This window comes from Cyprinus carpio, chromosome B1 (genome assembly GCF_018340385.1).
Source record: "Cyprinus carpio isolate SPL01 chromosome B1, ASM1834038v1, whole genome shotgun sequence".
NCBI classification, from domain to species: domain Eukaryota; kingdom Metazoa; phylum Chordata; class Actinopteri; order Cypriniformes; family Cyprinidae; genus Cyprinus; species Cyprinus carpio.
Window position 1 is genome coordinate 13,489,313 of NC_056597.1, and position 72,089 is coordinate 13,561,401.

General features: G+C 36.9%; 1 long non-coding RNA gene and 2 pseudogenes across 1 annotated transcript; 1 reads left to right on the forward strand and 2 right to left on the reverse strand.

Moving 5' to 3' along the window:
• The first annotated feature begins 206 nt into the window (after positions 1 to 206).
• LOC109081553 lies at positions 207 to 20,733 on the forward strand (annotated as a pseudogene).
• A 28,754-nt stretch (positions 20,734 to 49,487) lies between these two features.
• On the reverse strand, positions 49,488 to 49,937 carry LOC122135871. Its single transcript, XR_006153710.1, has 2 exons — positions 49,883 to 49,937; positions 49,488 to 49,801 (listed from the first exon to the last, which is right to left on the reverse strand). It is a non-coding gene; the product is annotated as an uncharacterized LOC122135871 (long non-coding RNA).
• Positions 49,938 to 49,941: 4 nt separating this feature from the next.
• On the reverse strand, positions 49,942 to 53,498 carry LOC122136058 (annotated as a pseudogene).
• Positions 53,499 to 72,089: the final 18,591 nt, after the last annotated feature.

Sequence of the window (72,089 nt, forward strand, 5' to 3'; positions counted from 1 at the left end):
TGCAGTGAAAATGCAAGTGCATGCAAATGGCCTGCATGTGCTGTAAAAGTGAACCTGCATTTATTATCTTCATTTTTTGAAAACCGTTTCATAACCCTTACATGTTTGTTCTCATCATTTTGTTTGTTTTTCTATTTTCCTCTTTTCACTATTCCGTTCCCTGTTTTGGAACTCTTCTTACTCATTAGATTCTGGGTATACTGGGTAATGTATCATATAATTATTAAAGTAATAGTTTCAACTTTTTTTGATCTCTTCCTGTGTCCTCACTCAGTTACTGTCAGTGACATACTTTTTGTGTTCTGTTTAGATGATGATGGTTTGATGATGATCTTTGTATGGCGTCTCAGTGCAACTGCTTGCATCTGTTTCTCTGTAGACTGCACAAAATGCAGCACGCATGACTGGAAAGAGTTTAGATCAACGTGCTTTTTGAACTGTAGTTGAGGGGTGGAGCTAAGTCACTCTTTCTCTCAGTGTCTTAATCTGTCGCTTTGCTTTTTTCTCCTCCTTCCTGCAGCTCACCCCCACACACTGCTTCCGTTTTTCGCCTTTCTTTAGTCGAGGGGGAAGCTGTCTCTGTTGTGAAGTGGTTTTGATAAAGAGGGTCTCGGCGGGGGTGGGTGGACTGATCGCCGCTCCAGTGGGAGATTTTATTAGCAGTCTTTATCACGGCCCGGTGGGCAGACGCAGGAAGATAGAGGGTGTGGCATGGCTAACGAGGAGGGAAGACATACATCCCTCACAGAGCAGCACAACGAAGACAACAACACCACCCATCCAGAGACTTCAGCTACACTAGGGGTAGGCCTGTTAAAGACACCACAAATCCTGAGTGTTTATGTAAAGAATTCTGTAGAATAAAGTTTTAGAATCAACACTGGAATGCAGTTGATATTCAGTGTACTATAGCTGCAGTAATGTGAAATGTGTTGTTGTGTTATAAACAAATTAGCTTTGTTTAAAGAAATGTATTGTGACCATAATCTATTATAAATGTATTATATTGTTACATAGATAACTATTATTTGTATTAAAAAATAAAACATTGCTAAATATAAATATATAACAATTTTTTACGTCACTTTAAATCATTTTAAATAAAAAATGTAAAAGTATCAATGCAGTGATTAGAGACTTTAGTTTGAAATAATTTATGTAATATTAAATTGCTAAATATAAATACAGTCTATAATTACAGTGTATTAGATTTTTTTTTAAAGTTGCATTTAAAATGATTTACATTTTTATTTTTTTAAATATTGATACAAAGGCAGTGCTGCAATACTTAATGTCAGTTTGCAATTGTATTTTTCTTTCTATTAAAGATGTGTTGTGACTATATTGTTATAAATTATAATATAAAATTATATAAATAAGTATTATTTGTATTTAAAAAATAAATATATTTTGACATGGCAATATAAATCATTTAAAATAAAAAAGTGTAAAATATATAATAAATGTTAATACCATTTATACTCTATAATAAATTGTTTAAGTTTCTTTTAGAATATATAGTATAACATTGCAAAATATTAATACACTTTATGAATAATGTTTTTTTTTATAAAAAAGTTATTTACATTTATTTTTTAATATGTTGATAGGAAATGCAGTGCTGCAATACTTTACTTATCCATTTGTACTTCCTTAAAAAACAGCTATTTTTATCACCATCTTTGGCTTTCCAGGTTTTTCTTGTTCCTGTCTATTTCTCCCCTCTTATTTTTTCCAAGAGTTAAAGTATTCTTGTGTGGACCGACTTTTGTTTTCTTTGTGGGCCGTGTCCTCCATCCCTCCCCCAACATTTGATATCTTTGCAAGTTGCATCACGTCATTTCCTCTCATCCCCCTCTTCCTCTTCTGACTCTCCCTTGTGCTTTTCTGTCATTGTTTATTCTCTTCCTCTGTCTGACACTCTTCATATCCTGTCTTGCTCTCTCATAGGTCGTTTCTAGTTCTTTGTGAGAGCTGATGCATGTGAACTGTCACATCAAAACTGGCCTTAGATGTTGTCTCAGTAGAGATCTGATGACTTGCATTCGGGTGAAATGGCCCGAAAGGATGCTGTGGTTGTACGCTTAAGACCATAGTTGCTGAAACTGTAACACTGTAACCACAGCGATTAGCTCTGATGTTGTGTCACAGAAAGAGTCCCACAGAAGAGTGTTTAGGGTTGTTTATTGCAGTGATCTTGTACTACGGTCAGCTTTCTGGGTGCCAGGACTTTTATGTTTGGAAATGTGAATTGGTTTTAGTCCAAGTTTGATTGAAGTTTTGATATTTGTTAATGGTGCTCATGGTTGTTTAAATAAACTATGTCCATCTTCAGACACACATCAAGGACACATTTGCACCAGATTCTGGCATAAAAAAGCAAACCGATAATAAATTTCCTGAAAAATGGGAGATATTAAAATTCTATACTACTTTTTTTCTGAATATTAAAAAAATTGACTTATATTTTAAATTCTATAAGAAGTGTATTTAACCATCTTAGCATATTTATTTTGAGATTTGCTAAAGATTCCATTTAACAGTATTATTAAATTTAGTGTTTTTAAAATATTAATTTCCAGTGAGTGTTAGAGGATGAAGAAAAAGAAAAGAAGAAAAAATGAGCATGCACAATTGGATATACAGTTGGCCAACAGATAATTTTAAAAAATTGTCCAATTGAGGTATGGTAAAAAAATTTATTGCATATCTCTGTTATGTTGTACCTGGCCTTTTGGGTTGAAATGATCACATTTAATGTTTTAGATTAAGTCTGATTTCAGACAAGCCCCTATTTTTAATGCAGATGAAGAAATTAATATTTTTATTTAGTAAGGATGAATTAAATAGATCAAATGATAGTAAAACATTCACAGTTTTACAAAAGATTTTTGTTTTAAAATAAATGCAGTTCTTTTGAATTGTCTGTTCATCAAAGGATGCTGACAAAATTATTAAGCTTCATAAATGTTCTCATAAAATGTTGTTAAATGTTTCTTGAGCAGCAAATCAGCATATTAGAATGATTTCTGAAGGATCATGTGACATTGAAGACTGGAGTAATGATGCTGGAAATTCAGCGCTGCGTCACAGCAATACATTCATTTTATAATATCTATATATAGAAAAGAGTTAATTTTAATTTTAATAATATATCACATTATTTCTGTTTTACAGTATTTTTACTTGGTGAGCATAAGAGAAAAATAACCTTACTGACTCCAAACCTTTCATTGGAAGTTAAGGTATAAAGTCAGATTAATTTACCATACTGTACAACTTTTTACTGTACACTAAATGTTTTTTTTTTAAGGTAAGTGGTTGCATTAAATTTATTTTAGCTACATTTAAATACACAAATTTAGTTGGATAACTTTCAACTAAATGTGTTTATGTAGTATCATTTTTTTTCAGTGTTATAGTTTTGTTACTTGTGTAAACTAAAGCCAAGCCAAGTTGGTTCTTGTAATAAAGGGCTATTTTGATGCCAGTGAGTCAAGAATCTTTCTCACACACTCATCGCTTCTGTTACTGTAAATGACTCGTGTTTTTTTGTGTGAGGTAAACTTTACTGCAACAGTCTAGTCATTGTGAGCTAGTTTATCTGAAGCTGAATCTCTGCTAGTGTTGAAATGGTGTTTTTGCAATTATCCGCATCAGCCTCAGGCTCTCCGTGTTCATTTGCTTTTATCAGATAGCAGTTTGATCACAGGGTCTGCTAATCTTCAGGGTGTGTGCTGTGGAAAAAAAAATAATATTTAGACGACTAAAACTGTTTTTTGGAATTTCAATTTGCATCTGTTGGGCTTAATTTTGGGCATATGTGACCTGTTTGTGAGTTTCAGTTTCACAATAACTGAATGCATCAAAGACTTCAGAGCAGCTGCTTTAAGCTCTTTGATTTCATACTGGCAATTTGGGTAAATTTCCAGTCATAATTAACAAGGCTGATGTCATACAGCATGTGTGATATATTGAAATAATCACACATAGGAGATAAGAAACTGGGAGATAGAAATATGATGCAAATGTCTCAGATAAACAATGTATTATGCCCAGCTATAATAAAGCAATGTAGCTACTACACTTTAGACCCTTTTGGAGTGTGTGTGTTTTTTTTTTTTTTTTGGACATATGGGGTGGCCCATATGGCAAAAATATCATATTATGATTTTTTATCAGACATGATCATGATCAACAAGCTTATCTTGATTCATTTTTTATGTTGGGTTTTTTTACTATTACTTTTACTATTTTGCAAGTTACTGAACAATAGAAACTAAGCCTAATTAATATAAGTTAAAAGTCCTTAAGCTTATTGAATACAAGTCAGAACAAAGAAACAAATGACAAGCAATAGAACAAATAAATACAATAGAACAAAGATACAAATGAAATAAACAGTGCTTTATGTTGCAGGTAAGTCTATTTAACAGTAGCATTTTTCAGATAAGAAATACTGCAGAAACTGAAATAAAGTGTCAAATGCAACACAATATCAATGAAATATAAATTTTTTTAAAAAAATTTTTTTTATTAAAGCTACAAAAGTTATTCAGCTATGAGCAGTGAGTGATTTTCTCTTTGTCTTTTATTGTTTGATTAATGTTAAATGATACAGACAGCAGGAGGTTTATTAAGCTGACACATGGATCTAATATACTGACACACATCCTATTTTCTGTTTATGAACTGATTACATTCACTTAAGACAAAACCGACTGTGTTTATGTAAATACACACCAAGCAGGTGAGAACATTTTGATATTTTTTGTCTGCATCTGATTATTTATGCCTAAAATATACTTCACATGTCTATGTTCCTCTTCATCTTGGAGCACGTTGCACAGAAAGCCGCCTGTCAGTCATCACCAGATTCGATTCACTTTCATGGCTTTATTGCACTTTTAATAACTCCTTTTTAACGTCCAACATATCCCACTCTTCACTTTTCCATTCATCCATGTTTCTTTTTTACTCTAACATGTTAAGAACTGTGAAAGCTGTGTGGATATATTTACACACTAACATAATATGGCACATTTATAGTATGCAAAAGATCACAGTTTTTCACATATTTCACAGTTTTAGTGTATCTTTGATCAAATAAATGTGGTCTTGGTGAGAATGAGAGAGACTTCTTTCAAAAAGATTACAAATCTTCCCGACCACAAGCTTTTTGAACAGTCGTGTACATATGGTTTTTTCTGCCCAAACCCACTACTGAGTTTATCTTGGTATCTCCCTGTCCCTCTCACATGTGACTACTAATGCATTTCTCCATGTTGCCTCTGAATTGTTTATGAAGGTCCTTCCTGCCTTAGTTTCTTAGAGGTCTTCTGTTACACTGAATGAAGGCACATTAGTACTTCAACAGTTTTTATATAAAATGATAAATTAACACCACTTGCACATCATAAGATAAATGGGTATTATTACTTGACAGTGAAAAGAAGCATGTACATGGAAACAATAGCCTTATTCCCCATACTGGTGTCATCTAGTAAAGCCAAGCCTTGCAGAAAACAGGAGAAGAGAGCGTGCAGAGGTTTAACCGGATATCCTGCACAGGGAGGGCGACCCTCGTCCAAAGCTTTCCCTTCCCTCATCTCTTTCGCTCTCTTTTTCTCCGTGTCCCTCTGTCTCTCTGTTTTCTATGCCACTGGATAGTGGTCTCATTGCCGGAGAGAGGAGAATGTGTTGGTCTGGTGAATGGGATCACTGGGAATATCTGGACAATACCAGTGACATTTAATGATTGACCGGAATGTTGGTTTTCAAAATAAATCCAACAGATGAAAAGGGGCTGTTTTTGCCAAGTTTTCCTTATGTTGAGTGCGAGTTGCTTATAACAAAACAATAGGAGATTATTGTCACCGTAGTGTTTCAGTTTCACAAATTATGACTGGTAAATAGTAAAAACAATATTAAAAATTGCGTAATTGTGGAAAAATGTGTTGGCTGACTGTTCTTGATTGTTTAGTGGGTGTAAACTAGGGTGTCCTGTAAAACATTTGTTTAAGGTTTTATGAAGTGGTTTTAGTGTGTAACTAAATCTCCAGTGTTCTTTGAAGATTTTGGCAAGCGGTTGTGTATTTTTTTACATAAGATTTTAACTCACAGTTCTTAGTAAAATATCCATTCTGGTTCCTGCTGCATCTGATATATTTGCTTTTTTTAAATATCTCTCATCCCAGCATTGATTTTATTTAATTTTTTTTTACTGTCAAAGTGAACTTCTTCAGACTGTTTGCATTCATGTGTAACCAATGGTGGTTGCTTTTACAAAGCTGTTTGTCTCTTAAGAATTTATATTATTATCTCTCTAAATTCAGCAAATTGAAGCTCTCTCTCAAAAGCTTCTGGGTGGTAATAAAATAACGTTTCTCAACTGACTGATCACAAATGTTGCAGGTTTTCATTTGTAAAACCAATAAAAGCTGATATCTTGCAAACACTTTTTGGGCAATTTGTTTCTGGCAGGCAGTGGTTTATCTTTGGAGCAGTGAATAGTATCCCAACCTGGAAGTCATGACTAGCAGCAGATGGAAAACAATAGGGAAAAATGAACCCAGATGTCTGGAATCCACTGTTTAATATTGTAGTTAGTGTTGGTTTCAGAGCTGGTGTAAATCTAATGTGAGGAACTTCCAAGTGGAGTAATGGACACTTTTTATAGTTTGTTTGTAGGTACTTGTGTTTTGGGCCATAGATCCGATGTGTATTCTCCACAGTTTTCTGAGAGATATTTCGGGATATTCTCACAATTTTCATGTTATGTTACAGAGAATATGGGTGGGTGTATAAAACACAAAAGTCAAGATTTATAGTCAAGGTTTATATCAGTCCACCCTGAAATAAAGATGTTTTAAAGGGACACATTGTTTAAAGAAGTAGGCTAATAGGTAAACAGTATATCCTAGAGCACAAATTTATTTCCAAGTATGTAGTTGAAATTGCCTGCACCTTTGTTTTGGTTGTTTATTTTTCAAATCTCATAGATTTCAGATTTACCCACACAGCATCTAAAAGCAAGAACACTGTACTTGCTGGTCACATGGTCTTTTTCCTTTGGGCACATCTTGGCCAGAAAAGCCACACTGTGGGATGAGACTTTATGCCAGCATTCAAAAGTCTGGCTATGTCAGACCTAAGATGATAATGAAGTGATCTCAATGGAGTGCATTTAGTGAATTACTAAGATCTCAGGATATCTGAAGCTGAATTTGACTTTGATCTGTAGTTGAGGATGGGAGTGCTTCATCTTTAAAGTTCATCTTTCTGTTTTTCAGAGTGATCCCGGTGGGTTGTCAGTACTAGAGCAGCTAGGCTTGGACCACAGCTCCGATTTCTCTGACTCGAGTGTTCAGCAGCGGTTGGATGAACAGCGAGAGCGAATCCGTAGGGAAATCCGGAAGGAGCTGAAGATTAAAGAGGGAGCAGAGAATCTCCGCAGAGCCACTACCGATAAACGAAATGCTCAGCAGGTGGAGAGTCAGTTGCGAAGCTCCAGTCGACGTCTGGACTCGCTCCATGCTCAGCTACAAGAGCTGGACGCTCATATCGTCGTCAAAGGGACGGATGATTCACGTGGTGCGAGTGGACACTGACTGCTGTGTATGAGTGATGATCACAGTGATATCATGAAAGAAAAAATAATTCATGGTTTGTTTTTCGAGTGGATGCACATGCATTCAAATACTCATAAATATTTAAATCCAACAAAAACACATATGTTTGGGGGGCAAAAGACATAAATTATAGATGGCTGAAATATTATTAATTCATGTTTTTTTCATATCAAAAAACCCTGATTTTTACACGTTGCAAGTCATGGTCTTAAATCCCTTGGCTTTTTAACTTCTTATCCCTAGATGATGCTCCCCAGTCTCCGGGAGCAGAGGGTAGGTCTTCGGCGCATAAGGAGAGAATCACTGCCCTGGAAAGACAGTTTTAAACATCGAACTCAAAGTCAAACAGGGGGCTGAAAATATGATCCCCATCTATGCCAACGCGCTCCACTAAGGTATACACATGCACACACACAGGCTCTGTTCCAAAACTTGTGATCGGGGTTGGTAAGATTCTTTTTGGTCTTTGAAATAAGTCTTTTATGTTCAAGGTTCCATTTATTTGATGAAAAATACAGTAAAAAAGGATTTGTTTATAACAATGCAAGTCTTTACTGCCAGTTTAATGCGTTCTTGCTGAATGAAAGTATTAATTTCTTTAAAAACGCAAATCTTACTGACCCCATACTTTTGAACAGTAGTGTACCTACAGAGGCATCATTGGTGTGCTCACTGCAAATGCAGTCAACTCAATTATGCTGCTTCCAAAATCAAAGGCAGCATCGCATATTCATGGTGAAGGCAATCCCAGAATGCATTTTGGTGTTCTGGGAAGATGCTAGATGAGGCAAGACAGTTATTATATTTTTTTAAATGTCATTCGATACTAAAAAGTGAAAATAAAAATAGCTCAATGTGATTACAAATGAAGTATTTTACCTAATATTTGTGTGTGCTGTTTTTGAGTATTAGGGTACTCCAATGCAGCTTATGTATGCAACAAGGCAAAGATTTCGGAACAGAGCCAGTCTGTCAAAAGATGTTTAGGCACTGTTGACTAACTACAGTGGTGTGTGTTTGTGTGGGATTTTAGGATAAGAAAATGTTGCAGACAGCTCAGCAGATGCTTCAGGACAGCAAGACAAAGATTGCACATCATTCGCATGCAGATCCGGGAGGAAAGCAGTGCAGGCCTACGAACACAAGGATGAATAACAGGGTATGGCTGAAAGTGTGTGCGCTACTCATGCATTGTTGCTTTTAGAGTCTGATTTCATAGATGAGCAAAGAACTAAACAGATCAATATCCACCTGAATCCCAGAAGACGAGTGGTGGTGAGTTTTTCAGGGTGGGAGTGTGTGCAGTGTTTATGCAATCTGGAGAACAGCATGCACACACACACTCACACACACACACACACACACAGTGTCAGTGAGCGAAGGTCATACAGATCAATAAATGAGTGTGTTATGACCCCGTTTGGCTTGGAGTGAACCAATTAAAAATAGATCACAAACAATGGGTAAGGTAAACTGATTAAGGTAAGTTATGACTGTAAGTTTTCAATCTAATTTTTGCTTCTTACACTTTATGCTTCATACACACACTCACTCACACACACACCTTTTGATTGACAAGCTAACATATATATATACCAAAAAAACCACAGAACAAACGACTTCAAATAATATAAATATCGTAGTTTAACTTACTTTTAAGTGCATTTTCATGTAAAGCACATGTATCCCAGTAAACATTAAATAATCTGTTTTAATAAATAAGTTTCTTTCAACAGTATGTAGTATAAATGTAATCATTCCTAACACAATATTGCTGTTTTAATAAATAATGCATCCTTTATGCAAATGTGTGCAGATATGTGCACTATATAATATATATATATAAATATATATATATATATATATATATTATATATATATATATACACACACTATATAGAATATATAGTATTTTCTTTGTTTTTGCAGTACAAAATATAATTTAATATGCTATTGCTGTAAAAATTTTAATTCTCTTCCATTATGATAATAAACAGAACAAGCACAAACACACCTAAGCTTTGGCATGACATTCTTTCGTAGTATTATAGCTTATTATATCATAATCCAGATAGACAAGATACTGTATCATATCATATGAAACAAAAATGTTACAGGCAGCTTTAGTTAACACACATTATTTAATACTCTATATACTGTATAAACACACACACACACACACACACACACACACACACACACACACACACACACACACACACACACACACACACACACACACACACACACACCTTCAATGTGTACATGTACACACATGCACTCCCTGAGTTATTGCATTTGGCTTTATACTCACACACAGATTAGGACACAAAAATCCCTCCACTCATTCAAGTGACTATTTTCCCTCCAACTCTGTCTTTTGTCAGAGGTGTTTTTTGCTCCCAGGAGTCTTTATTTGAAGCAGCTCAAGGGGGGGAAAAAACGCGTGCGGTGCTGTATCAATAAATAGATTTTACTGGGACAGTCCTAACACAGGCGCTAGCTCACACAAGCCACCGCAGCGCTCTTCAAAAAAGAAGTCTCAGCTAGATTAAAAATCATATGAAAAATCTGGGGGGAATAAGTAAAACAGCCTGCAATCTCAGTTATGTTAGGACAAGGCTGTCAAACATAAGCAATATCCTGAAGGGCCGGAGCCCGGCAGGGGTTTTGTTCCAACCCTGCTCCAAAGCGCATCCCACTGTAGTTTTCAAATAAGCCTGAAGGAATCGTGGAATTAGTTGGACTCAGGGTGGGTTTAATTAGGGTTGCATCTGAAACGCTGGCAGGGCGGTCGGCCCTCCAGGAGTGAGTTTGACAACCCCTGTGTTAGAGGACATAGAGATTTCGTCTTTTTTCCCTGCACTCCACAGATCTTTTCGTCTTTATTGACGTGGAAATGCTTTGAACTGCTTGTAGTTTCAGACAGAACCACAAAGCGAATACGGGATCTGGATGCAGAACCCCGACAGCATGTAATATTTATATAAAGACACCGGAAGAACAGCATGTCAATGTTTTTGATGGTATGACGGAATAATATGAACACATCATCGGTAATCTTTCAGTTTATAATGCCCCTTAATAATCCTCTTATTTCTAAAAGTCTGTAGCTGGCAGCATGTTAGACTGATCTACAATCATCTCTCCTAGTTTGCATAAGTGTAGTAATTACTATATGGAAACTCACTGTCCTGATCCGAAATCATCCCTCAGATGCACACAACCTCATGTGCCATTTATTGTATCTTAGACGTGATGTGTGTATGGGGTTCACATTCAGTTCAGTGTTTCATTATGGTTAATGGGTAGTTGACATTTCAAGCAATGACAGCAGTGTCCTGCAGTGTGAAGTGCTTGTCTTTATCTAAGCTTGCAGTTTTTGTTCTTTATATATACATTTTCAGTTACAGTTTGCCATTTGAATTCTGTACTTTGTTGATTCATCTTGAAATGATATTCTTCCTTGCTGTTTAATTATGAGGTTTGAAATAGCTCTGACCCATTCAGGCTGTGGGAGTGATATTGATAGCCTGATATGTCTGTTTGTGTGTGTCTCTTCAGGAAAGCCTGACCCATGTGGTATGGAGCTAAGGATTGAGGAGCTCAGACACCATTACCGTGTAGAGCACGCTGTCGCCGAGGGAGCAAAAAATGTCCTTAGACTTCTTGGAGCCAGTAAAGTACAGGACAAAAAGGCCATGTCAGAGGTATTATACTAACATCGTTTATTATACTCGTATCATTTGGGGTCAATAAGGTTTTTTTATTTTTATAATTTATACTTTTATCGAGCAAGGATGCATTCAGTTGATCAAAAGTGACAGTAAAGACTTACATGTTCCAAAACATTTCAGTTTCAAATCAATTCTGAATGTTCTATTCATTAAAGAATCCTGAAAAATGTATCACAGTTTTCACAAAATTTTAAACTAGTTTCACTATTAATAATAATAAGCGATATTTCTTGAGCATATTAGAATGATTTCTGAAGAATCATGTGACACTGAAGACTGGAGTAATGACTGGCAGAGCAAATTCAGCTTTGTCCATCACACTGAATAAATTATATTATAAAATATATTAACTTTTTACACAATATTGCAGTTTTTCTCTTTTTTGCATATATCAAATAAATGCTAAATAATATATATATATATATATATATATTTATACTATATCCTATATATATCTATATATATACTATATATTATATGCTGTCAATGATTAATCACGATTAATCACATCCAAATAAAATTTTGTTTACATAATATATGGTGGGTTATTTACTGTGTATATTTATTATGTATATATAAATACACACACATGCATGGTATATATTAGAGAGAATATGTTATGTTTTACTATATAAATATATTTATGATATAATATAAATAGTAAGAAGATAAATATATAAAATGCTATATTATACATGTAAATATTTCTAAACATAGTCATTTATTGTGTGTATTTATATATACATAATAAATATACCTTGTACACATACACATATTAGTAGGTAAGACACACAAAACTTGTTATTTGGATGTGATTAATCTGATTAATCATTTGACAGCCCTAATATATAGATATATAGATATATATATAATATATATATATATTATATCTATATATATTATAATATATTAATTAAATACAAATATAAATAGATACTTTAAAACATTAAAAATCCAGAACCCATTATACAGCATTATTATATACTTATATTAAGATTATATTATATTATATTATATTATATTATATTATATTATATTATATTATATTATATTATATATTTTTTAAGAACTTAGAAATACTTTTATTCAGCAAGGATGCATTAAATTGATCAAAAGTGACAGTAAAGACAGTAAATTCTGCTTCAAATAAATAGGGTTCTTCTGAATGTTCTATTCATCAAAGAATCCTGAAAACATTATTTTTTCCACAAAAATATTAAACAGCAAAACTGAATTTTACTATTGATAAAAATAAGCTCAATTTCTTGAGCAAATCAGCATATTAGAATGATTTCTGAAGGACCCAAAATTTTGTATATCAAAATGCATTCTAATTCTATTCTAATAAATTCTTAAATTCTACATAATTAAATAAAATATTAATAAAATTCTTTAAAAACATTAAAAATCTTAACAGAACCCATTTATCATTATTATCATGCATAAACATAGCTTTTCAATTACTTCTCAATTAAGTAACCTCTGCTTTTCCATTATTGTAGTATCATCTATATCACGAAGCACCGGGGTTCTTGTTGATGCCCCTGCACTCTTTTTAATACATCATCCCGTCCTGTCTTCCTCTCGCTCGTCTTCTACACGGCCTCAGTGTCGTCTGAGCGAGTCACTCCTCAGAGGTTGGATCTGCTGAGAGATTTCACTAGATCGGGCGGGTTAGCAGAACTTCCTGAGGCATCACTCCCAAAGCATCTGTTATCAAAGAAGAGCTGGCTTGTAGCCTCCTCACCAGTGTTCAGCTGTCGACACAGCGCCCCCTATGTGCACAACCGTACAGCCCCTCTCCAAAACCCTCTCCCCTCACTGGTATTCAAAAACATCTTTTACACCAATAAATGCCTGTTTATTTCATTTAGTTTAATATAAAGTCACCAGGTACTTATTTTCCTGTTTTTGTTCTGTGTGTGTCTGGTGCATAGGCACTCTTCAGGTCACATTGCTGTGGCTGTATGGGGTGTGCTAGAGGTGGTTCCCCCAGGACGTTCCCGACCAGGGCCGTCAGGGTAGTGGGTATTGCCATGTCACAGTCCGGGAGAAGGACGGTCCTTTTATGCGGATAGTGATGGAAAAGGCCTGTACATGCGCAGTGGCAGTGTCAGTGGAAAAACCCTCCCAAAACAGATGGGAACTCTCCTGTGAGTGCATGGTGTTGTGTTTGGAGATGTGAACAATACTAGTGTGTTTCGTCCTTGGTGGAATGTGAATACTTTTTTATATAAATGTGTTGAAGAGTAAGAGACCGGATGTCGGCATATCATCCGCCCGCTTGATCAACACTGTGGGGTGTTTGCCTATCATGCTGGCAGAGTGGATTGGTTACAGCAGTATTCACAAACTTACTGACACCACAATCATTTGGAGAGGTTTATCAGGAAATCAGGGAAAATATTTGACCTTCATTTGAGTCTCTTCAATTAAAATAACAACTTGTATTCGATGTGTGTGTTGTGTGTGCGCAGCGGAGGGGACGCAGTAGCGGAAGCTGGTAACACACGTCGTGGGTCAAAACAGCATGGAAGATGGTTGGGCGAAACAGGGGCTGGGATCAGACCTTCACCATAGAGCTGGAGCGAGTGAGTTAATAGTTTAATAGTAGATTTACACAGCATTACAAATCTCAGTGGCCTGTTTCATTAAGTAAAGCTCCAGGCAAATGAGCTGTAATTATAGTTACAAAATCAAAAGTCATTGGCTGTGTAACATCAGTGACTTTTACTGCTGGACATCTCAGATAACTCTTAAACAAACACGGGGGCATGTCCTATTCTTATCTAGAGAAAAAAGCAGATCGCACCATGCAGAATAGATTAACAGCCATGCATAATTAGGGACTTTTTCCAGGATATATAATATCCGTACAAGAATATTTGATAAATGAAACAACTCTGAAATGCGGATGAATGTTAACTAAAACTGAAACTATTTAAAGTAGTTTTCTGCACTGAAATCAAGCTAAAATCAAATAAATTTCAACATTTTGATTAAAAAAAAAAAACTAAACGAATAGAAAATAGAAAATGTTCCCTTTACAACTAAATGAAATGAATAGTATAAGTATTAATTTACTACAAATGAACATGTAAAAGAACATAACAGTAAATCAAGCTAAACAGATACATACAATAAACTAGATAATAATAATGACAAAAGCCACATCCTAACAATTACGAAAACGTAAATGAAAACTACCAAATATAAAAATCAAAAGCTATTTTAAATATAAAATAACATTAATACTAGAGTAATATATATTGCAAAATAATACTGAAGAACTGATCATATGTAAATGTCATAACTTCAGTGCAGAGCAAACACTCTGCCAATGTATAAATAAAAGTAAATGTGATGTCAATACTAAAACAATCACTGTCTCTGATACTGACGTTGATCATCTGTGTCCTTTATGTGTGCAGTACAGAGAGATGGAGATCGCAGTGTACTGGAGAGATTTACCGATCTCTGTGTGCACTGAAAATTTCTCAAGTTGGAGATTTTTCTGGACAACCAGAAACACAGAACGTACAACTAAGCTAGAGCCACCGGGACTAAGCTGCTGGCAGAGGTACACAAACATGTGCACTCCAAAACTTGTGTTTTAATCCCACCCCCAAAAAGATTCTGCCTTCAGATGCTTTGTTTAGTTTACTTTATAAAATGCACACCCAAACCAAAGAGATGTACTAAAACTGGCCAGCATTGAAATATGTCGGTTGACATAGGGACTGTACCATCTGGCTGCCTCAGGTTACACGTTCTTATTAACCCTGTGATTGTGAGGGGTCCTCGGCCTAAAACGGCAGAGAAAGTAACTTTCTCCACAACAAAAACAGTGTAGGGGAAAATAAATGTTCTGTTCTCTATTTACAACTAAATGCTAAGAATCTGTTGAGTACTTTATCCAAATGCACTTCAAAGTGAGCTGAATGTCATTTCATGTTGACTTTAATTTCTGACATGTCAACCTTGAATGGTGTTGGGCTCCATACCTAGAGGTCAGAAAGGTCATACCGTGTGTATGTTGTGCGGTCACATGCCGGGAAAAAGCGTTCACACGAGCACTCGGCAGATGAACGTTGATATCAGGCACATGGGGTGAGTTACTGAGGAATGCGCCATACTCAAACCGTCATACACAACACAGAACCTACAGCCCCTCACGCACACACAGTACAGACAGGGTAAAGCACACACAAACACACACATGGTGACATGTGTCCGTTCTAGATATGTGAAAAATAATTCAAAGGATCATCTGCTGAGCAAGCCAGCGATCATTCCCCAATTTGTCACAATTTACCAAAATAAATGCTTTTAAGATTAATATTGAGTATTGGTAATTTTTAACCGGTGTTTCTGTGAAATTATAATAGTAGTAAATAAATAAATTAAGATTAAATACTTGTTTGGTTTTTTTACAGTCGAGCAGTACTACAAAGTTTTATTATTATAGTAATATTTCTTTTTTGGTGTTTGTGTAATATTATAAAATTTAATACATGACACCATAAATAATGAGGGTGATAAATAATAAAATAATTTATTATTAACTATTATTATTAGTTGTTGGCTGTTGTATGTTTCAAATTGAATGGGTATCCATAAAAGCAACAGTGTGAATTATTAGTTTGAAAATATTTGTTACTTTTATTTTACTTTTATTATATTGGAAAGAATAACCAGGATATTGGGTATGTATTATTCCCCATTTGTTGCTTTTATTTCTGCTTTAAATCAGCAAATGTTGATGTCTTACAGGGAGATATCGTGGAGAAGGTATGATTAATGTAATTATCACTGCCACCGATGAAAGATGGACTAGTTCGTCCGAGATGTTGCAGGATGTCTCGCACCGATCTAGTTGAGAGATTCTCTAATAACTCCTCCTTCTTTCCCTTGAAACCCCGCCCATCTGTTAACTCCTCCCCTGCGTCGCTGCTTCTTGGCACAGGAACGGCAGCTGGCCACTGACCCGTGTCTCTGCTCGTGGACTCAATCACCAAACCTGAACGCCAAAATCAGAACACATTCCTGAGCAAGTAGACTCAAACCCACGAATAATGAGGAGTTCCAGGTACGTTATCCCGGTCGGCGTCTTTACGTGCTTTTTAAAGTATGTGTGTGTTTTTGTTGTGCAGTAAACAGAAGAAGACTCCTTTGAGCCTGCAGGATATTACCGACTAAATAGCCAGTTCTTGGCAGAGGTCATTTTGGGAAAGGTAGTCTTCATCCTCCCTGGCCGTACAAATCATTTTCTTTGATCCTACAACTTCTTGTCCTTCCTAGCTTTAAATCTGAAATTTTCATTATATCATATCTGTGTCTGTCAGGTGCTGTTGACAGAATACAAGAAGTCAGGCAATATGCTACGCCATTAAAGCCCTGTAGAAAGGAGACATTGTGGCCAGAGATGAAGTAGAATAGGTAAACAAAATAACTTTGTTGTTGTTTTTATTTTCTTTTTATGAAATGTTTAAATGTTGTTGTTTTTATTTTCTTTTTATGAAATGCTTAGCGTTTCAGTTTGATGTGTGAGAAGCGCAATTTTCGAGACGGTGAACAGTGCGCAGCATCCCTTTCTCGTGAACCTGTTTGCGTGTTTCCAGACCCCAGAACATGTGTGTTTTGTCATGGAGTACACGGCAGGTGGCGATCTAATGATGCACATACATGCAGATGTCTTCACTGAGCCACGGGCTGTGTATGTAATGTGTGTTTTGTCATGGACCGTTTGTCAGGTTTTGCTACACTTTGTCTCCTTAAAGATGACCTGAAAAAAACTGAAAACTGAAATTGCGTACACTGCTGTTCAAAAGGGTTTTTAAAAAGTTGAGAAAAGAATCACAGTAAATACAGTAAAACAGTAATGTTGTGAAATAGTACTACAATTTAAAGTGACTTATTTTTATCATTTTAATGCTCTATATTAAATGTTATTTATTCCTGTGATGACGTAAAGCTGAATTGTTTCAGCAATCATTAGCTCTTCCGTCTTCGGTCATTGCACACTCCAGTCTTCAGTGTCACATGATTCCTTCAGAAATTATGCTAATTTGGTTTCTTTTTAAAACATTCCTTATTGTTATCAAACTGTTCAAAATGGTTTTGATGCTTAATATTTTTGTGGAAACCATGATTTCCATTATATAGAATAGAAAGTTAATTTATTTGAAATATAATTATTTTGTGTCATTTTAAGTGTCTGTCACTTTTGATCCATCAGAAAAAAATGCAAAAATATTGTACTAATTTAAAAAAAACTCTTACTGACCATAAACTTTTGAACGGTTTTTTATATTTGGGTGTATATTGTTTGGACAAAGAGTTTATTAATTAGTTTGTTAATTATTTTAAAGAGTATGTTTATGATGATAACATTTGGTATTTAGGTTTAGGTATAGAATATAATGTAGAATTTATATTGGAATACTTTTTTGTTGACTATTTTAAATTGTGTTTGTGTGTGTTTCAGGTTCTATGCTGCTTGTGTAGTTTTAGGGCTTCAATTTTTACATGACAACAAGATTGTGTACCGGTGAGTATGCAAACAGTTGTGTGCACATGTTCTGGCTTTGTCTAAAGATGTCTATAGGACTGCCCTCTACTAAGGATTTTTCTGGTCGACTAGTAGTCATTTATTTTAAGCATTAGTCGACTAATCACATGTTTATTAATAAACCATTTAAACTATAATATGCCTTTAATTGCATACATAGCCTATTAAGCGCTCAAGCGCACACATAAAGCTTGCCACAGCGCACTGGCAGAAGTAAAGTTTATGAGTGTGTCAGTGAAAACAGTAAGAAGACTGCATTAGCATTTTAATAATTTGATAAACAAGTGCCCTTTTTGTTTTCGGATTAAGAGATGAAGTCGGCGACATTGACTTGTCATCTCCGCAGTATTGGACGCACCTGCATGCATGTTTCATACGAATTACATATTCTGAGAATTTGTTTTCCATTTAAATTGGTTCATTTGAAAGTAGACATTTCACTCTCTATAGATGTATTTTTAATGTCTGTAAGGCAATGATATACACAGAGTTTCACGCTCAAGTTCACAGAGAGACCGAGACGGCAGTAAGCGCATCCTGTTTGCTGTCATTATTTTACAAAAGCACATTTTGATGATACTATGAGTGCTCACAAATAAACGTAGAGTCTTTACAGATTTGAAAGATGTATTACTCTTATCTGTATAAGCAAAAATGAGGGAGTATTTTAAGTGCAAGTGAACACACTGGTGCCTCCATCTTTCCTGCGGTGAGCTACTATTCAGCTTCCACACTCCACACAGACACTTGAACAGCGCACATTTCTCTAGGTTAACATGAGAAAGTCTAGAAAGGCCATGTAAAGTTGCTGCTACTTACATATTTCAGATGATAAGTCTTATTTGAGGTCGATGAATGATAGTCGAGCATTTGGATGTCCTGCCCGATGTACATGTTTTAGATATAGACCAGCTGTTAACGATCTGCGTGACTTTGTCTGTGGATTTAAAAAAAAAATATATATAAAATTTTGGTTTACCAAGCCTCTTAACGATTAGGGGGCAGCCCTAGATGTTTTAAATACATATTGCATGTATTTTTATGTTTTCCCACCAGAGATCTTAAATTGGACAACTTGCTGCTTGACACAGAGGGTTACGTGAAGATCGCCGACTTTGGCTTGTGTAAAGAAGGTACTCTTCCTTTTTCTCTCTCTCTTTCACATACTTTTGATTGTGCTGATATAGTCAGGAGCATTTGTCAGACCTGTTTTTTGTCTCTTTCTCAGGAGTGGGTTTGGGGGACCGGAGACCAGTACGTTCTGTTGGGACTCCAGAGTTTCTGGCTCCAGAGGTTCTTAACAGACACACGTCGTACACGCGGGCCGTGGACTGGTGGGGACTCGGAGTGCTTATATACGAGATGTTGGTGGGAGAGGTGAGAAATTTGAGCATTTTCATTTGAAATGTTTGAAACGTTCTTACAGTTTGGCATCTGTCCGATCAAAAACTGTCTTTCTAGTCTCCGTTTCCAGGTGATGATGAAGAGGAGGTTTTTTGACAGCATAGTGAACGATGAAGTTCGTTATCCACGGTTCCTTTCCTCAGAGGCCATTGGCATCATGAGGAGGGTAAATATCTCAAACTGATTTTCTGAGCCTACCTACATTCAATTTATTCTGCTGGCGCAGCAGACTTGTCCTGCTAAATGTCTTTCCCACACGATTTGCTGCATATAGCCTTTTATGTCAAAATGAAGTGTGGATAAATTGAAATTTTACGTGTTATTTTAAACAGTTACGTTAAGGAGAAATCCAGAAGAGACGAACTGGGTTCCAGTGAGAAAAGATGCAGAGGATGTAAAGAAACAGCCTTTCTTCAGGGTAATGAGAAGATCTTTGGCTTTTAATAAACACTAATAATATGTGAAACACTAATCATTTAAAATGTAGTCTTAAACCTCTTTTTCAAAAAGTATCTGTTGAGGGTCCTAAATAGGGTTTCGTCAGTCGATGAAAAGCTAATTATTAATTATATATAAAATATAAAATTAAAAATAAATAAATAGGGACTGCATTCGTGATATAGTTTAGTGTAATTATGAAATTAAAAGCTGCAATTTAATTAAATAACTGATGTGGTGGGGTGTTCAGAGTCAAATCAATTTTTTTTTTTTTTACAACAGGTGAATATCTTTTCATAAATAAAATAAAAACTACTACTTCTAATAATAATTATTATTAATGATACCACCAGAACTGTGAGCATGCAAATGTGTCATTAAATTATTGAAATATTTATTATTTATATTATTTATATTTAATATTTATATCTAAGGGGTTCGGCTGACAGAAAAACCTACTAAACAATGTTGTGAATCCTGTATTCATTTGTAATATTTTTTTTTTTTTTCATTTATAACAGAATTTTAATATTAGCCATTTATTTTTTATCAGTTATAGTTTACATTTTTATATGGTTTTAATTTCAAAATCTGTGCATCCCTCTTTTTAATGTTGAAGCTATTTTTTTAGTGTTGCATTTGCATTTATGCTTTGCATGTGGAATGACGGCATGAATTCTAACATAACTAAATAAAATATATGCTCATACATGTACTTTCACTTTTCAGACTATGGACTGGGAGGCTCTTCTCCTCCGTAAACTTCCTCCTCCCTTCCTTCCGACTATCGGAAACAAAGAAGACGTCAGCAACTTCGACGAGGAATTCACAACAGAGCGCCGGCTCTCACGCCGCCTCGTGAAACCCCGGGTGCTCTCGGCAAGGAGCAGGACAGCTTCCGTGATTTTGACTATGTCTCTGACCTCTGCTGAGAGCATCTTCACTGTGATAGTGCCGTTAGATTAGAGAGACATTTCTGCTCCGTGACTCAGCGACGACGAGGACAAGAGCGACCAAATCTGAGTGTTTTGTGGTGAATTATGAATGTGCTGGACCTGTGAACACTGTGATGGAAGAAAGAGGAGGACAAAAAACTGTTAGAATCGGATTAACGACAGAAATCTTGTTTCATTTCCAGCAGTTTTAAAAGGTGCATTTGATCATTTTTTTGCGCTTCAACTCAAGCATCACACTGAAGTGGTCAGTTACTGATGCAATCGTAGAAAAGCATTATTCACAGTCAGCAATGACTCATTTATTCAGCTAGTGAAAGTGTCCAATAACAGGTGTGTTACTGAAACGAGTGAGTAGCATTCGCCTGGTCATGTGATCTCATAATGGCGGCCCCATCAGAGGGCCCTCTTCATATAAAATAAAACAGTCTACTGATATGAATATAGACTCTTCATATTCATGTAAACGGTCATACTTTAAACTCTATTTTAGAAGTAGTGTTTATTTCTTTAGGGCTAAAAACATTTTTTCTTTTTATAAAGAAAAAATGATTGAGTGCACCGATAAACTTGTTGAAATTTTTTGGTTTGTCTTCAAGTGTCATTTCTACTTTTGAAAAATGTGCCTTGTCTTGATAAAGGCAATGTGAAGGTAAATTTTAAAACTTGAAGCTAATCAATAAAGGTCACACAGAAGCATCTCAGTGAACTTTTTGTAAAAGATAACGACCCAAGAGCATGTTGGGAAATGCATTTCTGTTTATTCTCACATTTACGGAAAAATGATCTTTGATGACCACAGAGGAGCTGGTAACAACTGCAAAATCTTCCTCCATTCAGCCTTCCGTCTCTCATATGATGTCCATTCAAACAGGAATAAATTCCTAAAGGAACTGGTTTAAGAGACGCTTTTCTGCAGACACTGTGACATTAGATGGAAAAACAGAGTTGCGCTGAATGCAGAATTATTGAATTAGGCTTGAACTTTAATGAATGTGTACTTGCTCTTGGAGTTCTCAGTGGTTAAGGAGTTAAAAACCTCTTTAGACTTGTTCATCCTGGGTATTTCTCATACGTTTTCAAGCCCTTCATCTCTTACATGTTACGTGTGAATATCAAGCATATTGAAATATAGTAGAGCAGTCCTTTTTGAAGACAGCTTGGTCTCCATTCATTAAGTGCACTTTTAGTATTGTTACAGTACCTTAATACATTTTTACAAAAACAAACCTTGTATATAAAGTTGGTTTGAAGAAAAAATGCCTTAATATTGTTCCTGTCTGCCCTGGTGTCTGTTCTTACGGTTTTCTCCACCGGTTTGTGGTTTTACTTCAGCGAGGGAAACAAATGGCTAGAAAATTATATTTTTTTATATTTTTTTTATTTTTGATTGTGGAAGTTTGGGGATTTGTTAGTATTTTTTTTTCTGCTTTTTTGTTTTAAATACATTTCGAGGCTCTGTTTTTCTGAATCACGTTTCTTTTTGTGTTCTCAGGCCGAGAGCGCAGTAGCTCATGTGGGAGAACTGTCTTTTTTATGTCATTTACAATAGCATATGTAAAACTAGAGCACATCAAGACAGTGTCGTGTGACAAAATGACAGATTATGTGGATTCATACCTAACAAGGTCTTTGAGAACTCAAATATTTGATCTTTTGCATGTGGTTATTGTGCTGGAGTAATTAAAGCAGGAAAGAATGTGTTTGTTGATTATTTTCACAAGGTCCAATCATGATTTTGTTTGCCACTGAACGTACATCTGCAAACATTTTTTAACAGGATTAGATAAATCTGAGCAAAAGTGTATAAAACCACTTGTTTAAAGACTCGATGGCCTCAGATATCAGACTCTTTGTCTCTTATTTTAAAAATGCTTTTAAATAGATATATGTTTTCACGAAATAGAAAATGATATCTGTTTATTTTAGTCATGACACAAATGAATGGCGACTAGTGACTGTTACGTGTCAGTTCTGGTTGCACACACTTTATTACCTCAGAGCTGTTTTGATGCCTTTGAAACATCATTTTGTGCAGTTTTTTATTAGACAGTTTGTGTGAACAGCACACTATGACATATGTTTCTTGCAAGGAGCAGATTAATAAATTGTTTTTAAGCATTTGATTGCACACACACACACACACACACACATAATTGGATGAAGCAAAAAAAAAAAAACATACTCTCGCACACACTGTGAACAAAAGTGTAGCAAAATTGCAAAACACATACATAAAATATCTGTAAATGAAAGACATGTGTATCATTAAATGACAAAAATTTTCCTCCTTTTTTCTTCTAATGGTAAATTGTCTGCAGACTAATGCATGTCCTGTACCATTATACAATTATACAAACATTGTATTTATAAAGCTGTTGTTGAGATGACCACGTGTGTGTATTGTTGGTGTTGTCTCTATACATTTTTTCAGACTTCCCTGAATTAAACAAAGCACTTTTTTCCTTTGTCAAAACAAGAAACTTGCTCCGCTAGTAGTGTTGTTACCCACCATTGACCGCTAGGGGCAAGTGGTGCTGTTTTACAAACAATATTGCCTAAACATCAATTAAAAAAAAATAAAATAAATCAGGAACAGTAATAAATATAATAAAAATAGTATATATTATACAATACAATAAAAAAATTATGCATTAAAAACATTAATAGAGACTTTTCACAAGAGTGTGATGACGCAATTTCCACCGGGTCCTCCGCTGCTGCAGCTGTAAACGGATTCTTAAACCTTAATGCGGTTTGATTGCAACTACATCACACCGTCTCCTCCATTATGACTGTAAAACATAAAAACGTGCTCGACGGCACCGCTTTCGGAGGGCCCCTTGTGGTTCCTCGGAGTTCCGTAAGAGGCCCGTTCGGAAGGAACTATGTACACTCAGTCACTTTGGGACACAGCTGTAGAAAGTGTCTTTTTATACACAACACATGTTCCGTATAAAGTGTCTTTTTAAAAAATGTTTTCTCTCATTGGCCGCTAGAGAGCAGTGAAGGCGCTGTGTTTCCCTCATTTCCCTCAGTCGCCGCTATGGGGGGCAGCCGAAGCGCTGTTGTTTCCCTCAGTCGCCGCTAGAGGGCAGTAAAGGCGCTGTTGTTTCCCTCAGTCGCCGCTAGGGGGCAGTGAGCCGCGGCACTCGATGGTGCTGCTGAAGTTTTCAAGATGTCGTCGCTGGAGCAGAGACTTCTCCCGAACGAGGAGGAGAAAACTCAAAGCAGGAACATAAAGAAGCGCGCAAAACGCAATCGACCTGAGCATCGACATGAGCCCCGCAGCGGTCGCGTCCAGAGGCCAAGTGAAGTGTGTGAGAGATTTGTGACGACTCTCGTGAATGAGCGCAGCGACTGAGGAATGAGACACATTCTACATGATATAAACAAACAAACGATCAAATCCTGACACCTCACTCACATCGCGACTCCCGCGGTCCTTTGTTAAGGTGGTCTGGGGGGTTTGTTTTTTCAGGGTTTGTACCCCAGATTTGTTCACTAGAGATTTGTCTTTAAAAGTAAGTAAATAAATAAATAAGAAAAAAAATTTTTTGGCAGTCAGCTCACTAGAGTTAGCCTGGGCGGCTAGTTTAGCTGTGTTTAGCAGGCCCTGATACTCACATTCGTGTCTTGTGGGTCCGTCCGATTTTCAGGTCTATTCTCACACAATATCAGTCTTCGTGTGGGAATATTTTCATTTAGAAAGGCTGTTGGTGTTTTTTTGCTGTAAAATCATCAGTCTTTGACAGAGCTTGTATGTGTGTGAATTGCTGGTTTGGTTTTTTTTCTGAGACTGTCAGTAGTATGTATTTAGAGGAAAATGAATGAACTTTTTCTTCTTCTTCTTTATAATTTAACGTTTCTTAAGCTTTTTGTCCCTAGAAGAGGACTGTCTTGAAGTTGTAGTGACCATGATGAGGGGTCATGTCAGGAGTGTTTTGGAAACGGCTTCAGATCATTGAAAAGTGTTTGAAAATTAAGGTTATGTGCTAGATAGGGGTTGTTCCTGACCGACCGAGGAAGTGTGAGGTCTGTTCTCACACCTCCTTCCAAACACCCTGACAGTGTGCTGAAGTCCCGGCTACATTACGATTTCCCTGGATGCTCAGTACTCTTTTCGTCTCAGTTGGCTGTCTTGTGCTGGCTCTTTTTTAACCCTGATCAAAAACACTTATTCAGATGGTCAGATTTTGTGGTTTTATTATGCAGAAATCATTTTTGAGAATCTGGATTTTGTTACATGCTTGTGGACAGTGATTGAAACCAGTAGTACCAACATTGTGCATGTGATTCCTTATCCATTAGTCGACATCGGATCATGGTCAGTGAGCAGCCAATATATATATATAGATATAGATATATATATATAGTATATATATCTATAATATATCGGAAAGGTCAAAAAGTTTGCGAAACATACTATTGTTTAATGTTTTTTGACAAGGAAAGTTATTGTGCTCATTTCAAGCCTGGCATTTATTTCTATCAAAAATACAGAAAAAAACAGTAAGATTGTGAAATTTTTTACAACTTAAAATAGATAGTTTTCTTTAGATTTGATATGACTTTAAAAACCAATCATTTATTCCATGTGATGCAAAGCTGAAGTTTTCAGCATCATTACGCCAGCCTTCAGAGGATCACATGGAACAGCCTCGTCTAGTCACGCATGATCATTTGAGAAATCACTGTTCTAATATTCTGATTTATTATGAGTGTTGGACATAACAGTTCTGCTGTCCTATATATATTTGATGAATAAAAGGTTAATAAAGAACCTGCATTTATTCAACAATCTAATAAAAATCTAATAGTATAATATTCTAATAATTATGTTCTTTACCTATCACTTTTAATCAATTTAACAGCATCCTTGGCTGAATAACAGGATTGATTTTATTAAAAAAAAAGAAAGAAAAAAAAATTACTGCCCCCAAATTACTGACCAGTAGTGTATTAGTTGTGATTAACATCAAATACTTTATATTTAGTTCATGTTAAATATAGCTTTTTTTTTTTTTTCAAAGGTATCCTGAAAAAGATCCACATGTTCTGAAAATATATAAGCAGCAGACCTTTTTACAACTTTGTAATGAATCAATCATATCGAATGGATTCTAAAGGATCATGTGATAATTGATCCAAACATTCAGCTTGATCACAGATACTAAGATAATTTAAAGGATTTTAAATTTAAAAACAATTTTTAAATTGTAATTAATATATCACAATCTTACATTTTTTTTCTGTATTTTTACAAATACATGCATATGTGATTGAGCAGAAGAAACTTTCTTTCACAAATATTAAAAAGTAAATGTTTCCAAATACTTTTGACTTGTACCCTGAATAGAAACGATATATATATTTCCGTATATATATATATCTCTGTCTATTGGCTGGACACGTAAAATAATATTTAGTGTACTTTGGTATTACAGTATTATTTATTGTTCCCAGGTGGAGCTGTTCCTCTCACATAATTTTATTACATCATTTATTATTGTTCCAAGAAGAAATCTTCATCTTCAGAACAAAAATGAAGATTTTTTTATTTTTAATTTTATTACATCGAGAAGTTCATAAGGATGAAAAAAAAAAAAAAATAAATCTCAAATTAAGATTCTCAATCTTTTACTTTAGGGAGAGAATAAGCTCTTGATCCATTTTTGTTGAAATGAGTGAGATTGGCTTTTCTTTATTTATCTGGGCGATTCGTTTAACCCTCCTCATTTTTGGTGGTGTTGAGTTTGTGATGTATGCTTCGACTCTATTTTTTTTTATTGATTCTAGTCTCTTATTTACTCTCTAATATTGATTATCTAGTTATTCTAGTATCCTTTTTAGTTGTTTAAGGATAATTTACAACGTATTAGTTCGCCCAAAAAATAACATCTGGCAAATCTCACACCCGCATGCTGTTTCCAAACTATAGTGTTGTTTACTCTGTGGAAGAAAAGAAGCTAAATATTGGGTTTTAAATGTCGTTCATCATCACATCCCAGAGAAAATATTTTTTGTTATTTTATTTCTTTGAATGACAATCTTGGTTTCTGGGTGATTATTCCCTGTATTTGATTCATAGGTTCAGCTACTAATATGTTAGTTTTTATCATTTCTAACCACTTACTACTGTATTCTAAATACATTTAGCTGAATTGAACCGATGTTTTCGGTATCATATTCTGTCAGTTTAGCTGGCCAAGTTGTGTATTTGTGTCGATGGTGGTCAGTATTATTATGGCTAGGTGGAGTGTGATTCGTGATGAAGGTGGCTCATACGGTTGAAGAGAAGAAGAGGCCCACAGTGATATATGCGAGGTGGTGTGGGGCTTTTGTAAATCGAGTGTGTGTGTATTTTAGCTCCTCTGTATCTAGTCCATCTGATCCAGCTCGTCCAGCTCCCATTCACCTCCAGAGTGCGGTACCATCAATCACATCATCATCAAGTAGTCTTACGCGCATCACCCTCTCTCTCTCTATACTCTATCTCTCCCTCTCGCTTATATTAGAAAACATCTACATTGTATGCTCTTTCTCTTTCTCAGTCATTCTTCGTATATTTTAAATTATCTACACCTCTCATTAATATATAAAAATCTCTTTCTCTTCTTTTCCAAAAAAGTCAACAGCATGAATTGTGATTGTATTTATAGGATACATTAATTGATGGATGTGGCACAGCGTCTTTATATCTATATGGTAAAACAAAACTGGTATTATGGTTGTGATTAATCGTAATATATATATATTGACCCCTCTATATAAATATATAACTTATATATATATATAATATATATATATTATATATATATCTATCTATATCTATAATATATTGTTAATAATAGTGGGTGCACTGTGGGATCGCCAACGTCAAATGCTGTATCTTCATTTTGTTTATCTTAATTGTCTTTCATAAAGAAGTTTTTGTGCTCAACCAAGGCTGCATTTATTATTAATTCAAAAATACAGTAAACGTAATTTTTATTAGGCCGACTAATTTAAAAGGACTCATGTTTTCTGTAAAGACCTTTCGGTTTTGTACTGTATTTCAAGTGTCATTATTCCTGTGTATCGCAACAGCCTGAATTTTATTCAGTCATTATCACTCGTCACTGTCACACGATCTTTCAGAACTAATTGTTAATATGCGTTATTTGCTGCTCAAGAAATATTTGGATTATATTTCAAATGTTTTAAACCTTTGTATTTTATGGAAATAAACATTATAGAACTGATAAAAATGCACCTTTTGTAGCTATTACAATGTATTTACCGTCACTTTGTTGGAACAAAATGAACGCATACCTGGTGAATAATTAGAGTTAATTTCTTTCTGAATAAATAGCCAAAACTTGATGAGAACTGGGATGTGAAATAACCTTTAAATGATTGAATCCGTTGACAGTCATATTAGCCCCCAAGGCTGTTTAAGGTATGCAAACTGAACATTTTGGCATTGAGCCAACCTAAAATCCACAAATAAATCCTGAAAAGTGGATTAACTAAAAGAAATGGCTAAATGGCTTCAGTTTTTATTTCAAAAAAGGTTGGTTTAATTTCATACAGCTTTCTGTCATTAATCTCACTGACATGAACGTTTTTCATAATTTCATCAAATGCATGATGTTTGTTTAGGGAACACAACTATTCTCCTACCTTCATCTTACTTGCTCGTTCACTTCGTCTGTATAAAGATATTCCTCTTTTCATTCATTCTCTGAGTCTCTTTTCCACATCAACATGAAGAGGGCAGCAGCAAGCGTGTGTGTGTGGTGTGTGAGAGTGTTTGGAGAACTGTGTGGTAGGATGAAGTGTTTGTTGGAAGATCAGACAGGGTGCATGTTGTGGCTAAAACTGCACGGCCCGACTGTGATGCGAACACATCCACACACAGACACAAAGCTATGGCGGCACCTCGAACAGGGTGTTCTGTGTTTCAACTGTAACTTGGGTTTGAGCTTGTCTGGCCTCTCTCTGGTCTCTCCGCTCTCTGTCCCGTTCTTTCTGGAAGAGACGGACGTCGGCTCTGTGTTTCTGCACAGATGGTGGATTACGGCCAGTGTAGGGTGGTTGGTGTGTTCAGCAGGTGTGTCTTCGCGCACCCAAACTGCTTGACCCTCACTGACTAACCCAAGCTAACCGATTCTTCCCCATGAACAGGGTTTTCCTGAGGAGGAATCAGAAAGTTCGAACGGTTATCCGTTTCTCCTGAAAAACCAGTGTTGTTTCTATGCTCAAACAACATTATAGACAATCTGTAAGAATGTTTAGTTTTGTACGGTTTGGTCAGACTGCGAATGTCAAATGTCACCCTGTGGTGACTTTCTGCTTGTCCCGGTGCAATGCTGGGAATGCTAACACTAACTCTAATGGCTGGTTTTCACTGTTTGGCAGCCCTATATCATTTCTGTGTGGTGAGTTTTTTTTTTTTTTTTTTTTGTGTCTGATCTTTGCATGACCTGGACTTTTATCACGGTTCTTATTTTGGACTGATTTTCCTCAGGAAATAGTCCACAAATGTCAATCTAAGATTTTTAAAATGGGCTTCTTTGAAACCTTGACTCAGTTTCCTTAGACAGCAATTAAAACATTAACACAAAAATGTGCTCCACAAACTAAGCACTACTACTGATTGTATGTAGAATTTCACAAAAACTGCTAAGTAATGTCTAGATATATTTTAATAGACTATCCTAGTAAACCCCTTTTATTAGTAATAGTATGAGTAGATTATGATATTCTATTTATTATTACTAGTAAATAGTTATTATTATTATCTATAACATTCTGTGTTATAGGAGATAATATAAATATATTACAACAACTAATAATAAGAATGACTTGGTTTTTATTATTATCATAAACTATTTTATTGTTTTTTTAATAATAATGACATTTTAGATAAATAGTTGATTTTATTTTTGTTAATATAAAGGTAGTAACAATAATCGTTTTAGAAAACAAATCTATTTTGTTTTTATATTATTATAAACAACAGACAATAACAGCAATCATATTTCTTTTATTAATTGTTTTCAACATACGAACAACAAATCTTTTTGTATTTGTTATTTTATATTATTATATTTTTATAGTATAGAATGATTCATTGTGAAGACTTTAGGATTATGTTACATTGTGCTACTTTTCCAGTAAACGTCTGCCACACATTCTGAGTAGCCCTCCTGTAATATGAGGGGAAAATACGACCTCATATTGAATCTGGATCAGCTGTGTCCATTCTGGACCCCTCACACATGAGGATCTTAATTTAGGGGCCTTGAACATTCTTTTACATTTGTCTCAGTAATGAGTGTCGTATTGACGGTCACGGGCTTCTTGACTTCTGTCCTTTTCTCTTGAGTCCTGACTTCTTCCAACCCGTCTTGTCCTTGCTTACAGCTCGTACAGTTTACATTGGCCAACGATGGAGGAAGTCGCTAGTCTTCCTCGAGAAAGCTCTCCTCACACCAAGAAACCCCCTCTACCCTAAAGCAGACCCCCGACAATCGCTTACCCGCTTCCCACACCCACCATATAGCCTACCGAAGATCCTGGCAGGAAGGTATGCGGCAGCACTCTCAGCAGGCACGTGATAGTTTTCAGTGTTAGTTTTCATTATATGTACAACAGTCTTGGTGGATGGGTTTAATCTGTTTAATGTCTTGTGTATCTTCAGTGCTGAAATTGCATTCAGAAGCTGAAGGAAAATCCATGCAAACAAAACATCGAATATCTGAAGATTGCACCCACCCGGACAGGTGAGATCATCATTCAGAGAGCCAAGTTTACCAAACAGGGCAAATTAGCACACAGAGCGCAATTTCCAAAACAGTGCCGATGGGAAGGGGAAAGGGAGGGGAAATGATTTTGTAGGGTTATTTAATATTAATGAGCAAAGTTACAAAAGATTTTGTTTACATTTCAACCATTGCAATATACCAAGGGGCAACACAAAGTAGTGTAGATCACAAAAAACGAAATAAAGAAGCCACAGTGAACTTGAAAAAAAAAAAACAGAAGGGGGGCGTTTGTAGAAGTTTTGATTAGAGCTGGAAATTACATTGACTTTTAGTGATTGAGGGTTTTGCAAATTCGTCTTTTATTTCCTGAGAGCACGCAAATAAAAAGAATGTGGCTTGGCAAATGATATGTTCAGATATGTGTTCTTTTCATGGCTTTAGAATTAAATCTACTACTGTTGTAAAAAAAAATAGCTATCCTTATTACCATATCGCTCGTCTCTTCTGTGTGATGCTCTTCCCCCCAGCAATAAAAAAAAAAAAAAAAAAATTTGCAAGCTTTTTGAAGTGCAAAATAGTTTAAGACATGTCTTTTTTTTGGGCGTTAAAATAATGGCTTAAATGCCATTAATTTTGACAAGCGCGAATGTTAGGTAAAACTTTTTTGTGCCATTCAATAGTGAATACTCCTCCTCCAATTACTCTTACGTCTGAAAGGGAAGCTCCTACAAATGCCAGTATTCCTAAGGTTCAGGGCAAAAACAATAACGTGTCCATGACTTTTCAGCACTAATTTGGGTTACTAGCAACGTCTCTTATGTAAAACCGGTCAGTACAAATTTAACTGCAAAAGATGGTTTTGCGCTGGCGCAAGCTGTTAGTAACACTGGGCCTGATAGTCCTTGTAGGTATTTGGAATGTGGGAAAAGAAGTCCTGACCTCTTGATGTGTGTGGTGTGTGTGTGTGTGTGTGTGTGGTGTGGTGTGTGTGTGTTCCCTGCAGAGTGACGGATCTGTATCAGTGAGGGGGGGAGATAGAGTCGGGGCAGTGGAACCTGTGGAAATGTGTTTAAAGTTCTCTTTACACGAAAGATTGCCTTGCCAGCGCAGTAAAGGCGGGCAGTCCAGTTTCTCTGCTCAGTCTGTTGTCCTGATAATAGTTAGTTTGTAGACAGCACCACTAAGTATGATGATACTCTGACAAGGTACCCCACATCCTAAATTATAACAATCAAGCCTTATATATTGTATCAGACCGACACCGTGAGTTAAAGGGATAGTTCCAACCAGGAAGTTGAAAATTCTGTCATCATTTTCTCTCCGTCATTGTCATTCCCAACCTTTAAGACAAAACCACATTCTTCTGTGAAACTCACAAAAAGATATTTTTTAAGGAGGGTGGTTACCAAAACAGGTTTTGTGTCCCATTTGACTTTTTGTCAATTAATATACCAAACATTCTTCAGATGATCTTGGTTTGTTTAACAGAAAGAAGTATGTTATTAATCTCTTTAAGATGTATACTGAGAAAAAACTAGTAGGTTGTGACTACCAACTGTTAAAATAAAGTGCCCTTCTTAATAGTCCTTGGTACTAAAGCCAAAGAAGGGAAATTCCAATCAATCACATTTTTTGATGATAGCTGCTTTTGTGTATCAATGTATTTGTTCGTCTTGTGACACTTTCCTTGTAAGTACCAAGTCATTAACACAGCAGTTAAGGCGCGAAGTTACTACTGTTTACTAATTACATCCCTGCTCTTGGGTTCTGTTGGTTCTAGTACGTCCTATGTGGAGCGTGCTTCCTTTGTTGTTTTTGTTCCCTGCAGCAAATGAGCAGGACGGGTAATAAAGTATGAGAAGAAAGAGAATCCTGATGGATCTGGATGTTGTGTTGACACCGAGTCAGACTGCCTCCATACCATCATTCATCATGCTGGTGGAGCAATAGTCACCAATGTAAGTAACACACTCATGATCTACATTTACATGTTAGTCATTTTCGCAGACCCTTGTTATCCAAAAGCGAGCTTACAGTTGGGGCATACAGAAAGCAATTCTTCGTAAAGGGGAAAACAGATCACAGGGGAAGTGCTCGTAATACCAATTTCAGGCATTGTTCAAAATAAGTACAGCTAGAAAGGGAAGACATTAAATTATAATTCGGATTGAAGTCAAGTAGCATCGAAAGAATGTGTTTCCCGGCTGTCGCTTTGAAAATTGTCAGGGGATTCCAGCATTCCGGGGTAGGGGTGGGAAGAATCATTTCCACCAGCCAAGAAATAGTGAACGAGAAGGGTTCTGGAAGCTGATTTGAAATAGTGACTAGTGACTAGCGGATCTCAGACTTCTGGAGGGGATGAGATTTTTTTCGAATAGTGCGGGAAGTAGGAGGTGTTAGCCTGTGGCTGTTCTATAGCAAGCATCAATGTCTGATAATGAAAATCATCAACAAACGATCTCATCGTGATAGTCATGTCTGCTCCTGTCTGTACCTGTTCAATTTCAGCCGTCGCATTCAAATTACAAGCACCGAATAACCATTTTACTCTGGACAAAATGCACTAAAATTAGTGGAGGGAACAGAATGAGATCCTGAAGGAAAAAAATGTGATCCAGGGCTGCCGCGAAAAACATGAGAAATCTTTATTTAAGCTTCAAGCTGTGTATTAGTGTAATTGGCTCTTGCCCTATCAGGTCGCTTTGACCGAACGATAAGTGTGGCTCCTCAGTGCAAAAAAAACTGTTCAGTTCACAGTCATAACATTATCTGCAAATGTCACAAAATCACAGCAAGGCCTCCATTTTTTGCAATTAAAGGGCCCGTCCCCTGGGACAGTCTGCGTATAAGTTGGGAAAGATTTACTGAAAGAGCACCCGCGTGGCAAGGCCGCACGACTTTGACCACAGACAGGAACACAGTAAAGAGGGAGAATAGTCAGCACACAAATCCATCACTTTGTGCTGGAAATATCTGTTACTGAACATTATAATTTATGTTTAAAAAGTCAACACAGGCGGTTGCAAGTGTTTCATCATGGGAGTACTAGAAAACGGAGGGACGCAGCAGGTGTGTATTATTGTATTTGATATACATGTCAGATGCTTTTACAGGATTTAAATGATTTTTAATGACCAACTAAGAGGTAGACTGGACTACTCTTTTTAAACTATATTACCTACAGTGATTAACAAATGTAGTTAAAACAAAGTTTGTTGTATAGTGTATGTGTTTTTTTGTGGTTTTTAAGGTTTGTTGCCACTGCGGATCTTAAACTAACGTATTTTTGTATTTAGTGTTAATAAATACACATTAATGGATATTTTTAGCTTTCTGTATTTGCGTAGGCCTCCAATATAAGTGTAAGCTCTTTAGAGTACAGTGAGGAGGCGATTGTCTCTAATGCTATAATATAGTATTGCGTTATTTTCTATGAAAGGAAGTGCAGAAAACAAAATAGGTCAAGTGCTTAATCGTGTTGTTTTATTCAGATACCAAATTAGTCAAAAAAAGTACATTCAACAAGGCCTGCAAAGCTGTTATCAAGGGCAAAGGATGCCATTTTTGGTTATTATGGTGAATAAAATACTATTTAGTTGTTTCGGTTTGTCGATTTGGCCTAAAAAAAATGGACAATAACATTTTTAGATTACATTTTTGGTTGTTGACAGCGTTCCCGAAAATATTTGTGTTTCTCTATTATGACAGGGTGGTATAATAAAGTAAGCACTGTATGTGTCATAGACATTCCAGTGGGCCATATTTGTTTGAAGGGCAGTGTGGCAGGAATGTGGAAAGGTGGGTTTGTGTCAATAATAAAATTAAAATACTTGAGAATTTTGTTATGTATGTTTTTATCCGTATTACAGACGATTTATATTTTTTAAACTATGTGTTTAATTATAATGGTGGTTCCGGTGTAGTATATGAGTATAATAAATCAGTCAAAAAGAACTGTGTTTTTAGTTTTTTTTTTTGTGTCGTAGCCATTTGGCTAGCATGTTTTGAATGCAGTGGGGGAAAGTGCCTGTGCGAGGAGATTGTTGTGTGATGTGTGGGAGTGCTGGTACGTGTGTAGGAGAGTGCTTGGCGGAGGTGTGAGGGGAATGGGTCTAGGAGCTGTGCGTGTTTTAAGGATGGCTTGAGAGGAGAAGTTTTGATTACTTCTGCCCTCAGTGAGCGGGACGGGAAGAAGGAAGATGGGAGTTTTAGCATGTGGGGTGTGGTTGGTTTGACGTCCTTTGTGTGTGGGGACTCTGAGCACGGATTACTGATTCTTTAGTAGTTTGTCTGTGAAGAATGTGGCCATAGGATCATCAGCTGTTATAGAACGTGGTGGAGGGGGACCAGAGGTTTATTTTTTTTTTTGTATGAAGTGGATAATGTTTTACATTTAAAACTCTAATTGCAGAAGCACTGCCAAAGCTTATCCCACTTAATTCATCGGTCATTTGACAACGTATAGACAAAGTAAAAACTCAATTGCTCTTTGCATGCGCAAACTATTTGACACGAACACCGAATGGGTAAAATGACGAAGATTATTTTCATCAGGTTACGGGCACGTTAGCTCTAGCCAATCTGCCCACTTCAAATCAGCCAAAGAGGATGAAGTTATGTGCAGTAAGATCACATTTAGTTGAAGAATTATAGGCATTTATCAATTGTTATCGATCGTCGAGGGGGAGAGAGAAGAGAGATGGACAGTTGTGGGGACGGTCTGCATCTGATGTGCTGTATGTCTCTCTCTACAATACTATAACATTAGTTACTTCAAAAACAGCGCCACCTTTTTTGCTGAAGAAATATAAGTAGAAAATAGTATAATAGGGCTTATTTATTAAGAAATTGTGGGGAGAGTTGGATAATAAGTTGTGTATGTGCGTCTGTGTTCTTAATTTGTGTATTGTTGGTAAATCACCAGCAGAGGGAATTTCCCTACCATTGGCGCTGTTGGAATTGCGTTCCGCGCTAGTTTGTCTTGTTAGTAAAACTGGCCCTTTGAAGTACTAAAATAATTTTTTTTTAGGAACTTTGCTGCAAATGACATTTACGGTTGGCCCTCTTTGAATTGACCATTGTAAAACATTGCCTTTATGATGAATGTATTGAATTAACTGAATTATTCAATGGTGTTTCTCTTATGATGTAGACGGATGTGTTTATCGACCATGGGAATAAGGGGGACACGTGTGCAGAGAAGTTGAAGAAGCGGATCCAGGGGCCCATACCAGAGGCCATTCTGGGAAAGATGACTGTGGCTGTAAGACTTCCTTTAAATTCACCTGATTCAGAATAGTATCTATTTTTGGTTAGATATTGGTCTGTTTCCAAGTTGAACCTCACAGATCTCTTTTTATCTTGCTCTTCTTCTTTTCGTATGTAGATCGTAAAGGCTCTGCTTTATCTAAAAGAGAAACATGGTGTCATTCACCGAGACGTGAAGCCATTAATAATCCTTGTGGATGCCAAAAGGGCAGATCAATTGTGTGATTTGGATTAGCGGCCCCCGACTGGTCGATTCTAAGGCCAAGACTCGCAGCGCCGGCTGTGCGCTACATGGCGGGGGGTAAGAACATGCCAGATTGAGTTCAGAGTCATGCAGTTTCCGGTATTTTGAAAAATGTAAAATCATTAAATCTACGAAGTGAATGATGATTTGCATATTATTTTTTTTTTTCTAGCTGAGCGGAATAGACCTCCAGAACCCCAGGTAAGCCGGACTATGACCTCGAGCTGAGTCTGGAGTCTTGGCATTTCTCGGTGAGTTCTTCTACAGTTGTTGAGCCACCACTGTTTACTTGATTACTTCTGCTGAACAGCAGTTGTATTTTGTAGGTGGTGTTATACTTAATTTGATCACTTTCATTTAATGTTATCAAAGTTTGGGAGCACGAAAGAATTAAACCTTTTATCCAGCTAGGAATTAATAAACTTCTGCTCTGCAATCAGTATTTTAATGAAGTGTATTTAGCAAAATTTCTGTTTTTACTCTAATTTTGATTAAATAAAATGCAGCCTTGGTGGAGTACAACGAATTTTAAAACATTTTAAAAACAAAACAAATCATACAGACTCAAAACTTTTGAATGTTAGTTTAAATGTAAGGTAAGAGCTGTATTTCAAAATGCATATTATATTAGGGGTGTAAACGTATGTACCGTACAGTTCCGGGGGCAAATTACCAACTGGACAGGGATCATCCTTGACCTTTGAAGAGCCCGGGAGGAGGGACTCGGGAGTATGTAAAGCAGTGCACCGTGTGCAGGCCATTATGTAGTTGTTTGGAATGCATTGGCAAAGGGCGCGCTGTTGTGATAATTTCCTCATTATCTCCAGCTTAGGGATGTTCCTGTGACAACGCAGCACAGGTCCGTCCAGCAGAGTCACTGTTTTTACGGAAATGCTAATGACGACGCTCCCTTTGCCAAGCCATTTGGAATTTTCCCCCGGAACGTACATCGCATACGTTGTACCGTACACACTCAAATGTGACACAATCTCCTTTGGCCGACAATCTTAGCTAAGTAATTATTCCTCCTTCACTGCCGTGTAGGGCGAGCGTGCCAACGGGACCAGTTTCCTTACAAGAACTGCAAGACAGACTTTGAGTCCTCACCAAAGTTCTTTTTTTGCCTTAGAGGACCCGCCGGTCATTCCTCTCCGCATGGGCTTTCCCTGACTTTCAAGTAATTCGTCCAAAGGACTGGTAAAATGAAATTTAACATAAACGTGAACAAATTTTAGCCACTATCTGTCATTACGCACGTGTTTTACGTGGGAATTGTATTCTGTGTCCACAGCATCACACAAGGATCACAGAAAAAGGCCCAAAAACACCAGTGCATTGTAAGTCTCAGTCTCACATGGCGTGCCCAAAACCCGCAAGACCTCTGTTGATCTTTGGACACACAAAATAGATATTGTTGATGTGAAATCCTGCGGAGCTCTCTGAGCCTCAAAGGCGAACAGTCCAGGGATCCATAAATCAAGGGTTCCAGAAACATAGTCAAGGGAACATCATTTTAAACACAGTCCATGTGACTCAGTGGGTTCAAACCATAATTTTACTTTTGTGCACAAAGAACAACAAAGATAACGGACTTTACAAATATTCGTTCTCCTCCGCGTCGCGCCCCTGGCGCCATTTTGTGAGAGTATCCACTCGTTCAGGCTTTCTCAAGCCAACTTAAAGTTTGTCTTGACGAACTTTTTTATCTAGTTTTAAATTGAAGTTATATTTAGCAGTATTTCTGTTTTTACTCTAATTTTGATTAAATAAATGCAGCCTTGGTGAGTACAATAGACTTCTTTGGAAAAACATAAAAAAAAAAAATTCATACAGACTCCAAACTTTTGAACGGTAGTTTTAAATGTAAGTAAAGATTACATTCAAACTAACCTTACTTAGGGGCGCAATGGTGCATCGACTGCACTGACAGTTCTCACGGGCAAATTACAAATGGAAGTGATCATCCCTATGCTTTGAAGAGCCCTTTGGAGTGAGGACTTTGAGGAGCAGAGTTAACGGCGCGCCATTATGTAGTCGTCTGGAATGCACTTGGCAAAGGGAGCTAATGCACCATTCTCAGCTGGGGTGTTCCTGCATAACGCAGCACAGTGTCCTTAGTACTGTTGTTAGCATAACTGTTGCAAATAAACATACTTTTTATATTTTAAAAAGCTTTTAAATATGCTATATAATTTGAAAACAAATATTTATAAGTCAAAAAAAAAAAATTTTTTATGCCGGTGTACGTCAGTGAACATCTATTGTCATGGGAACATCCCAGCTGAAGATAATGAGGAAATTATGACGCTCCCTTTGCCAAGTCCATTTGGAATTTGCCCCGTGAACCATACAGTACGAATACGTGTACCGTTAACACCCATCAATCTCCTTGGTGCAGCTGTAAGTAATTTTCCCTCCTCACCTGTAGGTGGAGCTAGCCGAAGGGACCGTTTTCCTTACAATAACTGCAAGACAGACTTTTGACTGTCCTCACGCAAAGTTCTGCAAGGAGGACCCGCCGTCCCTCCTCTCAGCATGGGCTTTTCCCCCTGACTTCAGTCCTCGTCAAAGACTGGTACACTGGGGGACTTTAACATCAAACGTGAATTTTAGCACCAGGAGCTCCTGCTACGTGTTTACGTGTGGAATTTTCTCTGTGTCCCACAGCCTCACAAAAGGATCACAGAAACAGGATGCCAAAATACCACAAGCTGCTTGTAAGTCTCCAGGCTCCCATGTCGGTGTCCAAAAAACCCGCAAGACCTCAGTTGATCTTTTTGGAACACAAATTAAGATAGTGGTTTGATAGTAAATCCGAGAGCTCTCTGAGCCTCCCATAGACAGCAAGGATCCTAAATCAAGGTCCAGAAACTTTTAGCAAGGACATCATGGGTTCTAAACACGTCCAGCGGTGCCGTGACAACAGTGGTTCAACTGTAATTTTACTTTTTGTGCACAAAGAAAACAAAGATGAAACATACTTTTCTTATTCAATATATCATCGCTCTTCCGCGTCACTCTGGGCGCCATTTTTGGAGAGCATCAACTACGTAAATAACGTATGTACGCAGATACGTTTTTTACGTTCAGATAAAAAAGTAACAACATATCCGCGTACATACGGTACCTTACATACCTTACTACATTATCTGGACCTTGATCGGTGTAAGGATCCGTGGTGTCTGATGGGAGGGTCAGTAGAAGCTCTCGGGCAGTCATCAAAATTATCTTAAATTGTGTTCCGAAGTATGAACGAAGGGTCTTTTAACATCAGTTTGAACTATCCCTTTAACATCAAAAATCTAGTATATTGCCTGTTATGATCATGTGCGTTCACACTTTTTTGTTTATAGGAAACACCATTTTATCCGTCGGTTACCGCGAGGTGTCCGAGTAGACGTGGCGGGCTGTTTCCAGACGTGATGGAGCGCACAGAGTCTCCTCGCAGCAGCCAGTGCTTCAGCCATCACCAGCTCACTTCCTCTCCTTCAGCAGGTAGCCAGTGGAGAGCCAGAGAAACGGAGGGATGGCGGGAGAGAAAGATATGATGCGATTGTGAGAGGTTGATTTAGAGACACAGAGGGACAGGGTTGAAAATAAAAATTATGTAAACGAGAAAGACAGGATGGAGTGGGAAATGGGACTGTTTGAGGCGATGGCTGAAACAAAAGAGAAGAATGTTCATTTGGGAGTTTGACTGATCGACCAGAACAATCCTGGGCCGTGGTTGATGTAAATCTGAAATATTTTTTTCCGTTTCTCATCCACCCATCGAACAGGATGGACCATTACAGGTTGCAGTCTAACACGGTCACTGTGACACACGCGCACACACGCACATTTACAGTAACACACTGTTTCACCAAACCACGATCACTGTCCGCCGTATAAGTTTAGCCACAAGAATAAGCGTACACCGTCCGTTCACATTCAAAATCCAAATCCACACGTCTGAAGTCCTCCGTAGCCCCTTACTCAGGGACTGAACAGAGTAGTCGCAACAACACTGTGCAATGGGTGTGAGTGTGTGTGTGTGTGTGTCATTCATTTATCAGTCCTAGCTCTTCACTTTCTTGTACGGTTTAAGCCATTAGGCAGATCTAAGAAAATAGCAATTAGCGAGATAATAGCAGTGTGATATATCAAGAACTATGTTTTAATAGAAGTGTTCTTTTGCTAGAAAAGCATCTGTCCAGATAGTTCAGTAATTGTAACGTTAGTGATTCTTAGTCGTCTTTTAGAGCCCTTTTCTAATCCTCGGTGTTTAGATTGTTATAACTAGTTTGGTCTGGATATAGGTGTTATAACTAGTTTGGTAGATATATTGGCTAAGAGAGAAGGTTGGGTATTAAGATAAAACTAGTGGTTGACCGATAAGATGAAGTGTGTATCCCAATTTAATATGCAGAGACAACTATAAATGAATCATTTTTGTTTGTCTGAAAAGCCTGACTCATGCCGACATTGGTTAAACCAATGGGGGGGGGGGGGTTGTGTGTCAAAATCTGTTTTGACCAATGGCAGATGGGGGAAATGTTCAGGAAAACCTGTGTGAAAATGTTATTATAACGTTTTAAGTGTCATCGGTATTTGTGTAAGTCCGTTACGCTAGTCATTCAGAAATTACACACTTCAGTTTCATTGACCGATGACGATATCTTGAAACATTTCTGTTCATCGGCCAATAGCAATAATCTCAAAATATATCGGTCTATCACTAGATAAAACACAAAAAATTAGCCCAGAATATGTTTGTAAGCACACAGTGCCACACCTCAGGAAGATAAGTGGGTTAGAAATGGATATTTTAACAACGTTCATTTAGCTGTGTAGGTTAAGTCTTAGGAGTACGAGGAAGACACCAAAATCATAGATGAGAGATGGTGTCATAGTCGCTCATGACTGGTGTTGAGAGCGAGCGCGGGGAGTTGGAGTTTGTGGCGTTTTCGAAGCGTTTCCTCCACAAGAATAAAAACGGCTCGTTTTGTGAGTGGAACGTTTCTGCTCTGATTCACCCGCCTCATCAACCCAGACAACCGTTCATCATTTCATTCTCTTCACTGTTCTTGTTTTCCCACGAGCATTTGAGTTCCCGCAAACCAAAGCTTGTTTTTTTTTGACACAGCACTGCTTTTTTTTTTTATCTGCCAAGCGGTTGTTCTCTAGAGGATTTCAGCACCTGCTCGTGGGTCGTGCTGAAGATGTTCAGAGACTTTCACAACCAAAGCTGTAGAGTTTGAGATTCACTGCTTTAAAAAGCCAAATCACTGCTAGACTAAGTGAGAAAGCGTGTGAGAGGAAAGAAAATATGACTAAACGAATCAGCAAAGAGAGATTTAGATGGCAATGGTACGTTGAGACAGGAAGTATGGTGTTATATAAGGGACTGAAGAAACGAGTAATGAACGTAGCAGGCAGAGGAAAACAGGAGGAAGGCATATAGAAAGTATTAAAGAAAGTCTCCAGTGAAGTCTTACAGAAAGTATCAGCTGAGGTGTTATTAGAGAGGTTGTTTTCTAGAGCGCTAGCTGGACGTTGCATAAAAGCTTTCAATCGTTTTAAACCAATGTACCAATTTAAATTTATTAGGGTTAATTATGTTGTTTTGCATCTTACTGTTTTTCATTATCCTTGAAATTATTATTATATTTATTTATTATCTTACTTGCTGCTACTGTTTACTTTAGATGCTGCTGTCAATGATTATATTCCCCAAAGGAAAATCTTTTTTTTTTTTTTTTTTTTTTTTTTGAACCAAATGCAGAAAACACTGCAATGTCTACACATTTACCAAATGCATTGATGTGATCCTTTAAGAGGAAAAGAGAAAGCAAGCAAGGTAGTGAAGTAAATATATAGACCTATATCTATTTTATATAAAAATAGTTTGTTTTTGAAACTACGCCACTATGCCAACTCTCACAAACATCTCCGCTCACTGTAGGCTACTAATAAGAATGACTTCCAGTTGTTTGTACACAATAACAGACACCAGCGGGTAATATCTATATATATTTGAGCTAGATTTCCTTCGTTGCACCATTAGCTGTGGGTCACGCAGGCAGATATGTTTGTAATTGTCCTCCTGTGTCCGTCCCTGCGGTGGATGAATTCATGAGTTTCTTAAAATATTTCATGCTAATGTGTTAATTAAACACATTTTTTTTAGTCAAGGAGTTCTGCATATTTTACCACAAATTCAGCAGATTCCAGATTTTTGAAGTCCATTCGTTTTCCATTGAATCAGATTGACAAATCAGGCAAAAGATCAGAAAATATGTCAAATGCTTTTTTTTTTTTTTTAACACCTATATACTATAGCAATGATCTGTAACCGTTTAACCTCCCAATAGTTTTTCTTCACTCCTTTCAGATGCTAAATAGAATCTCTAACAGGACTCTCGCCGTTAACTTAACACTGATTTCCTGTTTGGCGTTGATGTTCATCACGGATACTGTTGTTCCTGCCTGTCTGTCTGTCCGTCATTCTCTCAGTAGACCTTATAGATATGACCGCAGCATTACACACCAAAGGTGTCATCAATAAAACTCATTCAAACCAGTGGCGTTATTCTGAGGACCCCGGATGAGGGATATACAGCTTCATGAATGTAATTTCCTGTGAGACAGTAGCGGGTCACCCTTCACTGTTGGGGTTTTATTTTGGTCACACACACACACGCCTCTATGGAAATATGATCTGAGATGCTCATCTATATGGTTTTATGCTTGGTTTAAAGTGTACTTCCATTCACTGTTTTTCTGGCACTATTTTAATTTGTAATTATTTTTTAATTGCTTTCTGAAATCAAAGCATCAGTTCTTTATATGTGTGTGTTTTTGATGATCTGAAATAGTGGTTTTCTGTGAATAGGACAGAGATATTAAACCCATTTCTCTGCTGACGGTAGTCGTACACGTCCTGGAACACCAAATGTTGGTAACTTAACCAGTGCGTGCTGCTGTTTCATTAGTTATTGTTTATATGATTGTGTGTGTGTGGCAGCATCACTGTTATTTTTGGAGTGTGTGCTCAGGCGTGTACTTTGCCGTCATGATGTTTGAGTCTATTACTTTTTACAATTGTTATTGTTATTATTTTGTTAAATTATCATGATGCCCCATCTGTAATTAAACCAAATACTCACTATGCAGTCACTCAAATCAAGTCCGTTTGTATTTTTCCCCAGAACTTCCTGTATACACACACACACACACACACACACACACACACACACCCACACAACTACTGGAGTCTCCATGATGAGCGAGTGAATATCACATCCTCAGCTAGAGCGGAGACAGAATTTACGATCAATAGAGAGTTTTTTCTTTTGTTTTTCTTCAGTGAGCTGACATATTTAAGGATTGCACTGGGACGGGTGGGTGGGATGTGTTTGGGGTCAGATTCGGCAGATGGTAGTTTGGAGAAATAGTTTGTTCAGTGCTGTAAGTATATCAATTGCATGTTATGATCTCTGAAGTAACTGCCATTGATTCTACATTTTGTTTTGGGTTGGAGGAGGGAGGGGAGGGGACTCATAAATGTTTTATCTTTATTTATATATATATATATATACATATATATAGTATACTATATATAGTATATAGTATACAGTATAATACTGTACTTTTTTCCAAAATGCTGTGTTTTTTTAGAAAAAGACACACTTTTGCCTTTTTACGTCTGACTTTTTGATCTTAATATTGATTATAGAAATTTTTACCTTTATCATTGCTGGCTGATTTCAAGCTGTATTGATTCTTGACCTTTTGTTTGTCTTTCTTCTATGTTGTATTTGTGTTCCATTGATCCATGAATGAGTGCTGAAAGAGGTTTTAGCAAGACATTGTGTCTACAGCTGTTAGAAAACCAAAAGTCTATTATTTTGGTCTATGCATTTTGGTCCTTTGTAACCATTTAATTTCAATTTTGAATACAATTACCATCTTGTTTGCTCTTATTACAGTTGTTATTACTATTATCTTCAGGGTTAAGACCACACCAAATTAAGAGAAAAGTGGGACATATTGCGAGTTGTTTCAAAATGTTTTCTGGTGAATGTTGCGTCAAGGTGTGTCTTTTTCAGTTGAAGCTAAGCAATCATTTATTGTTCTTTTTATTTTTATTTTTTGGTAATGCATTGTCTTTTCCCCCCCCCCAGAGCTGTTATCAGAGCTCTTATTTGCTGTATGGTTACAATGTGTTTTTATGTGAAAATCTCACCATTTTTAGCTGCTGTTGCACTGGAGGATTTTGTTATTAATATTATTATTATTAATTGACATGGAGTTTAGAACCATTGTAGCTCACCAAATTCTATTTAACTGATAGATGGAGTTTAGAAATGTTTAAACCTGCTAATTCTGTTTGATGCGGCCATTGGCATCATGCTGTTCAAATCAAAAAGAACCATTTGTTGGCATATTTCAACAGCTTGAAAAATATATTGCAAAAATTAGAATGCTTTGTGCCAACAAATTTAGACAACCTTATATGTTCTCTGGTATATGGATATATAACGTTATAGAATAGGATTCAAAGCCATTTATTGTCATATATAGATATGATGAATATAGATATGATGCAACATTTTTGCTAACTTTTTGGGATTAGTTTGATTTAATCTAGATATTTGATGTGGTATGTTAAAAATAAGACAACTACAACAGCCTGGGCACAAATAATGTAGCTTGTCCTTAGTAATTCTTTTTTTTTTTTTTACTTCTATTTTATTTTTGCTTTTTTTGGGGTACCATCTTACAAATATATATGTGGAGCAGAAGTATCCCCACCTGTTGTATTGTATTGAAAGACAGCCATCACAGTTTTATCATTTTGATGTCCCCCCCTTCCCCACTTTTTTTGTTGTTTCCTCATTTCAAATGAAAGAAATGCCATTATATTGTGAATACCTCAGGATTTTTTTTTTTTTTTTTGGGAAAATTTTTAAAACTTTCAAAAACCTAAAACAAAATAAAATACAAAAAAAGTGTTGATGTGGTTTGTTTTTATGTAGCTACTACAATCAGACATTTACTGAGCTACCGATTATTAAAAATTCTCCAAACATTTTGTTAATCAAAATAAGTCAAGTTTTCTTTTGGCTATGCAGCATGAAAAAACCTCTAGTTGGTTTAGTACAGATGAATTTTAATCATTAATATATAAACATAAAATACATATTCCTCTGACCTCTGCCATGTCAGGATGGAATAATTAGGAAATTTAGTTAGTTTACTGAACGCTGTAATATACTGTAACGACTATAAATATTCAATAATTTAACAATACTTTCTTGAAATACAATACCTTCTTAAAAACGACTCATATTTTTTGCACATCTGTGAGAAACCAATCTAAAACATACCGGTCCTACTTTTACGACTCTTGTATCATTCCGCGTAAGCTCTTCATACAGACAACAACGGTTACTGACTTGAGTTAAAACGCCCTCGAAGGACTTACTTTCTGGTGAACATTTGATACATAGATAAGTAATCTTCAGTTAAGCGTGAGAAAGGAAAGCAAAAGAACAAGGAACTGGTAAGAGGCACAAAGGCCGGGTGAAAGAGAACTAAATCGTAAGCAGATTAATAATATACAACGTTAAATGAATTAAAATTAATACTTGTCGAGTTTTACTACGTCGTATGTGCCATTTTTCTTAGCAGAAGCTGAACTTATGAATATTTATTTTCTACTTTCTAAGCATGACTGGCTTACTGTACATCATACCATAGACATCTACTGAATATTTGAATTCATTAAACATGTAACTCGCACTTAAAGGGATAGTTCACCCAAAAATGAAAATTCTGTTATTAATTACTCACCATCATGTTGTTCCAAACCTGTAAGACGTTTGTTCATCTTCGGAACACAAATTAAGATATTTTTGATGAAATCCGAGAGCTTTTTGACCCTGCATAGACAATGACTGTAACCAATTAATGACGATATTAATTGGTTAATAAAAATTAATTTTTGTGGGAACTATCCCTTTAAGAGCTATTTATTTAAGAAATATACCATATATAATACCTTAAAAATCCTGATTCTTAGTTACAAAAATTAAACGTCTTGAAAATGGTACGAAGGGGTTTTAAAAGATCATCACCAACATAGATACAAAAAGCAGTTTTATAAACTTTTTAACTAGTGACTAGGCTAAATACGTTGAACAGGTTTCACTATATTGGTGAGGACATTTTAGACCTCACAGTATATTCAGACCCTGCACAGACACACACACAACAACCTTTAAAATCAATGTTCTCCTTCACCAGTCCTCAACAGATGCTTGTGTTCTCACATCAACCCCCACCCCATCTGACTGAAAGATGACATATCAAGGAGCATCCATATGATGACTTGATTGACCCTTCATCAGGTGTGTTGATGTGAATAAACCTGTCCGTTTTAGATCTACAATTATCTGTATATTGACGAAGCATATAGTAGAATAGGATTTATTTAGGTCTTTCCCATTAATAAAGTTGCCTTTACATTTCAAAAGTCATAAACAATCACATGGGAACATAAATAATACCTTATTTCAAAAAGCGATTTAGTCAGCATGACATTAAATAGGATTTTATTATACATTATTCAGCATTTATTTCTGAGGCTTTAAATGGTCACACACACATGACCCGTCTGTACCTCAGCCACCTTTTATATTAGACAGTTCAACATTATATTAGACATTCAACATTATTTTTTTCTTCATTATCGACAGTGCAAAAATGCTAATTTCCAAGCAAAATAAAAAACCGCTTACTGTTATTCTCTACAATCTCTAAAGTGTTTTAAAAAGCTATTTTAAAAAGGCAGTGGTAAAACAATAAATTAAATAGTAGTTGGCAATCCCTTTCAAGTCTCATAAATATATAAAACAAACCGTCTCAGCATAAAAGAGTGAAACAAAGCACAAAGCAGGTTGAGGAATTTTGTACATCTCAGTGAGCTTTCAGAGATAATATACACTGATTATGGACAGTTTTTAGGTTGGTGAATATGGGAAGGATGACATATTTGGCTTTGGAGTACAATGAAGATCTGCTCCAGTACTGGACACTGCATACCTGGCACTCGTTCAGCAATGTAACAATTTAAACTCCCCACATCTTCATGGGATTATATTACAGGTGTCTTTGTTCATCTTTTTTTTTTTTTTTTTTTTTTTGTGAATGTGAATGTGCAATAACTAAATAAGGCATCCACCTCGTCTACCTGAAGCACAAGTAGTTCTGCATTTCTGAAAGGTTGAAAACACACACAGGCAAACACACACATCCAATTTCCACACAAGATATTTTTGGCATTAACGATACTCCTCATGAAAGCCTTCTGCATTCCCTTTCCTCACTCTGTCACTCATTTTCACTCTCTGCCGATCTCACTTTCTCACTCACTACCACTCTTCACTTCCTTACACTCTTTACCGCTTTCGTTCTGTACCGTATCCACTTCCTGACTCTTTATTACACTCACTTCCTCGCTCTCTAACGCAATCATTTTTATCATTCACGACTTCAATAATTTTCTCGTTCTCTACCGCAATCATTTTTTTACTCACTACCGCAATCATTTTTGTTCGCTACCGCAATAATTTTCTCATTCTCTACTGCAATCTTTTTTTCACTCACTACCACAATCATTTTCTCGCTCACTACCGCAATCATTTTCTCACTCTCTACCGCAATCTTTTTCTCGCTCACTACCCCAATCATTTCCTCGCTCACTTACGCAATAATTGTCTCGCTCACTACCGCAATAATTTTCTCGCTCTCTACCTCAAACCTTTTCTCGCTCACTACCGCAATCATTTTCTCGCTCACTAACGTAATAATTTTCTCGCTCACTACCCCAATCATTTTCTCGCTCACTACCCCAATCATTTTCTCGCTCACTACCGCAATCATTTTCTCGCTCACTACCGCAATCATTTTCTCACTCACTACCGCAATCATTTTCTCGCACACTAACGCAATCATTTTCTCGCTCACTACCGCAATCATTTTCTCACACACTACCGCAATCATTTTCTCACACACTACTGCAATCTTTTTCTCGCTCACTACCACACAATCACTCCCTCACTCTACTGCTCTCACTTTCTTGTTCTCTAACCTGCTCACATGCTCAAACTCCTAACTGCTCTCGCTCTCTACCACATCCACTTCCCAATCACACCCATGACCCACTTCCTTCCCTACAGCTCTCACTTCCTCGCTCTTTACTGCAATCATTTTCTCGCTCACTACCGCAATCACTCCCCCTCTATCTCTGCCACATTCACTTCCTAACTCTCTACTGCTCTCACTTTATTCTCTACCACTCTTGACTTCCTCACAATCCTTACCACTCTCGCTCTCTAACATACCCACTCTCTCAATATCGCATCCAATTCCTCACTCACACACCCACGACCCACTTCCTTCTCTACAGCTTTCACTTTCTCTCGCTCTCTAACACAACCACTTTTCTCGCTCACTCCTGCAATCATTTTTTTGCTTACTACTGCAATCACTTCCTCTCTCTCTTCCATGCTCACTCGTTTCTTTGCTGCATATCATTCTCACTTTTTCTACACACCCTTCTGTATTATTTACTTACCTTACTCTACCTTGCTACATTTATCTTTCTCTTTCCTACTACTCTTTTAAAAACTATTTTTTTTAATCATTCTTGATTTCATTCCCCTCTAATGTATCCATCTGTCCACATTTTCATCTCAGCAGTTAATCCATCTGTAATCTACATTATTTGGGCATCCAAATTTTTTTGTCCCACTGAGATCTTTCCTATAATAATTTATGCCACATTTGACCACCTACAAAGCTTTCCACTTTGTTGACTCTCTTTAAAATAATATTAGATATCAGGAACAGTGTTTCTAAAAATCTGAAGTTATTTTTCCTAATAAGTTGCAAGCATTAAACCTTACATCAAAGACAATTAAATCAAAATTAAAACCATTGTAGGCCATTGCATCACTTCTTCTTCTTGAAGTCTTTCTAAACCTATGCAGTCTTTTCTCAATGCATCTTGGGAAGCCAGTCTAGATGACATCTTATGAGAGGAGTTGCCAATACATGTTTAGGTTGTGGCCGTGTACACACACACACACACACACACATACACACACACACACACACACACACACACACACACACACACACACACACACACACACACACACACACACACACACACACGCATTTTCACAAAATAATTAAATTAAATTAAATAAAAATCACAAACCAGCCACACCACACAATATCTCTGCTAAACTGGTATCATCTGGAAAAAGAGAGGAAAACCAGAATTTAAGGATAGTGGTATACTGTAGACATCATTTCCCACAAAACATCTCAAAAGATGTAGAGCCCCAAATTTCAGTGGCAAAGTATTTCAAGGAGTGGTTCCTCTGCCTTGGTGGGCCCCCATAGTCTTTGGACCCTGTTGTTGTAGTGGGTCTTGGGGCAAAAAAAAAAAAAAAAAAAAAATCCCAAAGGCATAACAGAGTCACAGTTTTGGTGACAAGTTGTGGGTAATGTAGTGTTAACAGGGTTAATCACAGTATCTTTGGTGACTTTCCAACAATCTTATTAATTCAGAAGTCTTTTCTTCTGTATTTGTCTGTATACTCATCAGTCCCTGGTGGGACTCTGCTTCTCTTTCCAGTGCCCTTTGACCCTGCATTACTCCCTTTTCAGCAATCTGACACTCCAGAGAAGTCCAAGTTGGGGTCCCTGGTGATGTTTCTTCCTCTGACGGACGGTCTTCTCTTCATCCTACACAAATTATTTAGTTTTTAATGTCACCTGACTTTAATTTCATTTAATTTATATAAAAGGCTATGTGTGTACACTTACTGATGTGAAGATCCCATTTGGTCCCCATTCTCCAGGAGACTGGTCCTCAGGGTCTCTTCGGACTCCTCCACTTCCTCTTCCTCACCTTCCTCTTCTCTCACTGTGTCCATCCCGTCCTCCTCGTACTCCGTCGCATAGTCAGACTCCTCTGCTAGACACATATACAACAGTTAAGCAGAATACATGATATAATACCAACTCTGCTGGCCAATGTTGCTATTTTGAATACCTTGTCAATTCTGTCATACATTTTAGAAGCTAAATCTTCAAATAAATGTAATAGGGTAAATTAGCAAAAAAGTATTTTTTTTCATACGAGTAACTGACCATCAGCTCCTAAGTAGCTCTGCACCGGCTCAATCCTGGACACAATTTCAGCTAGATCAGTGAAGTCTGCACTAGGACACGTGCACGACTGAAACAAATTGCAACAAAACACAATCACTACAGAATACAAATTTTGAGGTAAATTTTTTTTTTTTACAAATTTTGGGGTCAAATTTAGTTTTGAAAGAAAGAATGCTTTTATTCAGCAAGGATGCATAAAATTGACAAAAGTGACAGTAAGGACATTTATATTGTTGCAAAAAAAGATTTCAAAGAATTACTGTTCTTTGTGAACTTTCTATTTATCAAAGGATTCTTATATTAACTGTCAAAAGGGTCATAGAATAGTGGCTTGTTCTAATGAGATATTAAACTCACATCAGTCTTCTTGCTGTCGTTGTAGTCCGCTGAGCGATGGTCTTTCAGCAAATTTTCTATAATGTCCACCCACGAGCCCACTCAGTAAACAAGTAGTTTACTATGTTGATAAAACACATCCTTAGAGAAAACAGTAAAATTTACCATCTGGAAGAACTGCCTTTATGTACACTATAATAAATACTATACTGCTTTTTCATTTTATAGTATCAAGACTACATAGATGAATTGTCCCCCGTGTCAACTGCAGATGTGGGCTTTTGTTCTCACATAGATTTCATCAAATTTCCCAAATTCCATGGTCTTAAAGCGGTCGATGGATGGGCGGCCGAATGTACTCGCAGTATGCGCTCTTCTTGACAACTTCCAGCTGTCGTACACAAGATACATAGGCCAAACGGGACTGGATTTCAGCCATGTCAGGCACCTAAAAGATACAGGATGTAGAGCTAGCACAATCAATTTCATAGACTTTACAAGTTCAAAATGTTTCCTGAAGATTTTAATTCCATTAGAGGATCTCAAATTGAAACGGCTGCATTGGCTCCACGAGAAGTGTTTTTAATATCCCACAACATTGACTCACCTTCACTTTCTCTGCCCACGGGTTTGATTCGTTCCATAGCAGCCACCAGCCAGAAAGACTGTCACCGTAGTTACAGAGATCAGTCTCATCCTGGCTGCCCACATCGATGGCGATGACCTGTTTTTTGTGCCCATATTACGAGCTATGTCCCGCTGCATGGTGTTAAGAGTGCCAGTTGAACGCAAACAAATGCACACGTACACAAAGACAGACATCCACAAGGTAGCAGGAACAATCAAAGTACTGTTAATATTTCAGACTAATTTCCCCAATTAATAATTGATCACCAATCAACGCTGTTTAACCAAACCCCTCACTTGGAAAGCTGCCATTTTCATCAGTAAAATAATCAAATAAACATCAGCGTTTAAAAGTAAGAATGAAAATATTTGAATCAAGTAGATTCTTAAAACATTTGCGGAGAATTGTGGTAAAACAGCCTTGCAGGTGATCAGTAATAACAAAAAAGGATGGAAAAAGACAATTCTATTCAGTGATGACAAGACATGATGCAATTAAAACCTAACAATGTAGGCTTTAAATTTAAATTTATGCATTACCGAAAAAAAAAAGGGAGTTAAGAACTATTCCCTGGAATTTTAACATTCAATCTGCTTTACAGGCAATAACCAGAGCTGGGTAGTAACCGATTACACACATTATGTTTTAAAATAGAACTTTATTAAAATAATTTTATTTTGTTTTATTTTTTTATTTAAAATACCTGCAATGCATTAATATGTAATTTGGGAGGCTTTTGTCTTTTAAACACATTAAAATTCTAGTTATTTCTTATTTATATGTAATGCAGGCATCCCCAATCCTTTTTGTCATCTGAACCTCATTGATTTAAATGGTAACACTTTAGTATAGGGACCAATTCTTGAACTAGTTGCTTATTAGCATCCCTATTATTAACATAATGGCTGTTTATTAGTACTTATAAAGCACATATTCTGCATGACCATATTCTACATCCCTAATCCTACCCAATACCTTAACTTAACAACTACCTTACTAACTACTAATAAGCAGCCAATTAGGAGTTTATTGAAGCAAAAGTCATAGTTAATGCTTTGTTAATAGCGAGAATTGGACCTTAAAATGAAGTGTGACCTACCTAATATATTTACTTGAAGTACCCCTTTCTTACTCTTTTTTTTTATTTTTTTTATCAATATGGTACAATATTATACTATTTAAATCGATGTGATGAACAAGTTAGGTCAAAAGTAATCTAAAAGTAATCAGAAAGTAGTCTGATTATATTGCCTAAAAAGTGTAATGTAATGGATTAAGTTTAACTACAATTTTTTTTTCATGTAATTTTGAAATCAGTAACGACTACAATTTGTAAGTAATCTACCCAGCTCTGGCAGTAACACAGATGATTTCAATGCAAGAAATAGCTGTCTTTAGCAGTGCAAACTGCTTGATGAACTATTGAATTCACTTATATTTAAATCAAATTATAACACAGAATGTGATGTCAAATGCAAAATCTTGTCTTTTTCCCCTAAATTAAGATGTTCCCAGTTGAAATGCAACATCTGAACTACGTGAACTATCTTTCTGCCCAATATATGTTGCACTGCAAACTGAGGGACATTATGCTATTGCTGTCTGTTTTTTTTTTTTTTTTGGTTGATTTAGATTTTCTTTTTATATTTTGTAAACTAGTCCATTTACAATTCGACTACATTAAATTACACTTTCTTATATTGTAAAGAAGAGATACAAGATATTTATAATAACAATTTAAGACCAATCATACACCAGACAACAACAGCAGCTTGCAATGATTGAAATTTACAGTCTGATAAAATGTCATGTTTTTAATAGGCTGGTGAGGACAAGAGGTCAAACAACTGAGCGTCTTTGTCCACACCACCCAATCCCTGCAGAACTTTATCCATTTGTCTCTGAACAAATCATAAACTGATCTAATAGACACCAGAAATGAGTGAACGTTTGAAATTAATTTAAAATGTGCTGGAACTCTCCAAGATGCCAAATTGACAAACTAACCTATTAAAAATAGACACACATTCTGAGTTCAAATGGATAAAGCAAAACCACTCATTCTACCCTCAAAATTATGAAGAAAATCACAGTATACTTACTCAGAGCCATGTGGCTCTTTAAAACCAAAAATTAAGTGATTGACCCAACCAGAATTGTGTTTCTGGCCCCAGCGGCCCTCTCTCTGAGGAGTTGCTCTGGGCCGTACTTGCCTGGCAGGTTGTTGATGTATCCTCCTCCATCCATGAGCAGGTTTCCATCTTTAGGGTCGCAGAGGGGTGGCAGGTACCCGGAAAGGGTCATGCTCGCCCTGACATAGCGCCACAGGGAGCCTACCACACCGGGAGGGGACAATAACCTCTTAATAACCTCTAAAGTACGTCAACCTAACGCCTCAGCAGCGTTTGGAGGTGACCCTGAAGTCACAATTTTGGTTAGTAGCGCACAGACCGGGAGATACAGTGACTGTCACCCCAAGGACGGTGTGCGGTGGTTTAAGTTTGGCCTACCTCATTCAGTGAACCCGACCTTGACAGAGGTTGAGTAAACACCCATGAGGTAAGGCTGACTTATCTTCCAACCCTGTCTCACTGGCTTTTTTTTTTTCAATCAAAAGTCCAAAATTATCATGATCCCTTTTTCTGTTATGCAAAAGATACAAATTGTGCTAATATTCTTACAGTTAATTTACTTAAATACATCATTATTAATCAGTAAGGATGTATTTTTCAGGCAGAGTGGAGACAGAGTTGAAAAACAGTCAGGGAACATATTGGGCACTGCCAGCCTGCCCCAGCCTGCAGTACTCCGCTCGACCATCAGGTGTCAGGAGAGGCGTGACAGTGGCATGGGTTGGAAGGAGAGAGAAAAATCCAGAGAGGCAGGTGCATTCAGCATGTGGCACACTTACAGGGAAAGTTCACCCAAAAATTTACATTCTGTCATTATAGAGTGCTGCAAGCATGGTGCATTAGTGTGGAACCCCAAAATGAAGCAGCATTTTAGCACTTTCAGTTCCATCATCCTGAAGTCAGAGGGGTTTATATATACAGTATATATATATATGTTTTTGGTTAAATGCCTGAAATTATTCTACAACATAAAATACATTAGTAATACCATATTCTCTGTTGGGGAAAGTTTCTATTAAAAGTAATGCATGACAATATTGCGTTACTCCATAAAAAAAGTAACTAATTACGTTACTTAGTTACTTTTTATGTAAAGTAATGAATTATGTTACTTTTGAATTACTTAATTACAAAAGGAGTATTTTCGGCAACTGTAAAGGCTCTTTTACACCAAAAGTGAAATAAATACGCCTCAGGCTGAAGGAAACACCTCTGCACTGATTTCTGTCAACATGGGGACAGAAGAGCTGTCGGTGAATAAATCGGAAAACTGTTACTTATTTGAAAAAGTAACTCAGATATTTTCTTGTAAATTTAAAAGTAATGCTTTACTTTACTGGTTACTTGATAAAAGTAATCTGATTACGTAACTCACATTACTTGCAATGCATTACCCCCAAGACTAACCATCTTGTGGTTTTTAAAAACTTTTACTTGTCTTGAAGGATTGCTAAGATGTGGCTAAATGGGACTATAAAAGTTATCTGGGACATTAAACATCATCACACAGAATAGGAAAACTTACAGTATCTATTCTATTGCTGTGACAAACTAAAGCTCATTTAAAAAAAATATTAATCGATGTTTTTCTTTAAATATTATATGTTTTATGTGATTTATTTGTTTTTTTTTAATGCACATTATTTTTTTAAATTTAGTACATATTTACATGTATATACATTTATATATTTATATTCTATATAAATATATGTAATATATAAACATATTTTCTTATATACACACACACACATGCATGTGTTTGTATTTATATATACATAATAGATAAACACAGTACACTTAGACTATATAAACAAAAACTTTTATTTTGGATGTGATTAATCATTTGACCACACTAATCTATTCATTAGTTCACTTACACAGTTTATAATCATGGTCTTGAAAAATATTCTAACTCAAACTTTGAGGGATTTTTTTTTTAATTAAGAAGCTTAATGATGGTAACTTTGAAGTTATGTAACTGTGGCGTAGTTCGTTTATACTTCTGGCGACTGTATTTAGGCTTGAAAAATTGTAGTGTATCTATAGTATATACGATACACTGAGTTTATTTATGATGATTATTGTGATGAACAAAATGTAGGATTTATAAAATCCTGTTTTTTTTTTTTTTTGTTGTTGACTGATCCAGGGGTGATGCTAACTTGTGGGCTGGCCTACAAAAAAATGTCACCACTGCAGCACTCTGTTTACTTAGCCTCATGTTTATCAAAGTGGATAATAACAGATTTTTAATTTTGGGGTGAGTTACTGATTTATAGCAAAAACAGTGCCATAAAGAGATCTGTGAGCCTGTTTTAATAGGTTGTGACATTCTTAATGAGTTATCCTATGTTGCTGACCATGCTGTAGATCCAGAACACACCTCCCAGTGACCCTTATCCTTATAAATATTTGCATACATTGATAATATTAATGACCTATAATAGATAAACATGCAACAGCATGCACACACAGTGTATGGTGTACTTGTGACAGCCAAGCTCAAGGTAGATCGGGAAGAGTGCATGTCATGTGAACATGATAGAAGAGCATGGGAAAAAATACATCTGCCTGACAAGCATCAAGCATCAGCAGCCATCTTTTACTTTATCGATATCGAAAGTCAAATCACAGCATCAGTGTTGGTCGTAGCTTCATGCAAATCAACATATGCAGTGGTTTGCCAGAGCAACTGACACTAGACTGCTAAACATATTCACCAACCATACTGACACAGAGGCCTTATTAAAAAACATCTCAGTAAATGACAACAAACAAGCAAAAATCATTCTAAACATATCATACTCATTTTCCCGGAAGCCTACTGTTGATTAATCCATTTTAAAATGCTAAATGAATCATCATGTTTACAAAGCTAAAAAGTTACTGCCATAACCATTACATATACTGCCGTTTCTAATAATGCACATATGCGCATAATGTAATGTATATGCACATATTTTGTAACCGTACATCGGCTAAATTCTATACTAATGCCATAAGGAAAGGGAATCTGAGCATCAGGTGATTTGAATTCAATGGACTGGACTCTATGCGTGCATAAAGTGTCCTTAACCAAAAGAGCCAAACAGGAAGAATGGGTGTAACTAGAAAAACTGAATGTAAATTGTGCACCTAGTGGTCCTGAGGGTAAATGGCTGAATCTGAAAAACATGACTTGAGTCATATTTCACCATAAAAAATAAATTATATTTTTCTAAAGAAAAATGCAATAAGATAATTTTCTCACTCATGGCAATTAAGCATGAAAAACTATTATATACATAAAACATTATATACATCTGGATTACGGTAATGAGAAAATGAGGAATAATTGTGCTTAATTGCCATAAACCATCTAGGCTTTATTTTATTTATGCAAAATCTATTTTTTTTTTTTTTTTTTCGGGATAAAATGAAACCTGGACATGTTTTTTTTTATCAGAGTCAGCTATACTGTAATGTTTTATCTTGGTAAGTGAATGCACAGTCTCCCTCCTCGTTTCTTTTTCTTTCTCTCATTGAATACTATTCTGGATTCCTTCCAAGCCATGGGTTCCCAATGTAAGCAGGGGGTTATTAGTTTTTAAACAGGACAGAGACAATAGAAAGCAAAGGGTAACTGAGTGGTTGGTTGTCGCAGGGATACTGGTGTTGCAGGTTTTTTATGACCCCTCCTTTAGGTTTCTAGAAGGCTTTGGTGAAAAGGGGGCAGAATCCTGACCTGGAACATTGTTAACCATAGCCACCATCCACGAGGAGGTGGCCGTCCTTGGGGTCGCAGAGAGGAGGCAGATAAAGGGTATAGGAGGCACTGGCTCTAACATAGCGCCAACACAGCCTGGCAAAATGAAGATCAAGTAAATCAAACTGGACAAGACGTTGGAGAGAGACAGAGGGGAGCGACAGTAAAACAACAGGAAACAGAGTGATTGAATGAGAAACGGGGACCCAAAACTGTAGTTCTTCTCCGTAGTTTCATAAACATCATGCTGAGCTCTGGGTATGCCCAATAAGACACATTATTCATTCAATATATACAAGAAACAAAAACTGATTACAGTTTCTCTCATTTCTAAATGTCCATACCATCACACTTTCTAACAGCGTGTTACCTGGCCAAAAAGGGAATGAATGCTGAATATATGAAACTAAACTGCATTTATTAGAGATGAAAGTCTATGCCATGACAAAATGGACAAATAAACATATTAGGAAAGGAGGCAGGAGAGAGATTGCCAAAGAGGGTGAGACTGAGAGATCTGCAGGCTGTTAAGTGTTATAGCACACATAGATGACAAGAGCATGTTGACCCACACCGACCACATCTGACAAAACTACAACAGTGTGATTTGTGCTTCTTGTGAAAAAAAAAAAAAAAAAAAAGTATTTTTCTATGAAATTTTTTTCCATGCATGAAAATCACAGATTAAAATGAAAATAATAGAATTTAAATATTATATAAAATAATACCAACACGGTCACTGACAGTAAAAAGGACATTTCTAATGTTGAAAAAAATTTTATATTTTTAAAAAAAAAACGCTTTTAAAGTTTGTTCAAAGAATTTTAAACTACACAAAAAGAAGAAATGTTTCTTAAGTACCACATTAAGTAACCTCATTAGCACAACCTGACCAACAGCCACAGCTGAGTAAAGGCATACTGTAAAGCTGCCAGTAAGACTTTAGACCTGTGTTGTCCCTTATTTGTGCAGTCAGTTGTGAGAATAAGCAATGCCTGCAACGCAGAATGAAGAGGAAACGGCATTAAGAGGGCGGGGAAGCAAATGGTTGATGCCTTCTGGTATCCTACAGACACCACTAAGAGGGGTTTTTACCCTTGCTACCACAACTGATATTTATACTTGACAGATGGGCATTTACGAATATAATAGAAAGAAACTAGTGAGATAAAGATGTGTGCAAAGGACAACATTGAATGAGAGCTTAGCTTTTCTTCTATGACTACAAAAGCAGGTTAGGACAGGGTCTAGGACAGAAGGAAGATGGAAACTTTTGACAAAAAGGGGACAGAAAACTTGTAGGAAAAGAAAACAGGAGACCAGCTTTGTCCTTGCAGTTATTGAGTGGACATGCAAATACAATTCCATACTCCATCTGGGGCAACCAGGCGAACGCATGACCATTACAAGGCCCCAAAATCCAGCATTTTTTTCGCATTAACTGTAGTCAGTGTTTTTTTTTACTTTTTTAACATTACTTTTTTTTTAGCCAGTTTGAAATGAACTTATTTGAATTATGAAACAGATATACATCACTGAATTATGGGGACCAAACCAGAATTCAGAGATGCCTGATATGCAACTGGTCAATCCCAAAATGTAGTCATGCAATTTGACAAACAGAGTTTAAGGAAATTAATCATTTCAGTACAATCTCGAGTTCATGTGAGTTTTAACAGGCATTAATGAATTGGGCATTTTCTAGATCTCTCTCAGAAGCCATTAGTTATTTCAGACTTTTTTTCAGCAAATTGCACAACCCAAAACATGAACCCACATGCTGCATCATTACAAATTGAGAACGTACATAACCAAACAACTTGAAACATCCACAAATATCTATCATTTTAACAACAAGGTTAATTTTTTTATAGCATTCAAGCGATAACTGCTGTAACTTTTTTTTTTTGTCAGTGTAGCCGTTATTGACAATGACAATTACCAAATTATTAAATTATTAATAAGTCCTAAAATATGTATATTCCAGAAGTCAGAATGCCCCCTACATCGGAACCTTGAGGACCCCATATTAAAGAGGACAAAGGGTTAGTCATCACTCACCATCTTTTATGAACCGCATAGCATAAGCTGTGATGTCTGTGGGTCACGTTTAAGTAAGGCAGCCACAAGTCCTACAAATAAACCAAGAAAATATGATATATATTCGTCTCAGTTGACAAATCACCCTTCCTAATTACCTTAGCTATTATGAAGATTAAGAAAGTTTAAAGTAGTAATATAGATCAACTAAAACTGATGATCTTTCTGGAGCACTAGGTTATTTTCTGAAATAAGTTGCACCTCCAAAAGAGTTGTGGTTGAACTTCTTACCTCGATTTGGTTTGTCCTCAAAAGACTTTAGAGATATGCTAGTGTTGAAGGCAGAGCCACGAAAACCTGGATTGATTGGATAATAAAAGTAGATCCCGTACCGTTTTGAATACGGAGTTTTCATTTGCCTGAAGGCCAAAGAGATATGAAATTAAATTTCAGTGATTAATAACTAAACATCTTCTATCTTATCTGATTGCTCAAAGCAAGGTAAAGGGTGTCAGTTGATGGATAGAGTTCACATTACCCTTGGACCTCTCTCTCTCGCCCTCTGCTGTGACCCTAACAGCACTTCTCTCCTCTGCATACAGAGCACCAAGGAATGAGCCAATGGATGTTCCTCCCCACTATGTCGATGGGAATTCCTGGCTTCCTCCATGGATTTTGAATTACACCACCATGAGAGCAGGCCCCTGCAAGATCGAACATCATGTTGAGCATTTACAAAGACCCAGGGTTTATTATTTTTAACTAGAATAAAAAAAATAAAATAAAAAAACATTAATATGATATAAAAACTCAACTACACAAAATAAGAATGAATGGTGCCTTAGCAACTTACTAAAGTAATTTAAAAAAACACTAAAATTATTAACTGGCTTAAATAAAAACTAAATCTGAACTAAAACTAAATGAATAAAAAATCTTTTAAATCTAAAGAGTAACATTAAAAACAACAGTAGTACTATATAATGCATTTAGTTTTTTAAATGACGAACCAAGCGCACTAAAAACTAGCGTGTGCTGTGTAAAATGGTAAAAAAAAACAGTATATAGATAGTAACTTAAATGGGTATAGCTGCGTCTATCAATTATTATCATCCCAGTAATAAGCACCATCTCGGGTAATGACGAACGGCTGCTTGAAGTCACTGACCTGGCTCCCCCCGTCCGCCCTAGCACAAGGGCTATGCTTGTTTCCAGTGTGAGTACTCTGGCCAGTCGTGAAATAAAATCACTGTGTCCTGTCTGCAGTCCTTCTCGAAACCCTTTTCATATACCTCTCGCTGTTTTAACGGCAGACAACCACATCCTTATCAAACACAGGGTTATTAACAATCTTTGTTCTCGTTAATCAACAGGACAAGCTACATGTTACCAGTTTGGAGGGGCTTCTCGTGATAAAACTCTACGAGGGCACTTTAGGTGAGGTGTACAGAGCACCAGCTTCGCATGTTCAGCCTTCACGGTTCTCCGACGGACCCGGCCCTCCTCACTATGCAGCAGAAGACTAATGCTTCAGGCCCGTACACGCTGTGTTCTCCAGCTCCTGCTCCACTGAGAGGGTAAGAACATGGGTTCATGGCAAGTTCCAATCAGATCCTGACTGGATCATTCCCGCTGGAGTGCTTCGGACCGCTAGGGTGAGAATCTTTGGATAGACAGTGATTGATTCAAGATTGAGAAGTCTTTAATTTACCGCATTCTGACTCGCAAATTTCTCTTATCTTAAACAACGAAGTGCAGCTTTCAGCTTTCAACATTTTGGATACCAGCTCTGATCTTCAATCACTTCAATCCACCTCACACATTCCACATGAGTGTGAACAGAAACAACACTAGACTGAAACAAATACCTCTCCAAGTGCAGGTTCCTGGTCTCCAAGCCCCACAATGAGGATACAGTCAGCTTGTCGGATACAGCGTTGAGTCCATGGGGTCATACCACTGTCCCGTCTGATACAGCACTATACGATTAATGTCCTCCTGCTGAGGCCAACCAACCTGATAACCTGTACTCATGAATACTAGAGAAAACAAGCATTTCAGATTGCAGTTTTAAAAATGAATGTGTGTTCTGATCTCATACATAGGCCTACCTGTCCAAAGCAGAAGCTCCGAGTCTCTCTCTGATGATGTCACCTGGTTAGGCAGCAGGGTTGGTCCTGATTGAAGGATGAAAGCGTTGTTAGATTATGGGTCTAGATCATGGGCTTTAATTGTCCATCACTGCTTAAGTTTACCTATGGCGCTGAGGGCATGGCTGAGCTCCAAATTGAAAGCATTGATTGGCACACCTCATCACCAACAGGAAGCACGGCCACAGTGGAGAGATTACTAGCTGGGTTAGTGACGTCCGGACTTTGACCCACACTTGGCAGACCCAGAGCGGAGCCTAGAGAAAGGATTTATTTCTTTACTCTTTCTTTGTTTAAACACATAGAAAAGTCTCAGCTTCCTTTTCTTTGTTCCTAAAGTAAATGGACTTTACTGAAGCATTGAATGCGATTGTGAATGATTAATGTTTGGTTTTTGGACGCACTTGAGAAGGGTCCACGGGTGCCTGCTGGAGGTTCCCCAGGAATCTTCTGCCCCAGCAGATGGATCAAGCGTGTCACCACCTGCGGGTATCTTCTCTTAATGTTTTTTGAGCTGTTCCTTCTGGAAGCTTCACCAGCTCAGTGTCTCTGACTGCATGGACTGTGGTGGCACGAGGCTGCCGAGTCAAAGCCTCCACCTGAGAGAAAGGAGAGACAGGTTTCAGCGATCCTAAATTCAGTTTAGATAGTGTTACACCCTTTTGGCCTTCATCCCGAGCTAGACTCCACTCCAATGAGACATCTCTCTTCCCATACTCTCCAACAAGCTCCTTCTTTTTCCCTTAGCTGTCGTGACACCGCAGGTCGTCCATTCAGCAACAATATAATAACAGGTCGGACTGATTCATCTTGCCTATGGACCACAACAAATTTAATGATATTAATAACTTGCATATTGACTGAAAGAAATTAATAAATTTATTCAAAAGGGACGCAGTAAAGATTTTTACATTGTTACAAAAATATTTAAATTTCAAATAATCGGTGTTCTATTCATCAAAGAATCCTGACAACAAAAAAAAGTCATGGTTTCCAGAGAAACACTAAGCCAATCAGCATATTAGATTGATTTCTGAAAGATCATGTGACACTGAAGACTGGAGTAATGATGCTGTAAATTCTGCTTTTACTGTCGCTTTTTGTGTTGTCCCTGCAAAGTCACAAAAAATAGCAATTGCGCTGGATATTGTATTCAAATTTCCCTTTTAAAAATCTAGTTATATAGCACATACCATGTATTTATTGTCTTGTACATAGCATTAGTGGTCAGATTTAGTTCACACAATATTTTTTTTTTGATTCAAGATGATTAGAAAAATGTGAAAAATGGGAAATGATACATTGGCCCTCCTTAATAGATAAAAGTTTTTAACACTGTGTGATATTGCTTAAACTCTTGACCTTTGGAAATGTAAGGTATCATCTACATTTCCTAAGTACAACTGCTATTATTTTCTGTGCACATTCCCTTCCTTGTTTTATGTTTTCATATCCGGGGCCTTTTGTCATGGTGCGGTCCTATCGCATGCTGTAATCCACACAGCAGGCTCTCCGACCAGGAAATTGTGGAGGCCCTCAGCAGCACTCTACCATTCTCTCTCTTTAACTTCCCTTGCCTCTGTTTCCCAGCTCGTCTCACCAGACCCAGGCCTGCCTGCCATCACACCACATCCAAAACAACAGAAGGAAGGTCTCAGGTTCATGTTTTAATTTAACATACAGTGAAAATAATGAGCTGATAAGGTGCCGTTGTGATTTGAAACGTGAGGTGAGTTTTTACATATCTTCTCTAAGGCTCAGCTGCATTTTTAATATATATGCTGAATTTTTAATGCATTTACAACCTAAAGGAACCTTGATGAAATGCAGATTTATTCCTCGGGGAGAGTTGAGGGAAGGACAGTGCACATGGATTTGCATATCTATCAGCATCACTGCACATCTTGACTTCCTCGCACTACTCTGTGTGTGAATGGCATGCTATGGATCCCTGTGATCCGCAAGACAACAGGTTTGTTCCAGATGTGCTGAGATTTAGTCTGTGGTGGGGCTGTTTCTCTGCCTGGTTGTTTCTCTATGGTACATACAGACTGTGCCAAGAAAGCATGGCTGGTTGTTGAGCGGCAGCGTCTGAGACGGGCTCAGCTGTTTATGCTAAAAGATAAGAAGAAGAGCAGAAAGCTCTCCCTCTCTTTCTTTCTCTGTCCATTTTTCTCTCTAAAACCCAGAGGAGCTGACCTGCATTAAGACATCAGGAAGAGTGGGGCGGTTAATAGGATGGATAAAGGCAAACATCCTCAGAAGCTTGTTAAAGAGCAGTGTTGGCAGCGATTTAGAAAATCAGCTATTATAGTTTAATGGGGTTCATCAAATCCGAGTTGGCAAATAATAGCAGTCTGGCCCCCTCCCAAAAACCATCGCTTTTGCTCTGTGACATCTCCATCTCTGTGTACTAATGCATTTATAAGCTGTGTAGAATTCACAAAGGCAGTCAGAATCTGAGCCTTATCGCATGAATGAAGCATCCCTGGCCAAGATTTTCCAGCTGTTACATCAGAACCTCCTCCGGCTCAGAGAGGTAAAGGATGATATAGCCAGTGCTATTTGTGCTTTAATGTGCCTCTCCTCCAAAAGCAGGTCTGTTTCTTATTGAGCTCAGTTTGTTGTAATGTTTCATGTATGACGTATGTAAAGATTGTTTCTGCATTACTTGAACATGCTGCACTAACTGAGGTCTCTGTTGTTCATGTTTTGTGATAGACCGTCCAATAGTACTCACATCCACTGTAATTTTAAGCGATGAATCCTGCACTTCAGCTTATATAGGCATTATACAGTGAACCAAAGGTACAAACATATAAAATATGCTATTAATCTCAATTCCAGCTTCAAAAGCTAAAATGATAAAACTTTTATCTGAAAGTTAATGGCTGTTAGAGTAATATTTATGTCTAAAAAGTAAAACCTTCATATATATCTTTTTTCATATGGCATCAACTAAAATGAAGTGTAAATGGAGTGATTTTTGGTTACAGTAGGACAAACAGTTCTTTCCAATAATCAAGTGGAACACCAATATGATTTTGGTCGTAGTTTAATAGAATCGAAATATTTTGTGCTTCTGCTCAATGCTTGACTAGCAGGCTTTGCTTCTAAAAAATGCCAGCGTCTGGTTTGTACCACATTACATCACCAGAAGGTTCAGCCATCCACCTGTTAAATGGATGGGAATTTTCAGGAATGTTAATATTACTTGATTTTCATTCAGATGAACAATCAATTCATCAATGAATCAGTACTGCTAGAAATTGAATGGAGAAATCCCACATCATAGCAATGGCTGAACCATAACCTTACATCTGTTATGAAACAAACAGATATAGCTTTTTTGTTATAGCACACAGAATGACACATCTCTCATGCATGGAACCCAAAAAAAAAAAATTAGCCTCCATACAATGTGCTACAGAGTATTGCATATTGCATGTTAGCTTCTGCACGTGTTGGAAAATGTATGAATCGGTGATGGAGCCAAAGCTTAACCGATATAGCCTGTTAGCACACATGTGGCTCCTTCTATGTGAATATTAGCGTCCCCTTCCATACTCTGAATACCAACTGAAATAAGCCACAAAGAATACTGCAGAGCACTCATCCCTCTGACACATCTACCACAGCACCTCATCCAAACAGAAATGCAAATGCAACAATCGAGATTCAAACACACCCTCATCAGTCAGCATTCACGCCAACGTGCTGTCATATTGCACGCAGTAAGTATGCTCGCGTGTTTTGTAGGGAAGGAAACACTTCTACAGCATTTGGTCATTGTTTTTCCAGTGTTTTTCTGCAAGTAAGCCCCCCAAAAGTATGTTTTCTGTATACTGGTCATGAACTCCATTCGACAATCCTAAGTGGTTTTTTTAGAGGCAGTGTTTTACCATATTCTTTGTCCTGCTATTCTGAAATGTATTTGAACCTGAAAGATCAGATAATAGACCCATTCTATAAGCTTAATCAATTAAATTATTAAAAAGCGATTAATCAATCTTTGACTAACTGTCCACATCCCTAGCAAGTGCTCCAGTCCAGAAGTAACTAGTCCCTCTTTCGTCAAAAAGCAGAACTCCCTATTGTCATAGTGCACACTTTTAGCATTTGCCTTGTCATCGACGTGCTTTAAATGTATGGCCCAAATAATAGACTTCATTTCAAAGCAACAATTGAAAGAGGTAATATTTAAATTCTCTTGCACACACGCCCTGCTTTGTTGTGTGTGTTGTGGTGGCATCTGTAGCCAGTAATGGCAAGAATTCCTCATTCCTATCCAAGTTAACCATTCACCTGCCTAAGGGTCCAAAACACCAATCAGCCCTGTGCCTCCACTAAGGTACTGTACCCCATACACCCCTTCTGGGATTGTCTCTGTTGTAAGTCCAAGGAACAAAAAGCCTTAATCCAAATTGCTAGTTAAGCTGGCTTGCTTTGGTAAACTTCAACTAGGTTAGACAAAAACGGTTTATTTTTCCCAGGCAGGAGAAGGACGGCTTAATTTCCCACTTGCAAGATAGTGAATAAAATTGGGTAGGACTCGGGCTGTCTGTCTGGCCAAGGGTGGCGGAGCCTTTAACGTCGCAGTTTGCATATAGCTGCAAAACCCAGCCCCCTACAGGACCTTGAATTCCCTTCAAAATGTCGGCATCCCACCTACTGATAGGTACTTTCCTTAGCGAGATAATAATTTTGCACTTGTTCTGCGATAAAGCAGGGGGGTTCATCGATGGTCTTTTCGTGGAATCAGGATGTTTTATTGTTAGATATCTTACAATCTCTTGGTGAACAGCACTGATAACCTTCTCCTATGTGGTGGACTCCTTTTCAATCAATCTTCCTTTGGGTCCTCATGCAACTTCTGTCTGTGTGTAAAATCACATTGAGGGCTAGTTAACATTGTAGAAGAGAAATGCTTGCTAGCAGATGCTGGATGTTTAAAATGTTACCATAATGAATTTATGTGCAGGCCGAGGCAACTGCAAACAGTTCAATAAAAGTTTTTAGAAACAGTGTTTCTGAAGTTGACTGCCCTAGCACAAGCCCTTGCTCCATTTTACCAATGTCACGGGATCCGTGTCGGGCAAAGTCTTGTTTACTGCCTGCAAGCAAAACAATGCACTAATAAACATGAGGTAGACGCTTCCAATCTTCCCCCACTCCCAAAAACAATCTCAAACGCCCTCTGTATCCCACGGCTTTGAAACTGGGAGACCAGGAAAGTTGATTAGTGAGTTAAGTAGAATGAACCGGAAAGTGTTAGCATTGACTTAATTTACTTATTAATCGACTGAGTCCATGAATTAACTGGCTGTATTAATATGAAGACATGAGTGCTTTGGGGTGTCAGAATATATCTAATTCCGTTAAGTGGTGTCAACACCTGCATGACATGAAGATTGTCATAATGTATGGACCAGGCAGTTAAAAGTATATGTATTAAAACTCCGAGATGTCTCAAAGTCTTTGAATCTTTGGGTTCAAAGAATATACTGCATGGAATAGGTGATTTTATTTTCTTTCACTCACTAATATTAGTTAGATAGTTCAGGCATCACATTTATTGCCCCAATGTGATGTTATTAATAAGGTTTCATTCTTTTCTGGGGATTGGTTTCAAAGATTCCTCCCTTTACAAGTTGGAACTCATAGGCTTAAAAAACAATAGAAATTAATTTCATTTTGGTGCATGAGTATACCTATATAGAACTTTGTTTTTGCTTTCAAAATAACAGTTTGTGAAAGTTTTTTGAAAAAAAACATTTATTAATCAATGTATGAAAGCAGAGTTGATAACAGCTTAATATTTTTTGAGGGAATCAGTGATACTTTTTTCAAGATTCTTTGATGAATAGAAAGTTGTGAACCGCGAACAGCATTTGTTTGAAATAATAAATGCTAGAAGGCTTAATAAAGATTTTAAGGTTTAGATGCTGTTCACTATGGTCCATATTGTGATTTTCCTGTATAGCAAATGTATACAGTATAACGGCTTGGTTATGCTTTCCTGAAGTACCTACAAATTACTAATGAGGGTCAAGCAGGAGCCTCTCCTGTGTGTTTTATGAAAATCCTGGATGATGGTTTTGGATCAGTGGTGAGCAAAGGAGGTACAGGAGGTTGTTCCCCCGTTTGCCCATCACTGACTAACGGTCTATCAGAGGAGGTCCTCCCTAGGGGCTCTGACAAAGTCGCAGAATTCGGAGCACCCTGATCAGAGCAGTGAATGAATTCAGAGCACCAAAAAGACAGCTGCACTAACTAGTCCGCTGGTTGGGCCACAACCCCTCACAACACTTCGCATTTGTGCAGGTTTTTTTCTTTTTTTTGTTCCACGTCAAGATCCATCCCCCTCCTCAGGATTCGCCGCGTAAACACAGGAGATGCATAGGGTCTGTGTTGGCGTGCCTTACCTGGCTACGGCTCTTTGCAGTCACGGTGTTTTCATCCACTTCAGGTGCAGCCAGAGACCTGCGCAGGAGTCCAAGTGGCAGCTTCTGGAGGCGTAATGTGATAAGGACCATGATGTGTTCTTCTCTGGAGTTTGACATTCCGGAATGGCAGTGATTTGACACGGTGCTGGCAGTATCCACTATTATTCGAGGTGGCTGATTATTAGAAGTATGACTGAGTTGGAAAGCGAATAGAAAATCCATACGTATTACCGCTGGTGGTGGCTTTCAGACAGATGTATACATAATGATTTTATTTTATGGTGGTGGCAGAAGGAGACTGAGCTTGATGCCTAGGCCTTCACCAGAATGTTTACTGCTGATGTCTCGGTTGCTTGAGTTAAAATTGGCAACATCCTACTTTTAGTGCATCCCTTTAGCCATGCCTTTAGAACACACGAGTGCGTATAAAGCGTTCTTTGCGTTTTTGTGGTCCAGAGTTGTCAACTCAATCCATAAAGTTAACTTTAATGGGGAATCTGTGACACCTTTTATTGCAGTGAGTGAACAGGCTTTCCTTGCTGATCGCTGAGCGAAGACTGGGCTGCATAACTGCGCCACAGCCCAGATCTGCACTGTAACTCCTAGAGCTACATTGTCGCGCTCCCGCTATCCACCTCGCTGATTACAGTCCAGTTATACAGCTGACCCAGGTTTGATGACATAACCTCTCTGGATCGAGGTGTGATCACCTCATGTAAGGGGTGCTACTGCCTGTCGAGCCATGTCAGCTCACCATGCTAAGCGGGCACTTCCCAGAGCTGCTCCCAATGGACAGAGCAGCAATGAGGGCCTGCAGACAGAACATATAGATCTTTTTTTCTGGTGTATATATAGATTTTTCTTGTTTTTTCTCTCTCCCTCAGTTTAAGCTTTATGTCAAATAATGAAGTAGTCACAAAATGATTGGTACTTTGATGGTAATTTATGTTCCTGGGGCAATTATCTGTTATTCATTTCATCAAATACATTGAAAGCCATTGGGGTTCAAAAAAGCATTTTGACCCCACAGACTTTCATTTCATGGACAAATTGACAAAAAAAAATTTGTGTGTGTGAGTTCCACAGAAAAAGATTGGCATATATTATGTAAGCTAATTTTTGCCAAAATGTGTGTGATTTCATACTTTTTTGGTTTCATAATTATATCATAAAAAGTTATTATGAGACAAAAAGATGAAATTATGAGATAATTAGGATACTAAGTCATCATTATGACTGTCATAATTTTGACTTCTTGTAATGCATCTCATAATTTTAACTGTTTATGTCATAATTATAATAATCCATTCATTTGTTCTTTTTATTGAAGAATGTTTCAGTCAGTGCAGTGAACATAAATGTGGTATAAAACTACAATGGACCATTTTATTTTAATGTATTCATGTTTCAAACTGTATTCTTTTGTGTCCCAAAGGAGAAAGTCCTACACATGCATGAGGGTATGAAAATGATGACAGAATTGTATTTTTTGGGTCACTATCCAAGTCTATCAAATCAAGTTTTTTGCAGTGATCACTAGATCATGATAGTTTAGCTTATCATGGGTTAATATTATAATGGGGTAGAACATGTATCTTTTTTTCAACATGATAAAAATGATTATGAATGACATATTATTTTTGTAGCATTTTTTGAAGAAAAAGGACAAACTCACACTTGTTTCTTAAAATAAGATTTTTTAATATTACTTATTATCATAAAGATATATTTACACACTTTACAGAAATAGAAAATAAAAACACAAAGCTACGCATGAAAGGAAAACAATAAAATAAGTACTCCAAGAGCTAAAGCTTATCTTTTATAAATAATTTTTTTTTTTTTTTTTTTTTTTTGGTGTATGTATACATTTCTCTTATTTTTTCTCTTTCCCTCAGTTTAAGCTTTCAGTCAAATAATGCAGTAGTTACAATATTATTTGTATTTTGATGATGATTTATATTGTTGGTGCAATTTCCTCTTATTCATCAAAGAATGTCCATACAATGAAAGTCATTGGGGTTAATAAACAACATTAGACCCCACTGACTTCCATTTTATTGACAAGTCTTTTTTGTGTTTGTGTGTTCCACAGAGAAAGAATGACATATATAAGCTCATTTTGGACACATAGGAAAAAAATAATTATGTCATAAGTAATTAGGAGACATATAGTTGAAATTATGAAATACTAAAGATACTAAGTAATCATTATGACTGTCATAATTTTTACTTATTGTTATACTTAAGTTTATCTCTTAATTTTAACTTTGTGTCATAATTGTGGCCTGTCAGGCCATGTAAGCTCACCATGCTAAGAAGAAATTCCAGAGCTGTCCCAATGGTAGAGCAAGCAATGAGGGCCCGCAGAAGAACATATAGGATTTTTTTTTTTTCTTTTTTTTTTTTTTTTTTTTTTTTGGGTATGTATACATTCTCTTATTTTTCTCTTTCCCTCAGTTTAGAGCTTTCACCCGTAAAAATGCAGTATTACAATTTATTTGTATTTTGATGAGGATTTTATTGTTGGTGCACTTACTATTATGCATCAAAGAATGTCCATACAATGAAAGTCATTGGGGTTAATAAACAACATTAGACCCATGACTCCATTTTATTGACAAGTCTTTTTGTGTTTGTGTGTTTCCACAGGAAAGAATGACATATATAAGCTCATTTGGACAATAGGAAAAAATAATGTGTCATAAGTAATTAGGTGACCTATAGTGAATTATGAAATACTAAAGATACTAAGTAATCATTATGACTGTCAATTTTTACTTATTCGTATACTTAAGTTTATCTCTTAATTTTAACTTGTGTCTAATGTGAGTTTACACCATTTTACCCCCTTTTTCATGTACAGGGCATGTTTTTCAAAACTGTGTCCACAGAAGAAAGTCCTACAAGTTTTTTTTTTTTTTTTTTTGCCAACATAAGCTTGTAGCATGAGGGTGAGAAAATTATGACAGAATTTTCCTTTTGGGTCACCATCCACGTCTATCCAGTTGATTTCTGAAGTGATTTAAATTTTTTCAGATTTCTGCTATGGTTTTCATCAGTGCTAACATCATATCAATATTTAATACATAATAATATATATATTTATATATATATATATATATATATATTTATATATATATATATCATCTTGTCATGTGATAATATATAATGGAGTAAAAATGTATATTTTTCCCACATAAAAGATAAAATGTAGCATTTTTCATAAAAAGGACAAACTCACACTTAGTTTCTTAAAATAAGTTTTTTTTTAATATTACTTATATTATCATAAAGATATATTTTGGCACACTTACAGAAATAAGAAAAATAAAAAAACACAAAGCTACGCATGAAAGGACAACAATAAAATAAGTACTCCAAGAGCTAAAGCTTATCTTTTTATAAATTAGAAACCAAAGTTCAAAATATGTACACAGTCTTTCAACCATTTCTGATACACTTGTTTAATTTGTTTATTTATTCATTTGTTTTTGCCCAGTTCAACATCAAAACAGAGACAGGGACTGTACCATTTGGCCAGGTTGAGTGTTTTGATGAGCATACACCTCCAACAACAGGAATAAAGAGGAGGAATAATACTCCTTGCCGTTTACGTTGCTTTTCACGTGGCCCACTAATACTGTTGGAAATGTGCCAGGCCTGACTACAGATTTTGAGCATGAAATGGATGGGTCTGTGCTGAACAAAAGGCCGTGTGTAGGGGCATGTTTGGATAGAGTTAGAGCTCTTAGGGGTGTTAAAGTCTGTTCGAAGCAACAGAATAATCAGATCATGCTTCGCGTCACCAAACCAGTTGGTGGACATTTGTGAACTGTTGGGATTGGATTTCAGTTATTCAATCGGTCACCACATTTACATACACCGTTGACGAGCTAATGGAAAACAAGCGGCCAAATGTGCGTTTTTCTCTTTCAGTGTCTCAAATATGGGAAGACAGAACAGGTGTGTACTAATAGAAGTCTTGCAATGAATCACTAAGGCAAACAGGAGTTTTTGTATTGTATTCTGTTGCTTTTATACGTCCCTCGCTAAACGATTAAGACCCGAGGGAACTCTAAGGGAAGCGCACTTTGTCAATCATCCACAGCTATGTTTTTAACATACAAACAGCTTCTGGATCCCCTTTTTTCCCCATGACAAAGTGCCTGTACTTAACTAAAAGACCGTGCTGAATGATTAAGTTGTAATGTGCGTACAAGTGGCATCGGACTTATGATGGGCAGAAGACAACATGTTAGAGTAGGGATGAGTTTCTCATGAGAGAAAAAAAAACATGTTATTAGAAAATGATTTGTGCTCTGTAAGGTTTAGTGTGTTTATACATTTCAGTTTTGAGTCGGGAAATGCTTGTTCTCTTG